Consider the following 67,801-nt stretch of genomic DNA (forward strand, 5'->3'; position numbering starts at 1 on the left):
GCAGATTTAGCACCGCCTCATTCCTGAGGCGAGCGTGGCTGGTCGTCATAGCGATGTCGCAGGAAACTGGCGTGACCTAACGCGACACACACACAGAACGTCGAAGGTGTGTTGTTTTTTACTCCCGGCAAGAAACATTTTGTTTCAAAAGAAGCTGGAGGCAGCTAAAAAAAAAAAGCTCATTAAACTATTTAAAAATGGTGGGGTTGTTCAGGACCCCCCCGTCTGTCACTAGCAACGATGACGCAGTGATTAGTGACAATTCTCTCCGACCAATCAGTAGTCTTTTCAGTATACCTTTTGGTATCGCCTCAGCTTGCTGGGAACCTCCACGGATGTGGTACTAAATAAAGTAGCTGTCAGCAGGTACCAGGGACTTTCTTTAGCCGGTGTGTAAGATCAATTGTTTTTCGTTTTCTTCTGATTCTTTCCTGAAGTCAGATTTACAAATATGGTGCCAGTGTGGTTTGACTTTATGAATTTGGCTTCTTTCTGCAAATTCTGCACTGTATGAAATACAAATAGGTAAAACAACTATAATATATGGTATTTTATTTCAATTAAGAAATTGACAAGCACTCTTCAATCAACATATTCAAACATTTTTGCCATCTGTTCAAACTCACATGATGGCTCCTTAAAATAAATACTTTTAAGAGGAAATAATACAGACAGAATATGTGAGGCTCAAACCACAAGTACAAAGAAATTATCCAAATGTCCAAAGAGGCAAAAGGGTCTGAAAATTCCCATAGTCAACCCCGACTCTCCAACGAAAAGTGTTTGTATAAAACAGCTAAGTATTTTAAAAAATACAGAATCTTACAAAAAAGTTTTATCTTCTCACTTCTTTAAATCACTGTAAAATATCAGCTGGTATTATGACAAGAAATAAGGAATTTTTCATGTAGAATAATAAAAAGAAAGAATGTGCTTCTGCATTTTTACATTAGTATTCACATATGCCATGACTCATGAGTGTACTGTATCATCAGAGTCCTCCACCCCTCTGATGGTGCTATGATGGGGGCAGGTGTATCACACATTCCTCCAACATCTCCTCGTCGCAACATTGTGTGCCGAGCTGAAGATAGACACCAGTGGCCATGGTAACAACAAAAGGTGTAGTCAGCCCCAAGACACCCACATATTTGCAGAGACCATGTCATTAACCATCTTTTCAAAGAGTTCACCAGCCATGCCCAGGCTATGTAAAACAGTTCACTTCACAGCCAAGTGTTCATTGTCTTTATAGGTTATATTACCGGCAGCGTTCACATTTTCTGTATATAAAAAAAACCTACAAAAAAAACCCTACTTTTTGACAATTTGTCAACTTTCAAACGGTCCAAAAAAAAAAAGACACTAAATAGCCATCAACGGGAGAGGATTTCAAGAATACAGGTTACAGTACAAAAATGGTCCAGGTGGTAGCACATGAAGCATGCATTTGTTTATGTTGCCCTGCTCACCCCTAAAACTCTCATGCGAAGACATACTGTATAAAAAGGCCACATGGCTTTTCCTTCACTATTAAATGCACGTGTACTCCGACAACTGGCCTCTTTGTCTGCTCTGCTCATCTGAAGACCGACGAAAGGTGCTTCCCCCCCAACAGTGGACTTCACAATAGAGTGCTGCAGGAATGAGTCCTAAAACCCAAAATGAATTTCCATTTTTGCACTTCCAGTTCCCTCATCTGGAAGTCAATGGGTTCTTTAAAAAAGGCAGTTGCTAACAAGTGGCTGACTGAGACTACAAACGTCATCACACCGAACACGAGAAATCAGTTGGAAGCATTTAGGCTAAAAAATCATAACTATGGTGTTCATGTACAAAATGTGTAAGTATCATAAACGTTCATTTGTTTTTATTTAAAAAAAATGTCGAGGGAACGAGGGCGATGCTAACTTTTCCGGTCGGCCTTCAATCCCTGCAACACTCTATAGACACAAAGCCTCGTAGGGTCCTTATGAAGCGTGTGTTTGGTACACTGGCATGCTCCTGAAGCTAGTTACGACTGGGTCGTACTACTGACAAACACAAGTTACAGACGGTTCCTGTGATGGGAGTGGTTAACTACAAGAGACAGATTCAGAGCTTCGATGTTATTGGGTAAAAAAACTAAACAAAAAACAGCCTTGGTTGAGCTTGACAGTTGCATTTTTTGTGCCCAAAAATGTTAGGATTTTCTCAGCAGTAGGAGAGGCATGTTTAATTTTAGTTAAAAGGTATATTTGACATTTTGGGAAATACGTTTATTCCCTTTTTTGCTGTGTTAGATAAAAAGATTTATACCACTGTCATATCTTTCCGTAGTAGCCAGTTAGCTTAGCCTAGCACAAAGATGAGAAACAGGAGGAAACAACTAGCCTGGCCCTGTCCAAAGATAAAGGACAGAGGATTAAACAATATAAAACAATATATTAAGTGGTTAATTGGTGAGTTTTACAGGTGCTAGGTGCAGACCACAACAACTGTGATTAGTCTGCTTGGTAGCATAACATCCATGTCTCTCAGTGGATGGACAAGCACAGGAAATTCACCCGCCTTCTGCCTCAATCGGTTCAATGGTAGTACACACATAAAACCATTCCACCTTAAAAGTTGCCAGTAGCTCCCGGGAGAAGCCTTTGAGCGGCACAGTGAATGAAATAATTTTTTCTCAGTGTATAGCTAGCTAACTGTTAACTAATGAAGATGACAAGGCAGCAAAACATCCTTTCATTTTATAGTTATATTTTTGTAAACTTGCCATCGTAGGAACAGCAGTTAAATAACCTTCGAAATGAGCCACAATTTGCCATAGGGGCTCTCCGGTACTTAAACAAATAGCATTACACCCCAGCATACAGCTATAAATCAGCTTTAGGGACCACTAATTAATACATTATATCTCACACAGTTTTAATCCGTACAAAAGAAAAAGGCGGTTAAAAATTACAATTTGCCATTTTACTGAGGGCTATTTCTTGGAAGCAGTTGCTAGGCAACCATTGAGACTCCAGGTAGTTTGCAGTCTTTATGCTAACCTAAGCTAACCGAAAGCTGGCTGTAGCCTTATATTGAATGTGCAGATATGAGAGTGGTATTGATTCATTCAACTCAACCAAAATGTAACACTTTTCCTTTAAAACAGGAAATTACCAAGATTGGAGATGCAAGTTTCTCACTTGAAAACATCGATTTGATGTTTGTGTGTACACAAACCTCACAAGTCTCTGACCAAGGGCTCTGTGTTTGTTAACGGATCAGTGGGAGTATACTGTATGAGCATGGAAACAAAAGGCAGTTGGGCTCCAGCATGAGTCTGCTGAGCTCCCTCTTCTTTAGATCACCCCAACGGGACGTCTCTGGCCAGCTTCTAACTTTCTCTCTACTCTAAGTGCAGAGGCTTAGCGAAGCCCTTCACCCCTTTTTTCAAATATCTTTTCCATAATCTTTAACATCTGTACTGTGGAAATAACAACAAAAATATAACTTAAGATAAAATCTCTAGGCACTGTTTGATTTCCAAGGCTTTTTGTTGTAGACTGTGATAAAAGGACAGCAAACAAAAAAATGATAAAGGAAACACCAGAGAGTGATGGTTCTGCAGACCAAACACTTTCTCCTCTGTGATATATCAAGGTCCTCCGAGTCAGCTCACACAGCCAAACAGACTCGCTTCAAGCTCTGTGGTGAGAGGCTGCAAGGGCAGAAAGTTTCTAAAGGGTAAGTGTGTAGAAGTTTTCAAGGTTTAAGTGTCACTTCCAGTCTTTAACCTATCTTTCTCCTTTATGAAAAGCAAACAAAGGTTGTATTTTAAGCCATAATCTTCTGTGGAATCTCTATAGAAGCCTTGATGAAGATGCAGTTGTCTCGGATGTAGTTCCTCTTCTTAATCTCCTCGTGAGAGATAAACTTGGGGTAGCCGAAGCCCAGGGTGCTCTCGTCCAGCGAGTTGCGGCTGCTGCAGGGCTTTTGGAAGTTCTTCCAGTTGGGGTCAGGGTTGAAGGTCTCCGTGATGTGCTGGGGTTTGGAAAGAGACGGGTCGCTCTGGTCCATGATGGAGAAAGTCACCTTGTAGGAGAAGGGCCACTCCAGCAGGCTGTCGTACTCTCCGGGCAACACGCGGATGTAGACGGAGAGGTGGGAGCCCTCGCCACTGCCGTTACCGTTCAGGAAGGCCGACACCTGCAGCTTGTAGCCGTAGCGGTGAGTGTAGAAGGGTGGGCTGAAGAACTCGTGGTTGCTTCGGAGCTTGGCCTCCTGCAGTTTGCGGGAGTAGTCGCTGAGCTTCCAGATGAGAACACCGTCGTGACTGACAGACAGCTCCTCCATCTCTCTCCGCAGCTCCAGGATCTCCTGCCGCTGACGCCCCACCAGGTTACACATCATAGTCAGGTGAGACTTAGTGGTGTCTTCCAGGTGGCGACCGATAGCCAGTTTGGGGCACTGCCAGAGAGAAAGCAAAGAGATGAATCATTTAAAAGCTGCTTCACAGTTAGTAAGTGAGGAGCTGCGTAAAAGCATACAGAGGTTACACATACACAGCTGTATAAAGTAACACAAAGCTACTATCTGGATCTGTTGATTTCACAACATACGTGGAGCAACTACATTACCCAATTTTGTGTTAAACGGTTTTTCTACGGCCATTTATACTTCTTGTATGTATATGTAGTTTAGCTGCCCACAAACTAAAATAATAAAATCTTATTTTCACCATGAGTTAATCAAACAATAAAGCATGATTTGCATTTGAACCCCACCTTCAAAAAACTGGGTCTAAAAAACTTAACATTAATGGTCCGGGTGGACATGATTAGTGGAAATATAACGAGGGGTTTTAATAACAGGAAACTACAATTAAGAATTGCATTGAGCTGTATTTGCATGACTTTTCTTTAAAATCTGGAAGTTTGTATATAATAGGAGGACGTCCAGATGAATGTTGAGTTGGGTTGAAGTGTCTCTCTTGGCCATTTTGCATGCATTTTTGAGACAGTTCCTAACTTCAGTTCCTAAACTACTACTACCCCTACGTTGCACACAGTGCCAGGCTTCAATATTAGATCATGAGATAAAAATAACATCTATGCAACATCAGTTTCATCTTCCACTGCATTGATCAACCTTAGTGTTTAGTCAATAGCCTTTATGTTTGCATTTGGGCACAATGGGAAGTCATGCTGCTTTGTGTGTAGCAGTGTGTGTGTGTGTGTGTGTGTTTTGTTATGATGTGATGCGTTTTCAGATTTGACTGAATTATGACTTGAAGAAGTGGTGTCATGTTTGCGGCAAATTGGGATGGAAACAATATAAATATTACTGCAAAAATGTGGATGCTGTTGGTATCCGTTCAGTTCACAGCAAATTATCTAAATAATGTATTTGTTTGCATCCATTTACATCCACAGATGAACTTCTATTGATGTGTCTGCCATACACTGAACAAGATAAAGATGTGGATGCTCGAATTATTACATTTAATGGTCACTCTGCAGTTGTGGAGACATATTTTTGCTTTCCATCTGTAAATGTTATACATCAAGTTTTAAAGATGCTTTGTAATTCCTAAGCGGGGCGGGTATGACGCTCATCTGCTGCTCTTCCTCGAGTGTGTCCACATTTTCTCAAATTGATGTCAGTTTCAAAAATAGACAGAAAGGCACAGTATATAGAAGTATTGCTCTCATTAAAATAGACCCTACAGGCACAGTACTGTATGTTCCAAAAGAGAAAAAGAATTACTTTGGACACAGTAAGCAAACCATTTCAAGAAAAAAAATCATGAAAAAATGCATGTAAACAACTAGAGATGTTCCTAAAACGCTGGTATCGGTATTGGGAAGTACTGGAGTTTATGCACTTATCCGATACCACCTAATAAAGCCCTAAAGAAAATCTACGTTAAAGTAGTATTTATGTTCTTTTTCCGTTATAACTGACTGTCAAACTGGAGAATAATAAAATGTTCTGTGGCATTCATTGTTTGTGTTTGTTTATGTCTTACAAAGAGTTTAACCTGAGCCAGACTGACAACAGAGATAGAAATCATATCACATCCATACAGGGACAGTAGTATATAGTTAGTAAACATAATAAAATTTAATGACACACTGGTATCGGATCAGTGGTCGGTATCGGCCGATATGCAAGTTCAGGTATCGGAATCGGTATCGGGAAGCAAAATGGTATCGGGCCATCTCTATAAACAACAATGACAGTAGTAGTAGTGTTAACAAAAAGAAGAAGTCATCTTTTAAAGTTAAATGATAGCGGTCAGTCTTACCCTGTGTTTGCAGCCGGCGTCTTTGAAGGGGCAGAGGACAAGCGCGCTGCCGCAGTTCTCCTTCACATGGTTAGCCAGATCCTCTCGGGCGATGTTGGGTGTGCCGCACTGGTTTGGGCACTGGACAGGAAACCGAGGGCAGTGGTACTGGTGGTTCTGCAGAGGAGTCAGGAACAGTGTTAATGTGTACACTCCTGACCGACAGCATGAGTGATAAGAACACATTCTGAACAGTGGGGTCGCAGTTTAATGGTTGCACAGAGAAAAATGTTCTTGAAAGTAAAAAAAAAGAAAAATACATGTGGTTTAAAAAAATGAGGCTGCAAATTAGACCAGAAAAGATAGAAAACAACTGATCTTGCAGCCTGAAGCCAAATAAATTATTGGGACCATGCTTCCAATAACACATGCAAATCTGGCAATTAATGTTATAAAACACTGAAACAATTAATGGACAGATAAGTAAATCAGCAGGTAATTTGATAATTGATGTGGCCGGGTTAGTTCAGTTGGTAGAGCGGGCGCACATGTATAGAGGTGTTATTCCTCAACGCAGAAGGTCCAGGGTTTGAGTCTGACCTGCGACAGTTTCCTGCATGTCTTCCCCTCTCTCTCTCTCACCTTTCATGTCTCAGCTGTCCTATCAATTAAAGATGGAAATGCCAAAAAAAAAAATCTTTAAAAAAATGTGATAATTGATTAATTGTCTTTTTTTCCCCGTGGTTATTGCTTTTCGTGCTGCTTTACTTGTTCTTAAATTACAGTAATCTGAATATCTCTAGGTTTTAGATTGTAGGGCTGTCCTCTATTAAAGAAATTATTAGATGACTAACACTCATACGATTTGGTCAACTAATAAATTAGTCGATTTAAAACAACAGATCTCTAAAACTGAGTTTCTCCACAAAGAATCATGCAAAAACACCACTTTAAATCTTGTGCAGAAGTCTCTTGAAAATAAATCATTCAGCATGAAAAAGCATAAAGAATGACTAATCGACCAAATACATCTCAGTAGACCAGTGTTGTAGTCGAGACCACCTAAACCGAAACCAAGTCATCACCAAGACCAGTGTGTATCGAGACCGAGACAAGACCAAGACCAGATTTGTGTTAGAAAGCCAGAGCTTCTTCTCCTGTCTCTGGCATTCACTTTCTTGGGTGTGCTTGTAAAGGGGGCAGGGAGAGGGGTAAACAGTAACACATTTCAAATTAGATTCAGATTTGAAGTTATTGGTTGCATTAAAGTGGCTATATTATGCTCATTTCAGATTCATAATTGTATTTTGAGGTTGTACCAGAGTAGGTTTACTTGTTTTAATTTTCAAAAAACACCATATTTTTGTTGTACTGCACATTGCTGCAGCTCCTCTTTTCACCCTGTGTTCAGGTCTCTGTTTTAGCTACAGAGTGAGACATCACACTTCTATCCCATCTTTGTTGGGAGGCGCACATGTGCCGTAGCTAGCTAAGATCACATCAGATAGCTGTTGCAGGGACATGTAAGTAGTTCTTTTGTAGATTATGGTGAACTAGTGTGTGTTGTAGCAGTGTTTTGCCATTCAGAACGAGCTAGCATGCTACGGTTAGCCCCTTCGTTTCGGCTAGTGACATAGGAAGCCCTGCAGATTTTGAACAGCTCCCCCGGAGACTGAAGGCAGGACACATTCAGAAACCATAACTCACTCAGAACAGCATTTTTTTTTCCAAGTTTATGTGTGTGGAAGCACCAGAGACACAAAACAACACCCCAGTGAGTACTCGAGTACTGCAACGCTGCAGTAGACGAAGACCAAATGGACCAATTAGTCGACTAATAGAGAAAATAATCACAACATTACTAGCCATTATTTTCATTATATTTTCATCTTATTTCAACCAAATAATCATTAAAGGTCCCATGACATGGTGCTCTTTGGATGCTTTTACCTAGAGATTGGCATGGTTTTATGTCGGTTAGCCTAATAGCTAGTTTGATTTACATTGAGAGATGATTTTATTGAAAGTGCCCCATCTCTAGTTATGGTGAAGGGTATGTGATGATGTGGGGGGGCTATTTTAATTCCAAAGGCCAAGTGAACTTCATCAGGATGCATAGTATCCTGGATCCATGAAATAACTGGCCTTTAAAAATAAAAATCTGCCTGCCTCTATGGGAATTTAAATTAGAGGTGGACTGACTTTAGTTGCCAGCGGTTTAGACATTAATGGCTGTGTGTTGAGTTATTTTGAGGGGACAGCACATTTACACTGTTATACAAGCTGGACACTTAATACTTTACATTGTAGCAAAGTGTCATTTCTTCAGTGTTGTCCCATTAAAAGATATAATGAAATATTTACTAAAATGTGAGGGGTGTACTCACTTTTGTGAGATACTGCACACACACCATCCATCCATCCATCCATCCATCTTCATCCGCTTATCCGGTGTCGGGTCGCGGGGGGAGCAGCTCCAGCAGGGGACCCCAAACTTCCCTTTCCCGAGCAACATTAACCAGCTCCGACTGGGGATCCCGGCGTTCCCAGGCCAGGTTGGAGATATAATCCCTCCACCTAGTCCTGGGTCTTCCCCGAGGCCTCCTCCCAGCTGGACGTGCCTGGAACACCTCCCTAGGGAGGCGCCCAGGGGGCATCCTTACCAGATGCCCGAACCACCTCAACTGGCTCCTTTCGACGCAAAGGAGTAGCGGCTCTACTCCGAGCTCCTCACGGATGACTGAGCTTCTCACCCTATCTCTAAGGGAGACGCCAGCCACCCTCCTGAGGAAACCCATTTCGCCGCTTGTACCCTGGATCTCGTTCTTTCGGTCATGACCCAGCCTTCATGACCATAGGTGAGGGTAGGAACGAAAACTGACCGGTAGATCGAGAGCTTTGCCTTCTGGCTCAGCTCTCTTTTCGTCCTGGCAGTGCGATAGATTGAATGCAATACCGCACCCGCTGCGCGATTCTCCGACCAATCTCCCGCTCCATTGTCCCTCACTCGCGAACACAACCCCAAGGTACTTGAACTCCTTCACTTGGGGTAAGGACTCATTCCCTACCTGGAGAAGGCATTCCATCGGTTTCCTGCTGAGAACCATGGCCTCCGATTTAGAGGTGCTGATCCTCATCCCAATCGCTTCACACTCGGTTGCGAACCGATCCAGTGAGTGCTGAAGGTCGCAGGCCGATGATGCCATCAGGACCACATCATCTGCAAAGAGCAGCGATGAGATCCCCAGCCCACCAAACTGCAACCCCTCCCCACCCGACTACGCCTCGATATCCTGTCCATAAATATTACAAACAGGATTGGTGACAAAGCGCAGCTCTGGCGGAGGCCAACCCTCACCTGAAACGAGTCCGACTTACTACCGAGAACCCGGACACAGCTCTCACTTTGGTCATACAGAGATTGGATGGCCCTGGTAGAACCCCCACCCCATACTCCCGCAGCACCTCCCACAGTATCTCCCGGGGACCCGGTCATCGCCTTCTCCAAATCCACAAAACACATGTAGACCGGTTGGGCATACTCCCAGGCTCCCTCCAGGATCCTTGCGAGTGAAGAGCTGGTCCGTTGTTCCACGACCAGGGCGGAATCCGCATTGTTCCTCCTCAACCCGAGGTTCGACTATCGGCCGAACCCTCCTTTCCAGCACCTTGGAGTAGACTTTACCAGGGAGGCTGAGAAGTGTGATACCCTGTAATTGGCACACACCCTCTGGTCCCCCTTTTTAAAAGGGAACCACCACCCCAGTCTGCCACTCCTTTGGCACCGTCCCAGACTTCCACGCAATGTTGAAGAGGCGTGTCAACCAGGACAGCCCCTCCACACCCAGAGCCTTGAGCATTTCTGGACGGATCTCATCAATCCCGGGGCTTTGCCACTGTGTAGTTGTTTGACTACATCAGTGACTTCCGCCTGGGAAATCGGCGACAATCCCCGTTATCCTCCAGCTCTGCCTCTAACATAGAGGGCGTATTAGTCGGATTCAGGAGTTCCTCAAAGTGCTCCTTCCACCGCCCTATTACCTCCTCAGTTGAGGTCAACAGTGTCCCATCCTTACTGTACACAGCTTGGATGGTTCCCCGCCCCCCTCCTGAGGTGGCGAACAGTTTTCCAGAAGCACTTTGGTGCCGACCGAAAGTCCTTCTCCATGTCTTCTCAAACTTCTCCCACACCCGCTGCTTTGCCTCTTTCACGGCAGAGGCTGCAGCCCTTCGGGCCCTTCGGTGCCCTGCAACTGCCTCCGGAGTCCTCCGGGATAACATATCCCGGAAAGACTCCTTCTTCAGTCGGACGGCTTCCCTGACCACCGGTGTCCACCACGGTGTTCGTGGGTTACCGCCCCCTTGAGGCACCTAAGACCCTAAGACCACAGCTCCTCGCCGCAGCTTCAGCAATGGAAACTTTGAACATTGTCCACTCGAGTTCAATGCCCCCAGCCTCCACAGGGATGCACGAAAAGCTCCGCCGGAGGTGTGAGTTGAAAGTCTGTCGGACAGGGGCCTCCTCCAGACGTTCCCAATTTACCCGCACTACACGTTTGGGCTTACCAGGTCTGTCCAGAGTCTTCCCCCACCCCTGACCCAACTCACCACCAGATGGTGATCGGTTGACAGCTCTGCCCCTCTCTTCACCCGAGTGTCCAAAACATACGGCCTCAGATCAGATGAAACGATTATGAAATCGATCATTGACCTTGACCTAGGGTGCTCTGGTACCAGGTACACTTATGAGCATCCCTATGTTCGAACATGGTGTTCGTTATAGACAATCCATGACTAGCACAGAAGTCCAACAACAAACAACCACTCTGGTTTAGATCAGGGAGGCCGTTCCTCCCAATCACGCCTCTCAGGTGTCTCCATCATTGCCCACGTGTGCGTTGAAGTCCCCCAGCAGAACAATGGAGTCCCCACTGGAGCCCCATGCAGGACTCCAGTCAAGGTCTCCAAGAAGGCCGAATACTCCGAACTCCTGTTTGGTGCATATGCACAAACAACAGTCAGAGTTTTCCCCCCACAACCCGCAGGCGTAGGGAGGCGACCGTCTCGTCCACCGGGGTAAACTCCAACACAGCGGTGCTCAGCCGGGGGCTTGTGAGTATCCCCACACCCGCCCGGCGCCTCACACCCTGGGCAACTCCGGAGAAGAAAAGAGTCCAACCCCTATCCAGGAGTATGGTTCCAGAACCGAGACTGTGCGTGAGGTAAGCCCCACCAGATCTAACCGGTAGCGCTCCACCTCCCGCACCAGTTCCGGCTCCTTCCCCCAGAGAGGTGACGTTCCACGTCCCAGAGCCAGCGTCTGCCGCCCGGGTCTGGTCCGTCGAGGCCCCTGACCTTCACTGCCACCCGTGTGGCATCGCACCCGACCCCAACGGTTCCTCCCACAGGTGGTGGGCCCATGGGCTGGAGAGATGGGAGCCACGTAGCTTGTTCGGGCTGTGCCCGGCCGGGCTCCGTGGCAAACCCGCCACCAGGCGCTCGCCCGGCGAGCCCGCCGTCTGGGCCTGGCTCCAGACGGGGGCCCCGGGCTTCCTCCGGGCAGGGTCACTCCATCTCTACCTTGCTTCTTCATTTTAATTCCAAAGGCCAAGTGAACTTCATCAGGATGCATAGTATCCTGGATCCATGAAATAACTGGCCTTTAAAAATAAAAATCTGCCTGCCTCTATGGGAATTTAAATTAGAGGTGGACTGACTTTAGTTGCCAGCGGTTTAGACATTAATGGCTGTGTGTTGAGTTATTTTGAGGGGACAGCACATTTACACTGTTATACAAGCTGTACACTTAATACTTTACATTGTAGCAAAGTGTCATTTCTTCGGTGTTGTCCCATTAAAAGATATAATGAAATATTTACTAAAATGTGAGGGGTGTACTCACTTTTGTGAGATACTGCACACACACACATATATATATATATATATATATATATATATATATATATATATATATATATATATATATATATATATATATATATATATATATATATATATATATATATATATATATATATATATATATATATTATATATATATATATATATATATATACACACGATATATAATATCCTAGGTATAGGTATAAAACACACATCATGAACGCATTGTAAAATACTTTGTGTCCAAGATTGGGTTATTACATCTCGTCACCAAAATGTGTGGGAAGGGAGAAGGTTCACTGTCTGCTCAGCCTCTGGCCAGATGTGCACAGAGCCAGGTGCTTCTAAACAGCAGGTTACACTAACATCCAGCTGCCCCAGGACAGAGACACCATGAACGGCAGCATCCTACAGCCACATCCTGCTCCGCCGGGTCTGGAAACCCTCTACGAGCCACATGCAGGACGGATGACAGGTACAATGATACTGACAGACTCGATCATGCCAAACAAAATAATTTCACTAATAAAACAGAATTAGAGCAGGGATTTTAAACTGACCTGGATTGTGTCAAACACAAACTCCTTGCCGCAGTACTTGCAGGGCTGTGTGCGTTTGGGACACTCGGCTAGGCCGTGTTGGGACAGCAGACGCCGCATCATCCTCGCCCCACACTTGTTCTCACAGTACACACTCTCCTGGGGACACACACCCTGGTGGTTCTGGAATAGAGAGGAAACGTGATTACAGTTTAGAGCTGCTTTATAAAATCAACACATGTAATACTGTAGATACAGTGGGTGTTACGGTTTACTCAAATGCAGCTTAGAAACTGCAGTTTTCATAGCTCAAAACTGAATTTTAATAAACAAAGTATATTCGCTTCACTTATTCAGAAAATATACTCATCAATCCAGACAATCTGTGACAAAGGAAATGCTAATAATTATATTTATTGTTGTTAAAAAAATTACTGTGATATTGATTTTGGAAGTTAGTGTTGTACTATGCTGCAGTTTTTAAGGAATGGCACTTTAGGAAGTTTTCTTAATTAATTAATTTTCACTAAAATTAGAAGATGTTTTTTGTAGAAGACATATTAAAATGTGCTATACTGAGCAAAGTACTTACAAGAGTATCATTTATTATTTTACTTAGTATTTTAACTCAAGTACCAAGCTAAAACAAATTAATTGACCAGTACAGGAAATTAATATATTAATCATTATTCCAATCATGTTTTTCTTGCAACAACATCAACCACACAGTGTCTCCAATGTGAGGATTTGCATGTGGGCTAGAGTAAACAGAGGAGGGGAGGAAATGACAGAGGCGTTGGTGAGGAGACGCTGAGGAACTTCAGGCCGCTCAGCAAAACACATTGAGCATGAAAGACCCAGTCAAAGCTTCTCTCCTTCTGCCAACACGCCTGCATTACTCTCTCCTGCTGCTTTTCACAAAGACGCCTTTCATATAGGCATGGAAATTATGTGGTGTCACTCCGGTTTGTTTACGTCAAGCTCCCGCTGAGTTGGAACAGGGAAAGAATGAAACCAAAAACAGGTTTGGAGTCGGTGTTTACCTCGTAGGCTTCACCGGTGAACTCGCTGCCACAAAACTCGCACTTGACCTTGCGCTTGGGGCAGTCGTGCTGCAGGTGGTCGGGCAAATCGCGACGCGTCAGCTTGACGGAGCAGCGGTTGGGGCAGGGTATCACATTGAAGGCGCAGGTGGAAAAGTGGCCCTGAGGGAGACACAACAACACACACACACACACACACACACACACACACACACACACACACACACACACACACGTTAGGAAATACACAAGTCAGAGTGCTTTATATGTTTTTAGTAGAGATGGAGGGGAAACAAATGAGAGGATATTGAAGCTTCTCACCTGCAGCTGCTTCATCTGGCCAGTCCAGCGGCAGCCCTCCTCACTGTGGATACAGCGGATGGGCAGCGCCAGGATCTGTTGCTCCAGCTCTGGGTCCGGGTAGATCTGAAGAACACAAGCAGGACGAGGTCAGAGAGGCAATGGCAGGAGCTATGCTGGAAGGCTGTAATATACCACTTTCATACAGCAAATGTGTGTTTAACATGTGTCTTAATTGGCATTTAACCAATAAACCATGTAAAACCCCATTGGATTAGCTAAAAAAAAATAGCATACTTATGAAGCTGAAAACAAGGCTTATACTCTTAGGGCATAAAAAGCTGACATTTTGGAGTAAGACATGACAGCGGTGCAGTATTTGACCATACATAATATTGGATAACAGGGTAATTTAGGTTGTCAGCATTCACAGACTAATTGTTAAATAGTTTAGCATCATCTGTGTCAATCGGAATTCAGAAATCAACGTATTTGCTGCAGTTCATTACTCATATCACTTATAATTTTACCTGGCTAGTTAACATTTAACCACTTCTAAAACCAACTAAACAAACTAAATACACTGTTTAAGTAAGTCAGCTTTAGAGCTGCTGGTTGCCGTAATTGGCAACAGAGCCAGGCTAGCTGAGCAGAGTTGAGAGATTGGTATTGATCGGTGTCTCCCTGTAGATAGAACTTTATTTATCCGAGGGAAATCGTGCAGCAGTTGCAGTGCAAAGTAGTAAAGACTGAATGCATGTCGGTTTCTATAGCATATCATACAAGACTGAATGTCCACACACAAACACACACACACACACACACACACACACACACACACACACACACACACACGTCACTGGGCGATGGGGATAAGTCAGTTTTCTGCCCAAACACCCCAAATCTCCCCCCCCCCCCCACACTGTCCTGGGGATTTACAGCTCTGCTCTGCATCTCCATCCCCCCATGGTGTCATACAAGCACAGCACTGGTCAAACAAGAAAAGCCACTTCCTCAAAATGTCACAACAGCCCTCTAAACAAATAACAGCTCAGTAATGGCCCAACTGTGCTCATGTGCCTCTGCGCCGAAACATGGGAGCCATCGCTATCAAATAAAAAGTTCATTTAGAAAATAATTTACCATAAAAACACTTATCTCACTCATTGTTTCTAGCTACTGTGTTAGGGGATAGATGCCAAACTAAATATGTGTATTAACCTGTTCAAACTAATATATCTAACATTAAAACTGATGCTTTGACTTGCAGGCGTTTTTTTGCTGCCATAATCACATTCTTTTAGCAGAGTAAAAGTGGGGGAAAAAAACCCTCTAAAGCAAACTGAAACACTCTCTTATTGTTCCAGTCTTGGAATCTGCAGGGAGTCGGCAATAATGACCTTTTAATAACTTAGTCCCAGGCAGATCAGGGGGGTTAAGCTCTTTGGAGCTTCTACTCTGGGTTTTATTCTGTCTGCTTTAGCCATTGTTAGTCCCACACTACTACTATAGCAGCAGCAGCACAATCCTTTAATGACTGCAACCCTCTTGTTCTGTTGGAGCGAGGTTGTGTTTGTGCACGTTTTTTGAAGGACAGTGTTCAGCAAGCACTACAAAAACCCTGACAGTAGACCACCAGGACGGGGTAATTTGCAGGCGACTGGGAGCCTTGGTAAATAACAATGTCTGACAGGTGTGCCATGAGCACATCCTTCCCGTTGGGAGTCCCTGCTATTACAGGCGCCTTCATCACTCTTAGCACAGCATGCAGACCTGCACTGCTGCAGCTCCAGGTTAATGGCTCAACGGCTAATTCAGGCTAATGCTAACTAACCATATTGGAGAATTGCATACTGCAGTCTTCCTTCAAATTAATGGCAAAAGTTGCTCAGAAAGAGGGACGATCATTAACTGTTTGTTGGTTTAAATCTCTCATGCATAGTTCAGAATTAAGCCTCTATCCTATCCTATCCTATCCTATCCAGTTCAGATGAAAATTTCAGTTTACAGTTTTATTTTCTTCTGGAAGAGATTTATTTGGGGGAGGTGAAAAATGTGTGGTTCAGAAGAACTGAACGTTCTGAAATGAAATGAAATGCAACTACCTACTCTGGGTTTAAGGTATAATATGTTGCGCTTTCTTCAAAAAACTATGTATAGACCTTGCCCTCTGCCTGTATTCTCTCTTTTCTTTTCCTTTGTGTGGGACGTTTCTTGGCGATACTAAAGACTACTAAAGAGACTTTGGCCCCCACCTGGGTGTGTAGCCCCCAGCCAGTGGCTCTAGGGATGGCAATGTCTGTCAGTTGGTCCACCACTTTGGTCCAGACTAAAATATCTCAACAACTACTGGATGGATTTCCATGAATTTTGTATACATATTTATGTCCCCCTTAGAATAAATGTAATTACTTTTGGTGATCCTCTGAAATGTAACTTAAAGCATCCCTTAGTGGTGTGCGAGAATCGATCCGATACCAAGTAAAAACAGGGCCAGTATCGCCAATACCGATACGATAGCGATTTTTTTTATAATTAAGGTGGATGCATCATCAAATTGCTAAATCTGAATACATTTTCATGACCTTTAAGTGGTTTTGTGATTTTTCCTTTGGATTATTAATAAATTAAAACCCAGGACAGAATTTTTTCATATGCTTGTATAAATGTGTTGTGTAACTACTGTATCTTACGGACTTTTTACAAATTATACAGCTTGCTATGGTTTCATTTTTGGCCTGAAAATATCGCCACATGGCGCTCCTCTTCCTCTCTGCTATTCTCCTGCTCCGTCTCTGTCCTGCTTGTGTGTGTGGGCTGCTTGCTTGTTTGTTTGCGTGGCGCCGCTGAGTCACGTGACGGTACAACATCAAATCACAAGAGGGGGAGGAGGAGCAACGTGTGCCTTCTCTGCGCTGTGACACAGACTCAGACAGACAGGTCACCTCTCTGATGAAACCACAGCAGTGCATACTGGAGAGAAACTGAAACTAAAGTATCCATCTCATTACACTATTATTGATCAATATCAATACCAACGTTGCTATTGATATTATCAATATTTGGATTGCATTGTCATTGTGAGCATGTCAGCCTTTAGCTTAAAGCACCACTGTGCATGAGTAAAGCCTCAGAGAGCCGGCAGCATGACTCTGAAAAGTCTAAATAGAGTTATTGCTATCATATTTGAGAAGAAAATGATTGCGTGAATAATAGTTTGTGGTGAGAGTGTTAATCGTACCTTGGCATAGTCCAATGGCAGCTGGTCCTCCGGACACTTGAAGACGCCCTCACTGCAACAAAACAACAGAAAAGTTTTATTATTAGGATCACTCCAAAGAAAAGATGACTGCAGACAAAAACAGTTTGCACGCATCTCATGAGGCCATTCAGCCATTTTTAAAATCACATTCAGCGTTCAGTGAGATTACTAACTCTGACCCTGACTGGGAACAATCGGAGCTAAAAGGCACTTCAGCCTGCAAGAACAGCACGGCATCGCCTTTAGTTTTATTCTGTCTATTCAAACACTCTTAATATGAGACACACACTCATAGACACACACTGCACACTAAAGTCAGATATTTGAGCTTCTGGCTTCAGTGACATTGGCTCTTTCATCCTCTCCCTCTCAGAGGAAACATCTGCACAGATTTCATTACAACTGAGGACAAAACTATTGGAACCGGATTGCTTTATTTATAATACATATAGAGATGATTGATGATCCACTTCCCAGATACTCTAGAGATTCTCTCCCAGCTTAGAGCGAGTGTTCAATTTTTCCCTTGTTTTGCAGTCTAGATAACAATGAGCTAGTTTCAACAGGCTTCTGTTTTCCTGAGAATAAAGCAGTGTATAACTCGCCTTCATGCTCCAGGCTCTTCCTCAGGAAAAACAGACAATTTGCTGATTTTTGAGTGAGTAGAGTTTTTTTGTTCTTTTTCTCCTCCAGCAGTTTAACCTAAAATAAGATTTTACTACAGGCTCCAGCTCATTTGGTGGCGCCACAGAGGAACTCTTACTGGCCTGTTTTAGGGCCAGATGAGCGAGTGCCATGGCTCATTAGGATGTCCCTACCCTGATGTCATCATGAAATATTCACACTTGTAAATAATAGAGGCAGCACCCAGTAGGGGTAAGCTGCTAAACAGGATCTAAGCTTGCAGCTGCAGAGCAAAACCATCCAGACACACAAACAAGACTTAAAAAACACAGAAAAAGGCAATCGGAGGCTGATCTCTCGAGATGTCAGCGGTGCCACAACTGTCTCGAGCCCCCTGCTGTTTCTGGATCAGAGATGCTCTCATGGACTGTCTTTATTTCCATGTCTACTATTTTGAAAAAACTATTTTAAGATTCATTACTTGTCAGATTTGCTGCTTTTTTCAGGTTTATGGGACAGTAAGCTAACACCTTTGGGTTTTAGATAGTTGGTCGGACAAAACAAGATATTTAAAGATGTCAAATTTGGGATTGTGGGAATCTGCAGCTAAATAGGTTTTGTTTTTCACATGAAATCTACTGAAACGGCAGACAACAGAGATGTACAGAAATGAGTTTTTGTTCCAAAGTCACAAGCCCTGAAGCTTGAGCCGTCCTCCCGTGCAAAGAGGCCACTCAAACCCCGACCATGCCTAAATTATGTTTAAACTAATTAAGGGACAACAGTGTGCAAACAGTCAGTGTTTTGCCTCGTGCTTTAACATGGTTGGCTGCAGTGTCACCTGACCGTGGCTCCCAGAGGCACAGCGACATGTGACAGGATGGGAGTGCAAATGCATTTCACCCCGTCTACCCAGCTGCTATGAAACCAGGGGAGGGGTAGGGAGCAGAGGTTAGGCCTGAGAGGGAGGGAGGGTTGACGAAAAGGGGGGGTGGAGGAGGGAGGTTAATGCGTGACGAGACAGCAGTAATTCTCCTCCATTAGGGTCACTGTGTCAGCCGGGAGCTGGAGACCAATTAACAAGCCACAAAGGGTAAAAGAGGGTCAATCGATGGGAGGCAAGGAGAGCCCAGTCAGCATCTCATGTGTAGAGTGAAATCATTTACAGTACTCATCGCCATCACCGAGGAATCATCTGACACTGTGGAGTACAGCGAGCACCACAACCACGCAGCGAGAGGAGATAGGAAGCGACAGGCTCTCAGCTCTGGACAGGGGACAGCCAGAGGCCCCGTCCAGCTCGGGCCCCGTATCTGACACACAGAGAGGCAGACAGGCGAAAAGAGCCAAGTCACAGACTGTCAGGATAATTCCTCCCCTGGTCTCAGAGAAGCTCCCGCAGCCACACATTCATGTGTTCGGGCCCCACCGCTGAGAATACCGCTCGACTTGGTCTTGGTCGCTCGTGAGTCGAATTTGTTGCCGCTTTGTGACAGCACATTAGCAGTGAAAGGTCGGGCCATTGTGCAACGCAGCTCCAGTTCAATTACATCCATCTTCTCAGACTACTGAGGACTTTCTAGAAGAGACTAGAGAGCAGCATGACCAAAAGAACTGAATATCACAAATAGGGCTTTGTTTTTCCAAATCAATTTGATAATTAGTTTGTAATTTATTGTTGAAAATTGCTTAAAATTAAATTACAGATTGCAGACGCCAAGGATTCCAATGCCTTCTTTTGTCTGACCAATAGTCCAAAACCCAAAGATTTATCACAGTGAAAAAAACCATAAACATAAAAGCAGCAATACTCAGAGAAGCTTCATGGATCCAATGGATGTTTAGCATTTTTACCATACTAGTGGCTTTAAATTAGCAAATATTATATTATATTATACATGCTTACCTAAACTACTGAACATGATAAACACTACATCTGCTAAAACATGAGCATGCTAGTATTGTCATTGTGAGCATGTTAGCATGCTTAGCAGCATTGAGCTTGAACTACACCCTCACAGCTGCTAGCAGTTTATTTGTCTTTGGCATGTTAGACACTTAATGAAACAAATAAATAGAAATAGATTAACAGAATTATTTCCAATTAATTTTGCTTTGATTAATTTGATTGATTGATTGATTAGATTGACTAATGTTTTCGACTGTAATCGCAAATTTGACTCAAGGCCAACATCTACTGAACACCTGTGAAACAATTAGTTGCTTAAAACATCAGAAAACAATGTTGATATTTGATTCACCCTACAAGTCATGTATTAGGCATAAAATGCTAAATGTGACAGTTTGCTCTTTTATACAGTTTAAATATTTTGGGGTTTTGGGCCGTTGGTCAGACAAACAAGCAATCCGAAGAAGTCACCTTGGGCCCTAGATTTATGTAGAAATAGAGAGAAGAGAAGTTAATCAGAAGGCATAATCGGATAAACACAACTGTTACACAAAGCATAAAAGGGACAACTCCTTTGTTCACATCCTTGCAAGTGAGAACGTGTACCTCACAAACAGCCAGGCTCTTTAAAAACAAGTTTCCCACAAATGTTTGTCTCCCACAGATCTTTGACCACAATTCATACCCTTGTCAGTGAACATCCAGGGTGAGAGGCCGATAAACAAGTGTTTTGTGTTGGGATGTCACAGGGGAGCAGCTTAAGACCGGACAGCATACAGTATAATACAATCACCTCATTAAAATTTCATCGCCTCCTTCTGTCCCCTCGTACTGTGAGAGCAGCCGAGGCTCTACAGCTGCTCTGCTGCCCAGACCATCATGTTTAAATCACATAAAATTCACTGTCAGACAAGGACACACACATTATCACGTTGGGTTGCGCACACACATTCACCCCCCTCTGTCAGACCCATCATTGCCTTGGACCTTAAATCCCTCTCCCCTCTTATTGACCCCCTCTCAAATCTTTTCAGGTGCAGATTAAACAGCCATCCGTTCATCCAGCCGATACCACGAGGACAGCCGTCACAACATGCTTCATCACTCTGCGCACAGCTCCTGACAGGCAGACGGTGAGAAGTACAAATCCCTCAGGTTTAATCTCACCGAAGGGTTTTTTTTTCTTTTCTTTTTTTGCAGGCGACAGCGTCCAGCCTGCAGGCCACACAGAGCAGGCATGTTTGTGACAGTAACCTTGAAACCTGCTCTATATTAAGAGACTCCTAAACAAACCTCCCTGTGTTTGTCATTGGAGAGGCCAGGGCTGTCGAGACACACTAAACAAACTAAATCAAAAGCATGAGGCCTTTGCAAGTCTGTGGCACATTAACACTTTAAACAGACCTCTGTCACATGAGGTATTTTCTCAGATAGCGTTGAGGAGCCTCGACTGAACTGCCTGCTTCTCTCCTGTTGGAGCTCACCGCCAGCTTTAATGTTCATCCTCATGCTAAACCCTTTGTTGTCTTTTCAAGTTATGACCAGGATTAACTCCTCATATACACAAACTAAACCTTAAATTCCACCAGCGCCCTCCGTTCAGGCTCTACGTCTCACAGCTGAAACCAAACTCCCTGCTTCTCCCCTCAGGAAGTGGAAGAGAAAACAGGAATTTGGTTTTTATCTCAGATAGAGTTCCTATAATCACTCCAAATCTAGGCTGGTTTTCCGTTTGTGTGCATAAGACTGTGTGCAGTCATGACATTAAGATGATATAATATGAGTGACTTTGGACAGCAACTTCCACTTTAATTATGGAAGCTTCACAAAGAGAAAAAAAAAATGTTTTTCCAAAGATTTAATAGATTATTTTTGTTTTCCCAGCTGTCTCTGGAGCTGTCTCACCACAACCCACAATGTGTTGTAATTTCTTCCAAATGAAAATTGAGAATGTGCCTGTGAGTTTCTGTTGCTCAAGCATATTTGGAGCAATACTGTAGTTTTTCAGTGGAGGATAAACCTAATTCAGTATGTGTACGGTCATCTTTCAGTATCCTTTTCGAAACTATTCTTTTTTTTATGTTTGGGTTTTTAATGTTATCTGTTGATTGATGGAGCAGACGATGCAAGAACATTTTCTGTGTGAACAGACAATAAAGTTGTATCTTATCTTATCTTATCTTATAGTTCATTAAGTCAGTTCTCCCTACCTAGACTTTAAAGCTGCAGAAGGTGTTTGGCCTGCAGAAGCTCTTCCTCTCATCCTTAGCGAGCTGGATTAACGCCCCAATGTGAGCAGTCGGTGCTAAATAAAGTGGTCCCTAAACGAGGTTCGAGTGACGGGGACTAAGGCCGGGTGGGGTTTCCACCTGTGGAATCGGATACACCAGGAGCGCAAAGCTCCCTTCGCCCACGGCTGATTTGGCATTCGTCCAAGCTCTCTGCAGCCCTCTCATTTGTCTGGAAAGGGAGGAGCAGCTCCTACTTTCACAGTGTGATGACAACACCCACCCACAGGTGGATCGACTGCTCCTTTACAAGCGTCCTGTGGGACATCCACACAGAGTGATGCTGTGACAGCTTCTTGTGTGGGATTTAATACCTACAAGATAAACTGTCCATACCTGTGGTTTGCCAGAGATTATATTGTGTATACGCCCTCTGACATCCTCTTCTGCCACTTCTATAGGAAGATGTTTCTAATGTCTATGAACAAGTCACTTTCTAACACACTAATGCAACGTACGTGATTGGACTAAATGAGTTCTTTTACACGGAGCTCTGCCTGTTGGTCACCTCGTCCAATATCTAACACTAAAAATACCAACATCTGTCTCCAGTAGGGAACGCACACATGCTAATGCTGTAAAATACATAGTGTACCACAACCATCTAAAGTGTGAAGAGAAAAGTTGAAATGATGTTTAAGAACTATGTTCGATCGATTAAGACGTTTTTCAAGTTAGAAATCCAAATATTCCCTCCTTTAAGCTTCTCAAATGTAATGTTTTATGTAAATGGAATATTTTTGATCTGATGACATCACGTTTGGCTCTAGGAAAAGCTTCTGATGTTACATGGGCCAAACAATTAATCGATTGATGTAGATAGTCAGCATTTATGAAAATAAATTTTACAGTCAGCCCTAAACTGAATATCTTTTGGTTAGTTGGAAAAACCAAGCAATTTGAAAGTGTCATGTTTGTAAATCATAACATAACATAAAACAATTGGCGGATTGATCAATTAGGAAAATTATCATTAGTTTCAGACCTAGTGGAAAGCTCTAAACCTTTTAAGTGATCCAAAGTCACATTAATATTAGTAGCTGTCCCTGTAAACAAAGCAAGTTAAATACAAAATCTTGCAGGATTATTTTTGTCCTTCCAACACCCAGCAAAGCCTTTTTAGCCGGTTCAACAGAGGATACTTAAATTCTCTTTTCTGTTTTATGAGACCGGTATAACCTGCCGTCCTACTGTAATTTTATTTAAATTTATTGAGGTCTTCTGTGTGCTTAATCATGTTCCAATCTGCTCTGTCCTTACTTTCTGAAGTAATAATCTTGTCATTAATTACTGACCATATTTCACCAAACACAGGAGTTCTCTAATGAATATTAGCCCACTGTGATTTACTATTTCACAATCGGCCGAGTATAAAGGCAGTAAATGTGAGTGAAAAACAGACTTTTTTTTATCATTAATTTCTCCAAAAAGCAGAGAAGACTAGGGATACATTCTTAAAAGGACCTGTTAATCCTAGTCAGCTGCAAACACAATATTTTTTTTCTACATTAAGATGTCTGATGGATTTCAGGAACCTGCTTATTGAGTTTAGTGCCCGCCTCTCCAGAATATGACACCAGTAAAATCCCATCCAACTTCCTCGGCTGGTCACTAAAAGCCACTGGCAGCTGTTTAATATGAAGTAACAATGGCTGACAGTCTGCAGGTCATGGTCATCAACAAGACAGACATAAATTACATCTGACTCAGTGTTAGACAACCCTAAAAAGACAGGCGGAAAATTAAACTACTTCCAATGGTGATTACACATATTCATATAAATCAAGCACAGCTCAAATTAAGAGAGAAAAAGAGTGAGTGAGTGAGTGAGTGAGTGAGTGTGTGTGTGTGTGTGTGTGTGTGTGTGTGTGTGTGTGTGTGTGTGTGTGTGTGTGTGTGTGTGTGTGTGTGTGTGTGTGTGTGTGTGTGTGTGTGTGTGTGTGTGTGTGTGTGTGTGGCCTCTTTCCCTGGCTTCATCTCCTATGTAACACACTTACTGGGACTAAATGTGGACCAAGATAGAAAAACCTTTGAAAAGGAAGGTTTTATTATGAGCTACACTGAGACTATACCTACAAAATGCAAACAGAAGAAAGCGTGTTTTGATGCTTTTGTTTCCTTTCTTTTGTGTAGTTGCAGAGATAATTTTACAAACATACACTGTGAATCCTGACGGTCAGGACACCTGAGGCCATGCTTGCTCATGCTGTCATCACTTATGTAATGATATTCAGTTCTCTTTGCAGTTCACCTCACCGTGCTGACATTTGTGAGCACAAGCCATCTGTGAGAGAGTTCACACAGCTATAAAGCGTCCAAAGGTCAACAAATTCTCAGTTTGTTTTTCTTAAATGTCAGTTTTGCAGTGGCACTGGCAGCAGATAAAGAGTAGTATGTAGTTTTTTTTAAATGACTCTGATGGAGCTTAATGTGCCTATAAGATGTAACTCAGAAAGACCATGTTCCTGTACAGAAATTGTGTGCTGCCAATGTCAACCCACTCATTTTACTTGATATGTAAAAACACAGAAAGCGCATACAAACAAAGAACTACAGCCCACAAAACTTCTGTTTTTCTGCATTAATAGGACAAATGATTGAACTATGGCATACAATAAACCAATATTCTAAAACAGTTGATAGAGGAACTTCTGATCAACATATTCTGCAGTTAATGGTGTAATAATCCTGTTTATTTTATTGGTTAATTATAGGATCCCTACCTGTTTACTTTTGGCATGTACTGTATATATTTTGGATTTGCACTTTACTGTTAACCAGTTTTTATTTATGACACCGTACATTTCTGGCATTGTGCATTTAGTTTTCCCACTTTATTACCTATACCTATAATCTTTATTTTTTATATTTTGTTTATTTGCACTCCTACTTTGTACTGCAAGTGCTGAACAAAAATGTCTCTTGGGATAAATACAATTCTATTTTATATCCTATCATATCTTCTAAATCTAATCTAATCTAATCCTATTAACAGAATGAATTTCCCATTGATGATAAGGTCACCTACACATAAGGGCTTGGGAGAACATTATTATTGTTTTGTTTTTTACAGTATGTTCAGAACTACATTTCCTGGCCTGAAATATTTTGCTTGTGAGATTATAAAAGGTAGCTCCAAGAAGCTGGCAAGGCGGAATCAGACAGTTAGTTTGAATTTGTGAGCAATTAATACAATGACTCATCAAATTGCCAGAGGTGCAGCTTAAAAAAACACCATGCCATGACAGCAAACCGTAAAAAAAAAAGAGCCACCTGCCAGAGGACTAGCTGGCTACAAAGAGAGTGAGAGGAAGGAAGGAAGGAAGGAAGGAAGGATAGATGAATAGATAGATAGAGGGAGGGTCAGAGAGAGGAGGAGGAGCAGCCATCTGCAGGCTGAGCGCAAGCCTGCGAGGTGCCATAATCCATCGTTAAGTGTGTGAGGAGGGTAGACAGCACTTAGAAGTTTTTATAATCCCCTCACACTGTCTCCTTCCATCAGTGGGATCGGGCTTTGACATGGAGTCTTTATCAGAGAGGGGAGGGTTATAACATGGAATGCTAATCCAGCTCTTCTCAGTTTGTTTCTGTTGACTATATAAACTCCAGTTGTGTAGGACTTCCTCTTAACTCGTACCTACGATATTATGAGTTCAGAGAAATAGTAGCGGTAGTTAGATATTTGATTGCTGTTTTGCAGGGAGTTCGATGAGAAGACAGACACTACTCTTATGTCTGTACAGTAAATAAGAAGCTACAGCCGGTTATCTTAGCTTAGCATAAATACTGGAAACAGGTGGAAATAGCTGTCTCTGTCCTAACAATATATGCCTAGCAGCACTAATAAAGCTAATTAATTAACAAGTTATACCTTCTGTCTGTTAAATTTGAAGCTAGCTCCAGCAGCTAGTTATCTCAATTTAGCATAACTAAGACCGGAAACAGCTAGTCTGGCTTTATGAAGGGTTTTGTGCAGATTACAAGGTATAAAATGTTAGCTTTTTTTTTTTAGAGGTGGCTTTTGTTACCTTTAAATAGAGATATGTTAGCGGTTTCTCCCTGTTTCAAATCTTTGTGCTAAGATAGCCAGCTGCTGACTGTCATATTGGGCAGCAAATATAAGAGTGGTATCAATCTTTGCATCTAACTCCAAAAACACCAGCAGCTAGTTAACTTAGCTAAGCACAAAGACTGCTTATTATCTTAGCATAAAGACGGGGGACAGGGGGGAAACAGCTAGCTTTTCTATAGCTTGTTGGTTTGTTTTTGTACAGATTTAACAAAAGTGATATAATGTCAGAGACATTTTTGTTACCTTTGGACAGAGCCAGGCTCGCTGTTTCCCTCCGTTTCCAGTCTGGTGCTAAGCTAAGCTAACTGGCTGTTGTTGGCACCATATTAGACAAGAGAGTGGTATCAATCTTCTCATCTAAGAAAAGAAAATAAGCACATTTCCTAAAATATCAAACAATTTCTTAACATTCTGTTAAAATAACTGTTTGACATGATATGCGTTTCAGTCTCAGTTATGCAGTGTCATATCTATACAGATTAGCAGCCAATCAAATAAATAAAACAGCAAATGTTAAAGAATGCTGTAGGATCTTTTGTTTTCCTGGTCGATTTCATCCCCCAGATTATGCGCTGTATGCAGGAGGTACAGAAAATCAATCCACTTTCATTAACTGCTGCTGATCTGGGTGCAGGGTGGTGGTGGTGGTGGTGGTGGGATTGGGTGGGGGGGTTGAGAAAGAAGTCTGTCCCATCAATTGTATCGGGAGCTGAGCTCATGCATGCAATGCAGTACAGTCACCCTCACCCACGCAGTACACAGCAAAAGCAGAGACCACCATAACGGAGGCGTACCCAGGCCTGCATTGCACACATGAAAGGAAAGGAAGGCTTAAAAGGAGATGCTTTACGTTTGATCTGGTTGAAGGGCGGTTTGTGGAGGGGCGGGTGGAGGACTGTGCCTGGAGATCAATGAAAGTCCTGAGCTTTAACATGTCACACATGTGAGAAGGACCTACTGGTCTGTGAAAAGTGCTAAAAGCTGCTGTCAAGGTTGCAGCAGTAAGTGTGAATAACCCCACTCTCCATTTTACTACCCACTGTCACACATTTGTGAAAAAGAGTGATCAACTGTTATTCCACCAACTCAGCCCCAAATGGAAGCAGTTACATGTTGTAAATTTCTCCAAACACGTGTAAATTTGAGCTGTTTTAATCACAGATGGCTGGTCTAATTTTAGCTCAGCTTCAGAGGACAGATTTCTGCTCAAAAGGCCTATTTGCAGCAACGGCGGCTGGCTTCGAGGAGCTGCCACGCTGCCACGCTAATCCTGTGGAATGCCTGCACTGGATGGAGGGGCTCTGAGATTGCCAAGGCATTGCCTGGCCTATTAAAAAGGAGAGCTGCCTGCCAACTATATGCATATGGCGCTGGAGAAGGAGCACTAGACACAGTTGGCTCATTTTTCCTTCGAACGGCATTAATGAATCAGCTATTGGAGTCACAATCATCGAGAAGCACAGCATGAAATCACAGCACTAATACAGATTAAACTGTGTGGAGGCAGCAGTGCACTTCAGGCCATTGTACAAGCTGTCTTTCAGAATGAGAGAAAATGCAATTTTATCAGTATGCGAATGCTGCAATAAAAAAAGGTAGCCTATAATTCAGTTTAAGGACATTTTGGGAAAACAGGCTTATTCGCTTTCTTGCTGAGAGCTACAGCCAGCAACCATTTAGCTTAATTAGCTTAGCATAATGACTGGAAAGAGGGGGAAACAGCTAGCCTGCCTTGGTCCAAAGGTAACAAAATCACTACTTTATATTTTGTTTGTTTAATCCATAGACATATATATAAAATGGACCACCAGACCCCGTGTCTCTGTCTGAGACCAGTGGAGGATATCAGAAGTCTCTTTCCCGGTGCTGGCTGAGTGTTACTGAGCAGCCTCCAACTGAGCTTGAAGACGTAGATGTGACGTGAGCAACGTGTCTGAAAGTGTGAAGTCTTCTGGTAGCTGTGAGAGAGAAATCTCAATCATTCCCAATCTTACAGAGACGGAGAGCGTAGGTATATGTAAGGAGATAACATAGACACAGGCTAATTATTGATCACTAACATGCTAGTTAACATTAGTAATTAAACTCAAACAGCTAATGGAAGTCCAAACTGCCTGTGAGCTTCTCCTGTACTATACGGTAATTCCTCTACTATGCAACAGTAAGTCGCGTGGTTATGACACAATCGTTACGTCTGCTACGGAGCCATAACGTGAGGTACAAGGTAATGGAGCCTTTTATACATTATTGTGTTTCTTTAGAAATAAACAACGGACAAATAGAGTCTTTAAACGCTTCAGATGTAAAGTTATTCGCTGTCAAAGGGACGCCAAAATGAATGGCAGTCAATGGAATGCTAACGAGAGGTGATGGCTTGGTAGCATTGAAATGGCGCCATAGGAGCTACGCGTTACCCCCTTGGTAATACAAAAGCCTGTTTCAGGTCTTTATGCAAAACGACTGCTAGCTGTAATGTTAGCTTCATGTTCAGCGGACAGATATGGAAGCTGCATCGATCTTATCTAACTCTGCAAACATGTTGTTGATGGCCAGAAGTGACAGATGGTTGATAGGGAGGTTAGGAGGTTAATGCCCTATAAATCCAGAGTATTATAAAGCATTTCACTTTTAACACACTTTCTCTGATTAGTTAGGACAGTAGCAGATAAATCAGTCCTTCACATAAATAGGAGATTCTCGCAAGATTTAAATGCCGGGAAAGTTTTTGTTCAAGCACGAGGAGGCGTGATCTTGAAATATGCAACCTCCATCAGTCAAGAGCTTTAATGGAGTCGTTCTACTACCCTCCCTCACAGGAATAAAGAAAAAAAATCAATCCTGACACAAAATCCCATGAGGTGTTGGTGTTAAAAAGCTATTAAAATTTTAAAAAGGATTTTACATCCAGAGGTTTTATGCTTCTTTAACCAATTAAGATGCTGTATATGAGGTCATCCCAAAGTAGGATCATTCACAAGCAGTTTCCTAAATTAAGTGGTGTGGATTTCAGCGTGAATTAACGGTAAAAAATCCTTTTTTTGTCAAGACGTCCTTAACTGCTATGGAAGAATGAAGAGGAATATGCCAATGGCTTGTTAGCTGGTCCTAACGACTCATTATTCCTGCGTAACGACCTCCTTTTGCTCTCTGTAGGATTTGTTTTACGAGTTTCAAAACCACCTCCCACCCCACCAAGATCCCAGCCCAGAGGCCAAGAGGGACAGTTTCTCTTCAAAGAGAATTTACTCCGCTGTTGGCCACCAGAGGAAAGGCATCAATCAGAAGCCACTTAGAAATAAAGTTTCACGATTTAGCAGCACCTATAGACACATGAGCTCATGGCACCAGAGGAGAGAAGTACGAGCTGCGACTTTGCATTCTCTTCCCATGAATCATGTTTTATAGCAATTCGTAAGCCTTTCAGTTCACGCATTTATAGTCTGCTCTCAATGCCAAAACTCATACAGCAGACAAAGAAGACTGTTGTTTTTAATGCTTGCAGATCTACTGCATGCCTCAGAGAAACACATCTCTCATCACCCTTTAATTAAAACTATTCTTTTATTGCGGAGTGACTGTCACTCCTTTGAAAATATGTGGCGCAAAAGTGAGTTGTAAACAAGCTGAGAGGGAAAACAAGACAATATCTGCAACCAAATTTGACTATCAGGTCCAGAAAGGCAGATTATCTCACCTCATTTCTGCATCGCCTCCTCTGCAACCAACAGCAGCAGGTGGGCAGTGCAGATAATCCCTCCAACCAGTAACATTTTATGGACAACATATCTTTTTATTACCCTGCACCTGTTCACCCCATACACCAGAAAAGGAAATAAAACACAAAAATCTGGTTTTAATCCGTTTTACGAAATAATTCCTGCTTGGTAAAATGCTAAAGAGTTAGATTAAATTTATCCCATTTCAAAGTTACACATTTGAATTGGGTTGCATTATGTGCTGTATGTATGTGAGTTTCTATCCATCATTTTCAATTTGCATGTTAAAAAAAACACTCAGTATGCTTGAGTTGGTGTATCGATAAAAACAAAAAGGCGACAAAGTGCGACGGAAACAGACTTAGCAAATAAATCATGTCTCCAATTAATTCATGAAACATACATAATTGCCACATTTACATCACGTTTCCCACATGCAATCGTCTGTGGATTGACTGGCGCTCTTTTAATGACATCATCTCATTGCGCCCTCTTCTTCTTTAATGGCACTCGACAGGAGAATCAGCAGCTGTTAATCTTAATGAACCACTGCACTACATTTGGATGAAAACTTGAATTGTGTCTGCCCCGTATGGAACTGTGGAGAAATAGCTCATGCACCATTGTTTCTTTTCACTGGGTCACTGCCGGTGCTCTGGTTTGGTGCTCTGCTTAGAACACACTGTATCAAGTAGCTGGTAACAACAGAAAAAGCAGCTCTGCAGTCATTAACCAGCTGTCTTTTCTTTCCTGTCCTTCATAGATAAGTACTGCACTCAACACAAACGCTGACCTGCTATGTGTGCGCCAGATAGCAGGTGTGGGTAAACCATTATCAGCTTTACTGTGCGAGTTATTTCAGTCCGATCCCACAAGAAGCGGAAGAAAATGTGCAATGCCCTCTGTGATACATTCATTAATTAGCTAGAGGTGGAGTCCAATCCTACAGAATCATTAAAAGTAACAGAAAATGTGCCGACACCTCTCCTTAATTGTTTGTTTTAGACAGAATAGAGACGGGATAACGATTTGGATTTCCATTTGTCAAAGTCGGTGACCTGCCTCGCTGTGATTCACCGTTATCACAGCCGAGAGCAGGAAGCACAGCCATGAGTCTGATGTGTCATGAGTCACTTGTGATCCTCTCAGGCAGAAAAACTTTTTACCCTCTCAGCCTCGTCTTTCTTCCTCGATGCTGCTCACCTTCAAAAACTAGTCAAAGTGACGTCTCACTTTCCTCTCAGATATCCAAAAAATATCCGAAAGTCATATTTCATGTGAATTTCTTTTAGGATTCCCATTGAACTGCGAGCGGAAAAGCTCCTTTTCCTGATTTGTCAGTTAGCTGATTCAGGCCTGTGAGGTGTGCACATCAGTGGCTGTGACAATTTTAGGTCCTGTGCTTTTGTGTCCATGGTAACTGGGAGGGAAGGTGAGGGCTTTTTAGGTATGGGTATGGGTATATGTGTGCGTGTGCGTGTGTGTAGTTTGCAGACACGTGCACTAATTCACCAAAAATGAACAATCACTGCTCATTGCTCCTGTTATTGGCTGTTATAATCTCAGACATGCTGTGGCTCCTGTTTTCCCGTATCAGTTTGAATCTGTAAAGAGTACATGTAGATTAAAACGATACACGAACCCGCCCCCGGCCTGCACATGCCCCCCTCTGACTGAATGTGAGCCAGCTCAGAGCTGCGCCTCCTGCAGTTGTCCACTTCTCTGCTTCGTGGATGCAATTTCTTTGTTCAGTGAGGCAAGGAGCTGACGTCAATTCGCCTCCTTTGTTTCAAAACGCCTCAGCTGCATTGTTCGTCTAGCATGAATTCTTCAACCTGCCCCTGTTGCCGGGAGCAACAATGAGATAAATGACAAGATTTCAATCAGCGTAACAAGAGCAAAAAAGAAAATAAAGAGGAATTAGCAACAATTAGAGATGTCAGCCATTCCTTGTAAGAATAAATCACAGAGGACAATGCAATTTTTAATCTTTGGTTAGCTAAATTATTTGCAGTGCTTTGACTGCAGTGTGTCTATTTCTTCAGTTACAGTCTGCAACAAGTTGAATAATAGGCAGAGATGTTCCTGAAGGGCTGCAACTGACCATTATTTTTTGAATAATCAATGAATAATATTCAAGCAAAAGTGTCAAATATTCTACTGGCTGGAATATGTGCTGGTTTTTGTTCGGTCCTTTTATGATAGTACGTAGATTTTTTTTGTCGGACAAAACAAGCAATTTAAGAGATGTCAATTTGACGTTTCTTTTTGCTATTTTCTGACATTTTATTGACCAAACGATTAACGGAATCCTCGGAAAAGTCATCAGCAGATTAACTGATAATAAAAACGGTAATTAGTTGCCAAATGAGGTGTCCCATTTGTACATTTACCACCACAATCAGCCAATCCTGTGCCATTTCCACCATGGTTTGGTGAGCTAAGAAAGTCTAGAAAACAAGCGCTCCTTCACCCTGAACGAGTTGACTGAATGATCCATCTGGACGTGCACCTGACAGAGCGACTTCCTGTGCAGGCTCTTTGATGGGATCAATAGTTGGCTTGTGCAGAGGGAGGAAGGAGCGGGTTCGGAGCATTAACGCTGTGTTGACATATCTGAGAATGAGCTGCGAGACACAACACAAGGGAGTTAGTGTATTTGACAGAGTCATTGAGCTGTTTGGTTAAAGGACCACCACAGCAAACAGCCCAGCTGATGAGAGGAAGGTGGAAGATCTTGGCAGGAAGGAAGCAGAAAGGATGAGGGGGCAACTGGCCAATGACCTTAACATTGATGGGGCCCCTGTGGATAAATGACTATAATTCAGGAGTGTGTTTCGCTTCAAGTGAAGGGCTTAACTGCTCTGCCGACACCTGTTCAGCTGTACAGAGGAGCCTTTCACTGAGGACAGGTGCCTGGGCAGTGAGGCGCTCTCTGCTCCGCTCCCAGCTGCTCTCCTTTCAGACCTCCGACTCAGATTCCTCGCATGCCGGCCTGTCAGCTCAGCAACCACTGCAGCGGTCACTCAGCTGCCTCATAGTGAAGACAATTCCCCAATACAAACAATACCTCTGCCAGAGGAGCATCACGGGAGCATCTCACATTAAGGGGGACAAAGTGGAAACACTGCAGGATCAGCGTGTTTATGATACATTGGAATATGCTGTATATTGTGCACTTAAAAAAAACTTTCCACGCTCTATGCTAGATGGTGGACAAGTTCCCTACATGTATGTGTAGCTTTACTTTCTATATGAATAATAACATGACATCAGTTTGACTCAAATTCAAGAGAAATAGACTCATTAGCTTGCTTTTCTATATAAGTGGGAGTAGTAATTGTTGGTAGGGCTGCAACTAACAGTTATTTTCATTATTTTATTCATTTAATGAATTGGCCGGTTGCTTTCTCAATTAACCAATGAATCGCTTGATTGATAAAAATTACTATATAAAAATAGCTATAAAAACAGAAAGCCCAAGGTGACGTTTTCAAATGGCTTGTTTTGTCCAACCAACAGTCCAAACCCCAAATATACAACTGAATATCACAAAAGACAAAGAAAAGCAAGAACACCTCACAATTTACAAACTGAAACAAGGGAATGTTTTGGTACATTTGCTTTAATTGATATTCAAAAAAGCTGCCAATTTAGTTTATGTTAACTGACTCATCAACTAATGGTGTGTGTGACTCATTAACACCCTGTTTGGTAAATTCAGTTATGCACAAACGTTTCACACAAATTAGGGAAAAAAAAAGCATCCTGCTGGACTAATTTCTGTGGGAGTTTGAACATGTGTGCGTTTTGCTGTGTGCATATTCACAGTCTGCTTTCTAGCTAGTTCAGTGACCTGTGCACAACACAAACAGATTGGAGGGGGGGTTGGGGGTCAGTTAATAAGATAGGGAGGAGAGTGCAGATCAGGCCAGACTTAGCACTGAAATGGTTTTAAACTGAAAAATTTGCCTCCTACCTTCAAATATCTGCTGTTTGACACCCCAACTACAAACCTTTTGAGGGGCTTATACGTTTTGTGGGAACAGGCAGAGAACATGTACGTGTCATGACAAACATACCTTTATCTAAGCTATTTTACATAGCATGCATACCCGGGCACGTGTGAGCAATAGCCATGCTCGTCAGATCTGGGCCAACTGGCTGCAGTCCAGCGTCAGCAGGGCTGGGTTTGGCAGCTTGGTCCCAGCATGCTCGCTGTATGAGGGGCAAGGTGCTTTGCTGCATAGCTGGAATGTTTTCTGTCTTTGTGTGGCCCCAAAAGGCTGGGATTCATTTTAAAAGGACCTCTTATAGAGGAGGGCAAGTTGAGGCATGTCCATAACTGGCTCTTATATCGGCGCTGCATTCACACTGCTGCCACTTATTTAGTGTCAATAAATAATAAAAGATATAAATATAAATATAATTAATACCCCCTCGCCCCAATTTTGTCAGATAAGATTTGCACTGCATTTGGATGAAAACTTGAGTTGTGTCTGCTCCGTATGCAACAGTGGAAAGAAGGATCATCCAGCATTGTTTCTTTTCAGTGCTCTGGTTTGGTGCCAAACTATCAAACTGCTGGTAACAACAGAAGAAGCAGCTCTGCAGTCATTAACCAGCTGTCTTTTCTTTCCTGTCCTTCATAGATTAGTACTTCTACAATCTTAGAGGACTAAAAAAAATACATAGACATATTCAAGAAATCAGAGCCAGTTAATTTTTGGCAATTAAAAGATGACTTAAACCCAGACTATGTGACTTTTGAAAGAAGAAATTGTTCCTCTTACAAATAAAAAGTTGAATTCATAAGCAATAAAAATGCACCATTGCGTAACTCAATGCAGTCAGCAGATTTGTCAATAGGGCTAATGATAGCTAACTTAGCAAACTTTACATAGATACTGATGTTAAATTAAAATAACAGACTACAGTGAGTCATTTTGCTGTCTTAACTCTTCTCTTCTTGTGCTACTGTTGACCAAATGATCTTTCCAAATCTACTTTCAAATAAAGTGGTTTAGATAGTCTAGCTAAAAATCTGTTCCCTGTTTCGTCAGACTTGTTTTTAGAGATGCAGCCATGTTTCCAGATCTCAGAAACTAACCTGGCGAGTAATCTCATTAGAAGATGTAGAAATGATGCCAAATGCTAAAGTTGTAAAAAAAAAAAATGTATTTCCTTTAACTAAGCCACCTTTGTCATTTTAAATGTATAAATGAACTCTCAAATCCTCATCCTGAAGACCCAAAGTTTAAACTACTGACCAAATATAAATGTGTTTTGCCTAATTCTCCAATTTCTTCATTTTGACAGAAAAAAAAACAAAAGCCCAAAGCTGTAATATTTCCGATCTACATCACAACAGCCAAACCACCTGCAACGATGACTTTAGCTCTTCATGTTAACATGAAGTTGGACTACTAATTGCAGTAATTTGAAGTTGTCCTCTGCGCGTGATTAAGGTTTGTGAAAGTTGAGTCACAGCTTTTAGACTTTCTGTAAACCACAAATTGCCTTTTGCCTAAACTTTCACATTGTTCTCGACCGCATAGCAAGGAAAAGACATGGTGTGTGGTCACTTGATTTGGACAAAGAGTCACGGTTCATGTAGAAGTCAACGAGAGGCTTAGAGTTCTTGAACAAGCCGGATAATTACGGATGTACTCCTGGCTGAAGCTGCAGCTGACGGACCTCTCAAGGCGGTTTTGCTTGTGATTCAAATAAAATCAGCCACTTTTCAGAAGTCTTTAAAAAAAGCGATGAGTTGTGCTTGAACTGGCTGTCACTAATACAGTCCCTCGTAGCAGACAGATGATGTGACCTGAAAGTGACGCATGGAGAGCCGCCCCGTCACAATGAGAGGCCAAAACATCTCAATGACTAAATCCACCAAAGATATTTCTTTACATTCAAACAGCTGTCACAATATGTCTCATAATAATATCTTTTTCTGGACCTTTGCAGCTGTGAGAAATGGTCAGGACACTTTCTCTCAGCGATGTTATCGTCACAGCTGCATCTCTAAAGCCTCTCAGCTTCCTCCCGGGAGACTCGCAGCAAATGACCTTATTCTGAAACAGAGCGGCTTACATCTGTCTGTCTCTGGGGTGACGGAGCTCTGTGGAAACGCTTCAAATGACAAGGGCTATGAAATTAAACTACAGTGGGAAAGTTCACAGGCGAATCAGAGCATGTAAACAATGGCCACATGGGCCACATGTCATTTATCATGGTCTCAGTCAGAAAAACTGAATTATTGGACTGTCTGTAATAATCCACCTTCCCTGGTGTTTACACAAAGTGAGAGTTCACTAATTCTAAACCAAAAATTGCAGCTTCAGATTATTTTTTTCATGCCAGCCATTCTAATCATGAGTAATTACTGGCTATCGGATGTCAACATTAATTTCCTTACACCCATAAAATACTGTGATTTTGGGTCATTTCCTGTTGTTGGCTTGTTTTTTCGTGTTCAGGCTTTCATTTTCAGCTTGAGTGCAGTGACTTCACTGCGCATAATTGTTCATAATTGAGCAGACACAAAATGTAACAACGTTTAGGATCACCAATTTATCATTTTGGTAATTTTTTAAGCAAAAATGTCAAGAATTTGCTGGTTCTCGTCTCTTGAATGTGAGAATTTGCTGCTTTATCCATTTTATTTTATTGTAAACCGAATATCCTTAAATTCTAGACTGTTACTTTGATTATATACAGTGTATATATATATATATATATATATATATATATATATATATATATATATAAAAATATGTATATAATGTCACCTCTGGTTATTAATAATAATAATAATAATAATAATAATAATAATAATAAGTAATTTTAAACTATTTTCTGGCATCTTTTAGACAAAATTATTAATCAGTTCATTAAAAAAAAAATACAGTAATTGGCAGATAAATCAGTAATAAAAATAGCTGTAAGCTGCAGCCTTGGTTTTGAATAAAACTATTCTAATTCAGGAAGTAATACGGTTGAAGCAGCAAGAAGTAAACATCCATGTTAAACTTCAAAGATCAGTGACTTATATAATAATAAGTTACAAAGTCCACGAGGACATGTAACGTTCAGGAATATTCAGTCGCTAGAGAGACGCGTGGGCGGAATAACTTCAACAGTAGCTGGTGTTTGGGTCTTGACTTTACAGGTACGGCACATCATGGAGGTGTAGGTACAGTTACTGTAGGCAGAGTATAGAGTACTGACTGTCCTTTCCCTAGATAAATGTTGCTGTGCTCTCCGAGTGAGCGGCTCCTTCTATGCATTGATGTGTTCAGATTTACTGGGCTGTTTCCAGCTCTGTCACCCCAAGTCCGTCAGCTGACAGCAGCTTCAGTGCACAGCTCTAAGAGGCCTTCACAGACCCCAAAGTGCAGAACAGAGGCCCAAGGGCTTTCACTCAGCCAAACAACATCTCTCTGTGTGTGCAGTCCACTGACCATCGTTGTCGTCAGAGACAGGATGGGACAGCAGAGCTCACCCCCCTTCCCCGAACGCTCCGGATCTGGACCCAGGATGCCTGTGCAGTCTGAGGACACCTGCGGGGGACTGTGAATGTCTCTGTGATGGGGCTGAGGGACGGAGATGCTAATGAACACACGGTCATTCATCAGCCATCCATGGCACTGCTCCCATTCAGATAGAGATACCCACTGAGACACAAAGCCCCAGCTGCCTCAAGTGGCAGACTGACACACAACATTGGGCACCAATGCAACACAGCTTCATTTAGCCCTTTAAGAAACGCTCAAAGCCCCTCTCTATACATCCCTCTGCACGGCTGCACGCACAATGGACAGAAGTGGATTCATCATGTGTTTAAAAGGGGAGAAATAACCCTGATTACCACATGTTGACGGAGCCAAACGCCTTTCAGAACGCCGTTTGATTTTTATGGTACTACTTTCTTATAAATCTTCCTTTACAAAGTTTTTAAATGGTTAATACATCACTTTGTAAAGCTTTATAGATCAGTTTTTTATCTAAATAACGTTTGGGTTGCTAGGCTGTGAAAGCGGTATTTATCCTCCAGCAGGACACATGTCTTTTTAGCATATGCTTATTTGCTTTTTTGCCAAGAGTTAGATGAGAAGATAGATGAGAAGAATGAAAGTGGTATCTAACACTAACAACTTATTCACATGTGTAACTGCAGACTTTATGGCACATAAGAACAGGTATTTATTAATGGATTACCAACATCTATAACTGCATTATCACCAAATAGACTTGTCAACAATTTTGATAATTGATGAATCTTTTTGTCTATCTTTTTTCTTCTTCATTTGCTACTTTTCTCGGTTTTAAATTTTAAAATGTAAATTGAATATCATTGGTTTTCTTTCGACAAAACTAGAAGATGGTAGAAGAATATTTGAAGAGGCCATTTGGGGATTTTTGTGAGAATGTGACTAAACTATGGAACTAAACCGTTAACTAATCAATTGGAAAATGACCCAACAGATTTGTTGATAGTGAAAATAACTGACTGATTGATTTATAAACCATTAATAAGGCCATTAGTTAGACCTTATAAACCCATCATAAAAGGTCACTCATCATAAAGTGGTATCGATTCTCCTTCCACTAAACTCTGCCCACACATTGAAATAAGGCTGCTGGAAGAAGAGTACTGTAAAAGAGTCTGTAGTACTTAGGCATTCAGACTATAAAAGCGTGGGAGAGTGAGTATCACCTACATCAATGAGGAGTGAAAAAATTGTGAGTGTGTCAAAGTTAAAATGAATCATAGCCCATTCCCAAAAAACCCTCCCCTGGCTTTTGGAGAGTGAATAATCGAGTTGTGAAATGAAATCTCATATTAGCCCACTTTGGAGTTCCTCGTGACTCTGGGTAAGTCAGCAGTTGCAGCGCTACACGACTGCATGGAAGAAGAATCTCCCAAGTCGAACAAACCAATTACACCGCTGGCAAGGCCGCGGCGCAGCACTGCATCATGCCCACAGAGAGCCCGCTGCCATATTGCATGACATTACTGTGGCTCAGTAGACCCAGGACTGATGAGCCATGAGGCCTGGCATGTGTGAGGGCTACTTAGCTGCTTAGCCCTCACACAGTGAAATAAATTGTGTTACATACCATAAAGTGTGGACTCTCCTTTATTAAAGAGTCTGCGTTGCTAAAACAAAAGCCTGCCCCAGTCAGCACACACTCAATTGTTGAAGCGTGTGAGTCATATCTGATGGCAGTGAGTGTTAAAGCTGCAGGGCCGGGCTGCTTTTACCCCATGACTCTCTCTCTCGGTGCTGGGGGCAGCCTGCAGGACTGTAAAGTATTTAGACATTCCTCCCAGGGCGGAAACACAGCCCATTAGCATCACATGCTAACATGCCTATGGACACAGAGGAGGCACACACCAGCTCTTCTAAGCGCTGACACATGGGAAAGTACAATCCATGCGTTTCCTCGAGTGCCTCTCAGGGAAGTTTATTTTGACAACCTTTGAAGTGAAAATACACAATTTAGCGTTATAAGCAGTACATGTATATAATTGGGATTGGGTTTATAACACACTGAAATGTGGTTGTAAGCAGATTTAAGGGTTTATGAGTGTACAAGTCAACAGCACCCATAACTGTAGGCTGGTGTATAAATAGATAATAAATGGCATATAGTATAACACGTCTTTATAGGAGATGTTATACTGTACTTGTTGACACTAATACAACACATAAACATAAAAAGTCCTTATATCTGCTTAGTTTCATTATAGTTTTTATAAGACCTATTTTATATTATTTAAACTTTTCTTGATGAATTAACATTTCTAATGGCAGACTTGATGATTACAAGTCTTTATTAAGGAGTTATTAACATTTGTAACTGCATGATTCATGATAAGAACTCGTTATTAAAGATGTATGACATTTATAACTGCAGACTTCATGACTAAGACATTTATTAACGACGTATTAACTCTTATTCCTCTTGTGAAGCACCCAGACGGGAGGGGCGGTGTTTTAACAGATAATAAATGTGAAATGTGCAAAAGTGTTGCCAGTAAAATACTGAGGACAGTTTGTTGAGAAAGGATGATTAACAGTGAAGAAATGCCATGCAGTAGCAGTCTTGTTGCAACAGAGCAGCGAGCTGGAGAGACAGCGGCAGAGCTGCCAGGGTGAAAGTGGGCAGAGTCGGCTGGCAGGCCCAGACTGGATGTTCCATAGCCTTCAATCATTACAAGAAAAGGATCAAGCTAGTTGCACAATGGGCGAAGCATTAGCTAACTAATGTCTGTCAGCCTCAATAAACTTGAACTCTCCTCACAAACAGAGGCCAAGAGAGCTGACAGTGGCCTCAACTGGCACACTTTGTTAATTAAAGAGGGGACAATGCAGCTTTGTTTCTGTTTGTCACAGTTAGCAAAGGTGGAAGAGCTGCTGGCATCAAGTTTCATCAAGTAAAACTAAAGACAGTAAAATAACAGAAAGGCCAGTTTTGTAACTGAAATTAAACTACAGACCAGTCAGATTGAGTAGATTTCTTACTAGATAATAGCACACTAACAAACCAGTGTTTTTATGAGCCAGAACACTTTTGACCATTAAAATGCTATATTTAACTATTTTGGGAAGCTTCAAGTTCTCAACAGAGTTGCTCTAACAAAACTGAGCAAACAGCTCTGTTAGTTTCTGTTTTGTCTTCATCTCTTTATCTTTCCAAACGCATCACTGAAGGCTCTGATATGATTCACGCAACACGTCAACATTGATGTTTATCTGCAGCACAATAACTGCTCTTCTATGAGCACTCTTCTATTAACTCAATGGTCATAAAAAAACATCAGTAAGGTTGCTCTGTGAGTGAATACTGAATATCTTTCTTTCACAGCATAGGAATGAATTAGTAGTGAATGAATAGTTTTTATTATTGTGCCGTTCATACAACTACACAAGAAACAACAATCAAGATCCAGAGAGCTACGACAAAAAAAGTCCTCAAGTGAAGAAACCCAACTTCACAATAACTTTCACAATCAAATCTTTAGACTTTCGTTGTTTTCGTCGATTGACCGATTCATGTTTATCTCTATAAAAGGTCCTAAGGAAAGGTGTGCATCACAGATTTCATCATGATACGATATATATATATATATATATATATATATATATATATATATATATATATATATATATATATATTACACTTTGGACAACGATACGATATTTGCGGATATCACAAATTCTGCTTCGATTCAATTCAATTTATCAATACATTTTATCAACTCACAAAAAGCAACTAAAATATGATTTGACAATTTTATTACTGAGCTCAGACATTTAAATGAAAAACAACCTATTGTTTTTAATGACAATTATAAACATAAAGTGGGAATTTCAAATTGATATATTGATCTAGGTTGTAGTGTTACACCCTTAGATAAAAGTGACAAAAGCCCATCCCTGTTTCCCGGAGACCAAGGTGACGTCTTCAAAAGTCAGTCCATATGAGATATTCAATATTCAATCATGAACATTTTCAGCAAGGTTTTGCATTTTGCTTGAAAAATTACTTAAATGATTATAGTTCATTATTTTTCTGTTGATTGACTAATTGATTAATTACTAATCGTGCAGCTCTACAACCCTATACTTCTGTTTCTGCCTGAAGAAGAAAACCGGTTAAATAAAAAACTTTAAATAAAAGGCTTAGTTAAGATTAAAACAGAAATTATTCATATCCACATACACTCAGTCTACTCCAGAAGACGTTTATGATGCAAGTCCATGATTTGCAGATACATCGTGGGTAATGAAGTTAGCGACTGTTTTCGGACAGATTAGGGTGGGGGGTTGTTCTCAGACTGCTGACCTAGGAGTGAAGGTCCCTCAGTGGCCTCCTGACTGACACCAATGAAGAATCTAATCCTGGACCCTCAGGACACACACGGACACACACGGACACACACGGACACACACACACACACACACACACACACACACACACACACACACACGACCCCATGCAGACCCAGCCACCCCAGGGTCAGAAACACAGACAGGATGGAGAGGACACAAACACCACATTTACCCTGAATATTGAATACTGGAAAAAAAAAACTGGAAAAGCACACAATAATGAATAATAAGCATCATTGCAAGTCTAATTTTTGACTCATAGATGATGTAGCCACAACAAAAAGCATCGATCTCCTTTCAGCAGAACAATGACAACATCCTCTAGGCTACCTGTTCTACAAAAACACCTGCGTGACTGATCCACAAAAAGCTCCTTTGTCATGATTTCATGTTGACACAGTGGCTCATAACTGCATTTAAATCATTGCATATGTGGAGAGGAGAAACACACATCAAACTAAAAAACGGGGGGGCAATGCATCCGCTGTTTACTAGGCCGTATGTAGCCTAGTGTCATAATCAGTGTGCAGTGGACATACAAATACTAAAAATGAATGGTGAGGAAAGGTGAGAAGGACACACCCACACATTCTTTATTTACTGTAGCTTGGCCGAAACTATACAGGCTGTGCTGCTGGTTCCAGTATCGCCTGCAGAGAGGTGGATCTCTCACAAACACACACACACACACACACACACACACACACACACACACACACACACACACACACACACACACACACACACACACACACACACACACACACACACACACACACACACACACACACACACAGTACCTTAGAAATTCTTGCAGACAGGTGTCACAGAAACGATGTCCACAGGTAGACACTTGGACCGGCTCCCGCATCGCCTTGCTGCAGAGCGGACACTGGAACCGTCTCTTTGGCTTTTCCAGAAACTTGTAATCAAACCCGGGCATCGCTACAGTTTCCGTGGATATTATCTCGGCCTTCAGCTGCAGGTTAAAAGGTAGAAATGTCCTCTCTGATCCTCCGTTCACTCCCCCCTCCCCCTGAAAACGGGGCTATTTAGCTGCACTGGCGTTTAAGCCGATGAGGGGTTCATATCACGTCCCTTCCGCCACCGAGCGATCGGGCTTTAAGGAGGCGAGTCCTCCCCAGGCTTTCCTCCTGCAGCCCCGCCGACTGATGGCAACAAAGGAGCGACACTGCTGTCCAGGAAACGCTACGGAAACGATCACAGATCGGTCCTGAAAGCCCCTGTCCGTGCACGTCCACAGCTCAGGGTTAATGCGTGTGGGCCTCTCCTCCTCAGTGGATGCAGACTGACAGACTGAGCACAATGCATAACCCCTCCGTCTGTTTAGGTGCACCGAGTCCCGCCTCCTTCTCCACGCAGGAGGAGTCAAGAAGCTGAAACACTCTGTTCACTCTAGTTATCCCTCTTATCTCTCTTTATTGAGCTTAATGAAGGCGTATGAGTGGCTGATAAGAAATACTTTACTTGTTTCCAATGCCTCTATGGAATGTGATGTCTACTATTTATTATTTATTTGTCAGATAGGCTACAAGCCTATAATGAGTGCACACAAACTGGCTCTGGCTTTATACTTATTTTAAACATAAATAGTCCTGATTATTAACGTCAGAGGTGAAGATGGTTTTGTTGTTAATATTTATGTCAAATACATTTTATAAAAAAAAAAGTCCAATTGACCTAATACAGAAGCCAACAGCACGGTTAGAAGTGACGGATGCCCTCTGGTGGTTGAGCAGACACACACAATGAACAATATAGTGTTTATTTCATGGTGCCATAATGTACACGCACCATTTGCCTTTACACGTTACAAATAAAACCTGACTCACATTGTTACCCTCATTGAAACAAAAAACTAAAACTGGATATGGTTTTATGACTGTAGAAATAAAGAGCACATATTTTGATCATTTTCTACCTGCTGTATTGCCACTGGATTACATCATCATTACATCATCATACGAGACAACAATGTGGAAGAGCCATGTCCTCAGAATAGGTGTGAACTCTTCTTAAATAAGGAATAATTACTTCAGAATTATATTTTGAAGAATAGATGATTTCTTATTAGAATCATTATGAATACACTGGGAGAAAATACATATACATCTACAGTATACTGTAATATAATATTATAGTTACAATAATCATACCAACTGATAACAGCTGTATGAAAACTACAATAAAAGTGATTAATTAATAATTGGGACTGTGGAGGCTGAATAAAAGCAAAGGTAATCAGACTGTCACTGAGAGATCCAGCATTATACTGCAGGTTGGTTATTAATTTTAAGATGGTGATGAATAACTTGTTTTATTTTAAGGTCATGTTTCCAGACATCCATCAGCAGCCATGAGAACATAACATTCTCTGAAATATTTGATCTAAACTGAGTACTATTCACTGTGAAACCATCATCTCATTTAAAATACAAGATTTATCACAGGATTTGTAACATCTTGCATGGTTTATGCTGTTCAAAATTTCATTTCAGGTATCCAGAAACTAAAAGACACCTGTCAGACTCAGGATCTGGCTTTCTCTTTTTTTTTTTCTTTTAATTTATCGTGACAATTAAAGCCCTGACACCAGAAGATGTAATGTAAAAACACAGAAAAACCTTTCACTCCTGGGCATGGTGGTGGAAAATAAGTACATTTACTCAAATACTGTACTTAAGTGCAAATTTTGAGGTACTTCACTTGAGTATTCTATTTTAAGGTACTTTATACTTTTACTCCACTACATTTCAGAGGCAAATATTGAACTTTTTTACTTTACTACATTTATTTGGCAGCTTATACTTTTCAGATTATTAAAGCAAAATTTAATCAACTAATACATTTAGATGCATTATTATCGATTAAGTATATAAGACACAGAGTAAAGAATTAGCCCCACATTCACCAGCTGCAACATCAAAGTGATGCTTACACATTAATGCATGACTAATTATAATCCAAATAATAGAACATATATTATTCTGAAATGGGCCATTCTGCATAATGAGTACTTTTACTTTTATTTTTTTAATGACACGTTTATTTCACACATCATCAATGTATCATTAAACACAATTTTAGAAGGTGCTCATACTTTTGTACTTTTACTTAAGTAAAATATTGAATGCAGGACTTGTAACCGAGTATTTCTACACTGTGGTATTGCTACTTTTACTTAAGTAAAATAGCTGAGTACTTCTTCCACCACTTTGGCAGTTTTCTTTTCTCACCAGTCTTAGGTCATCTTATGAATACAGTTTACACAATATACATACCATTTCATTTTAAATATTATACACATTTCAGTCAGTTACAACACACACAAATAAATAGTCTATTTAATGTACTTGATTTACTGTCCACCATTTTCTGTGAGTGTCCGAGTGTGACATCTATCCTCTATAAAGTAGTGCCCTCAAAGATTCCTACAATGGAACACAACAATTTTTTGCTAACAATCTCACAATGCAACTTCTCACATTTAATAGATGTCAGTGATGAGGATGATTAATTGGTGTCCATATTTACAGCTCCCTGCAGAGTAAACTATTGAGTGTCTCTTATATAGGGAGGAGTGAACAAGATTTGGAACACAGTCATTAAGTCCTAAAGAGGCTGATCAGTTGAACCCTGAACAACACATCGTTATCTGGTTTGAATGCTGCTGTTGAGTTACAAATGTACTAAGGACTAATCCAATGAAGCACAATGTGAGCGCTGACGATGTGATCGAGATTAATGTGCTTGGTTCATTCGACTTATAAGTTGCTCAACACTCAAGTGGCTTTTGTTCTTTTCGTTTCTGCGCATTGTGTCATCTCATTCACCAGAGGCTTAAGGGAATTCAAACCAGTTTGACTTTTATTGGCCTTTATCATGCTAACTCCGCACGTGACAGACGACAATAGCTCACCACATGAAAGCTGCCTAATGACTTCCTATAATCCATCTTCAGAAAGAGTGTTGCAACTGTCCTTTAACTAACCTGTTCCTGTTGTGAGATACACCTGCTGCAACACACAGGGCTCGGCCTTTTCTGTGCTTTGCTTTATGATATCAAACCGCCGAATGAAACAAACATTCATTCCCAGAAAGAGAGAAGAAAAAAACTAGACGGAGAGGAAGACCAAGTGGAAATCTGAGGCCGCAGCTGCAGTGTGAAAGGGAATCTTTCAACTGCAGCACAGACGGGCCTCTGGGAGGAGTTATATTCAGAGGAAGCTTCACCTCATGCCACCACCGGGCTTCTTGGCAACCACTGAGTGGGTGTGGGTTCGTTTTTAGGACAAAATCATCTTGGGACAGGTTCCTCGAGCAAAGCTGAAACGAGATGGTGGAAGGGGCAGAGTGAAATGTCTTCAGAGCTCAAAATACTCAAAATAGTCAATTAATAGATTAGTTGACTGACAGAACATTTGTTGGCAACTATTTTGATAACCGAGTAAAAAGCAGGAGTTAACTGAATATATTTTGGACTGATGGTCAGACAAAAAAAAAGGAATTTAAAGATGCCATCTTGGGCTCTGGAAAATTACAATTGATATCTTTCCCGATATTTGTTTTACAAAGCATTTATTCAACTGATTGAAACTATAATCAGTAAATGAATCAATAATGAAAATATTTGTGAGTTTTAGCCCTTAATGTCCACACGACTTATCTTGTTGTACAAATTACTGTAAACCGATAAATCAAATTGGCAATAATGAATAATGAACAGTGGTTGACATTTAATTAAATATCAATACAATCTTGTCTACATGTTCTACAATCAATATGAAACCAGATTCTCCCAGTTACATGGCTGTACAGTTAAACATGGACATGCAACACTGTTAAAAGCTTTATGTCTGTTGTTTTAATCCACCCCCCTCCCTCAGTTTTTAAACTGTAGTATTATGCTTATCACTTTCTGGTCTGATCCAATCAGTATCAGACTATGATAATGGCCTCTATGAGGGTTATTAGTCCATGTTGTCTCCATGTCCTTGTCCCATGGTGGAGGTCAAAAAAAAACATTTATACAGCAGCCGTGTAGCCAGTAGCGAGGATTAACAACATCTCTGTTACTTATTAAATTGTGATGCACTTTAATCTTTTTTAAATCTGCAGCTATTTTCAATTTGGAGTGTAGAGGGACTATCTAATCCCACCTTCACTGTTTTCATTAGAATCTGTTGCTTTTGGGAGAAAGAGGGGCCAAATTGCTGTTTTCTGTTCCTCTCAGTAAGAGGTCTATGGCCATGTCATTCATTTCAGTCTACAATTAATAGCCACAATGCAAATTTGACTGAATTATTACTTTTTGCATGCAGAAAGAAAGGTTCTGATCAAGTGTAGCTGAAAGGAACTCGTTTGTTAATGTAATAAGAGCACCTGTGACTGGAAATGCTGTAAGATGTATGCCTGTATGAAAGAAAGCTATAGTCATGTCTTTAGCCAGTGAGCTTTCAAACTTACAAATGAGTCCTTTCTCAATTCTTCATAAACATGCATCTCTGTCGATATCATCAAGAGAAGCTTGTCTCAAGTTCAGCCTGTCTTTCATCTGGGGATTAGCACTCTCTCAGTTACATTTCACCACCATCCCAACATCTCAGTGTTTGTTAACAAAGGCTAATAAGCGAAATATTACGTTTCACTGCCAGCAGAGTGTTGCCATGACAACAAGCCACCGATGTCACCATGAATGGGTGACTCTCGTCAAGCTGCACCGCCTTCGGTATCCCAGAATCCTCCTCTTTTCTTCCGAGTCGGCCACGGGCCCCCTTTCCCCAGGTGTACACCTCCCCATCTGTGGAGAGCAGGAGGAGAAGGCGCTGGTCACCGTTACTCAGGATGCATTAATCCATGAAAATCTTTAACTGACAGCTCTGTCTCTCCTGCAGTGGCAGCACAATGGCTCTATCTGGAGGAAGTTGAACAAAGACTCCCTCAGCAAAAGAAACCTACAGGCATGGCTGCCACTGCTGGCTTTCTCCCCCGGGGAGCCAATCGCTGGCACAATATGACTTTTTACTAATTTACCCTCAAAACACACTTACAAACATGCACACATCTGTTACCTATCTGTTAAACCATGTGTTTAAAGAACCAGACCAATGGATTTGTATGTTTAGCCCATTAGCTAAAAACCCTGTATAGTTTACATTACTGCTAACCATACCATATGTTCCATGTAACCATTAAACCTTCAGTTCATTTTAGTTTGAAACTGGGTGACTTTCATTAAAATCCTCCTCTTTTCTTCCAAAGCAGATAAACCACAGATATCTGAGAAATGTTTTCTCAACTCAGAACCGAGATGAACCCTGTTGTGTTTACTTGTGCAACTACTACTCATACATAAAAACTTTTTAAGTGAGGGATTGAAAATGAGGGAAAATAAAGAGGTTGTCTTTTGGAAAATTCTTGTTTTTAGCACAAGTGCTTGTTGGAAACTATGCTGGTTTGAGAGAGGTTGTTGGATCTACCTCTCATTTACAGCATATCAGCAGAGAAGGAAGCATGCTACTTGGCTACAATGTCAGGACAGTGACAAAGTGAAAAAAAAATGCTGTATAATGAACAACTTAAAGGACTTAAAGTCTATGTGTGTGCAGACTGTGCTTGATTGATATCTCCCTAGTCTCACATTACCAGACATATCTCCACAGCACAGTGTCAGCAATGGAGTATGGTCTGGCTACACCACCTATCTATTCTGGAATAGGGGGAAAAAACGCTCTGGCTTGTATGTATTTCTTTATACCAATCACAACCGTCCTGGGCAGCACTAAGCCCTGATAGCGGAAATAGCAAGCGGGGAGGGACATCCAGCGTCTTTTACGCACCAGATGTCAGGCTTCATTTTCCAGCAGTTTATCCCAATTAAGCCAGAGTAATATTTCCCTGACTCCCCTGTTAGCTTTGTTGTCATAGTTATTAGTTCAAGTTATCCGGTGACCTCTCATACACCCCAGCCTTCAACCTATTGAGGAGTGCTTGACCTTTATAAACTGGGACGGTCACTTCTACTAACCAGATCCGATAGCTAAGGTGAAAGCGTCTCCACATGCAGCCATGGTGATGCCCTGCAGCCCAGGCACCAAGTAGGGAACACGGCTGCTACGACGGGAGCTACAGCCCATCTGGCCATGCTGGTTGCTGCCAAAGGTAAAACACTGACCCCTTTCTGGAAAATAAGGGGTAAAAATGTTTCATTGTTAAAAATCATGAGTGTTACTTTGACACAATGAATATCTGATTTATTTATCGGCCTTCTTTTATGCCTGAGGTGCTGTAAAAAACAAAGATTGCACTTTGTACTTTTCACGTTAGTTTAGCTTCAGCACTTTAGCTGTTGAACATGTTGGAAGTGATCTCTCCTAGCAGCGTTTTGCTCAATCTGGTGCTGCAAGAACCTAGAAAACTAGTTTGGCTGGCGCTATTGAAACAGTGACCTTCTCTTATTTCATATCATTATGGAAGCATCACTCAGAGATGCATAATTTCAAATGAGTCTGGTTCAAATTTTATATTTATAATGGGAATAGTTTACCTGTAACAGCAACAGAATGTGCTGTCCCAATGTCAATGTGAACAATCTTCTCACTGTTGAGTGGAGCTGACTGGACAGGAGTGAAAGAATGGACTTCTTCCACCTGATTGGAGGGATTTGGTTCCTCTCCAGCTGTTATCTTATCCAGCCCAAGCTTGTTGAACCTGACCACAACAAAACAACAAAATCAAGGTACTTATAACAGAGGAACAGAGACATTTGTAAATATATACTTTTAAACCACATCTTCAATATACAATAAATATTTATCACTAAACCCTCTAACATTTTTTATTCCGGTTTCCTCGTCTGCTGCAGATAGCTGCTGAGATGCAGGTATCTCAACAATGCTGCTTACTGAGACCAGAAATGAATGCTGTTGTGTTTACGGTCTTACTCTTACACAACTCTACATCCTGTCCAAAACCTCTCTGAGAGAGGCAGATTACCAATGACAGAAAAATTTGTGTCATTTTAGGAGAATGCTGCCTCACAGGGTGTGCACCAGGAAAGTATCTCTGTCCACCATATCATTTAATCTATCGCCACCCCATGCACACAAACAAGTTTATACGTATGTGTCTCATGTCAGTCAGTGACATGTTTATTGAGACTAATGGCCATGGTTTTGTGTGGGAAAATATAGAGTAATTACCTGTTGCTTCCACATGTCACAATGCTGTACTGGGTGCTGATAGTCATGGAACAGTCCACTCCACACATCACCCTTTGGGCCTCAAATTCCACAGGTAAACACACCTGCTGTGGAGAGTTGTGGGTGTCTTGGGTGCCAAGCCCGAGGCGACCTTCCAGACAGAAGAATAGATACAAGGATAGAGACCCAACAATCAAGCTGTGTACGGAGATGCTCCTGTCATAAATCAGTCACATACAAACAAACACAAACAGATGAGTCCTAAGATAGATTTGAAAAGAACCCATTCATTTATGATATACCATTGTCTCCTCTTCCCCAGGCAAATACTTCTCTTTCATTGGTCACAGCGAGTACGTGGGAAGCACCACATGACACCTGAACCAGCTCGTAGCCGAGGAGTGCCTCAACTATCTTGGGCTGATTACAAAAACAGAGACAGAGAAAATAAATGTCAGCATCGTCACGTTTAAAGTACAGATGTGTATGGACACAAAGTAGGGACTGGTAGCCAAGTATTTAATGTGTATACAACATGACTGCAACTGGTTCGAATCAAGCCAGGAACCACTCGCTTTCCCCTTGTTTCCTGTCTGCCTCTCTACTATCAACTGTCCATCAAAGGTGCCAAAATAAATTCACAGGGACCAAAAATGTCCTTTTGATTGAAGCTTTTGTTCTACAATGTCAGATTTTTTGCATTTAAAGGCATGTTTTTTTCATAATTTAGGACATTTCTCACCGCACGGAAAAATAGATCTAGATCTGCCAGTTTCTTAGGTACGAATACAGTCTAATGTAATACAAATGGTTGTAATGGAAAGTTAGAGAAGTGCTGACTAAACTGTATTATCATTTTAGAGGATAAAGTTTGTAGTGCTGTTTAACTGTACTGCATTACACTATAGTGAGAGGTATTTCTAATATTTAGAAAATATTAAACCACCAGCAGAACTACATGATAACCTACAGCATGTCTGATTGCAGGGAGCCAGGTTCTATTCAGCTCAAGACTATTTGTTCTAGGAGATGGGTCAATCCTAAGCAAAATAGATAAGCACATAAGAAGCTGGGTCCAGACTAGTTTGATGATAGCCAGACAGATTCTTCTAAGAGGATGGAGGAATGAAGGGATGCCGTCAACCCAGGAGTGGGCTTGTTAAATGGCTAGAGTGGCAGCGTTTAAAAAAATGTCATATAAACAGTTTGCAAGATTGAATGTCTACATTAGAAGATTTGGAAGGTACGTACTTAGTCTTTCTGCAGGGCTACTAAGAAGCCACGTACTATGGACAGCGTTGGGCAAGTTACTTCCAAAATGTAATACATTATAGATTACTAGTTACTGTCATTTGAGAGTAATTAGTTATATTACAATATTACTGTCTCTGAATTGTAACGTTACACTACTTTTGCATTACTTTTGAGTTACTTTCGCCAAAATACCAGCAGAAGTTTGACTTGGCAGCGAGCTTGTGAATTTCATCACTGGATCAATAAAGTCTCTTCTTTATTCACTTTAATACACCATAGATTATTCATAATATTTGCATAATTAATATGGATATGCAAAGTAACTAAAGCTATAAAAATAGAGAAGTAAAACGTACAATAGGCAAGTAGGAGAAAATAAAAATACTCAATTAAAAGTAGGCCTAACTTACAGTTGTATTGAAGTACGGCATTGTTGTAAAATGTTTGTTTAAAGCACTTTGAAAAAGAAATTCATGTTGTTTAGTTTAAAACAGTCTAAAGGAAATGGTCAATTGTAGTGCGGTTAAAACTCACTATTTACATTATTTACAGTAGCCTACTTGATTTACAGCTGATATGTGAAAAGGTACACAACCTTATTTAACAGTAATTCAGTTTTACTGCGAACCGTCACAGGAAGTGCTTTTATTTTGAAGTAGCCTACACGGAAGTTGTCTGTTGTGTACTCTTGCTAGCTTGTGTTGAGACGAACGTGAGACCCTAGTTGCAAACATCTCCGTCAAGCTAAGTTGCTCACTTTCTTGTGTGTAAAACTGCAACATATTGAACAGTAAATGGTCACAGTAAAAGACAAGCGTTTTTGGTCGTCATTCGAAGCCATTGCACTACAGGCAGAGTTACTCTCTATGGCTGATAAAATGCAATCATATTTACGTGTACTAGCAAGCCTAAACATTAAATCCCGACATGTTTAAATCTGTCAGCGGCTCGGACACACTGCTGTCCGCGCTGACGTACCGTCACCTGTTGGGACACAGATGTTATGAAATAATACTCACAGCTTTTTTTCCTGTGAACAAACGTTTTGCGGTGTTGGGAAATTCTTAAAAAATTTTGCGTTAAAATGCGTTGTAACTTGCGTTACTGAGATTGTAACGGGTATAATATTACCGAAATTTAATTAGTAATGCGTTATATTACTGCGTTACAGCAAAAAGGAATACATTACTGTAATTGCGTTACTTTTGTAACGCTTTACTCCCAACATTGACTATGGAGAGGGGTAAACTATGTGCTTATTGTTTTATCACATATACAGTACATAATATGTCTATTTGGTTTACAGTTTATAGTCTATTTTGTTATTATTTTATTGTATTGTCTTGAATATTATGGTTATTATTTTATCTTGTCTTCATTTTTGTCTAAGGAAGTGTACCTAAATTAACAACCAAGGCCTACGATATATGTGGTGATGACGAGCAGAGCGGTTCCGGAAGGGAGGCGATGTGTTCATGTTGTAAATTGTAAATGTTTTGTATTTTGTAAAAAAAAAAAAGAAAAGAAAAAAAAGCTGTCAATCACATACAGAGCCACCAGCAGAACTTATTGCAGGACTGTTGTATTAGACTGAATTACATTTAGTTAGGTGTATCTAATAAACTGCCAACTGAGTGTTCATTTAATATGAGTATATTTTCCTTTGAACAATGGACACGTACCTGTGTTACATCATTGAAGTTACCGTGTCCCAGGCAGCCGTTGCTCCCACTACCAAACGTCATGATAATGCCCCTGTCTGCAAATTGAAAATAAAAAAGGGATTAAAGACACTATTAGTTGATAAATGTAGGTGTATTATTTTGTAGGCCAACGCAATGCTTCTAATCCTCATCTAGGAAATGCTAATCTGTGTCAGTACAGTGAAAAGTGACAAAAGAGAGGCAACTGAGCTGAGAGGAAGGGTCTTTAATCCTGTGTTATATGCTTTGCAATGCTGGAAGGACTGACAACAGCCTCCTGAAGCACACTGACTAACAGAACACCACAGTTTGAGCTCAAGGAAAACTACTTCCAAACTGCTAGGCAAGCATGGAGAGGTTTGTTTTCCAAGTGGATCCATGCTATCTGATCTGGAAAAAGAGCTGACTGTATACACACTTTCATGTACGTTCAAATGCTGCCTCAGTGTTTTACAGCCATGTGGTGCAGCGTGTGAGGGCAGAAAACAGAGATTAAACATTGATTTCCTTTTAGCAGAGCTCCCTGCTAAACTAACTGAGCATGGGTGTGATGACTATGATAGTTATAAAAAGCAGCCGGCCCACCAACCTGTCATGCAGGTGGTAAAAAGATCACCGCAGGATACAGACTTGATGGTGACTCCAGACTGACCCTCAAGAAAACGGGAAATGAAAGGAGGCTGCATCTGCTCCACCACACCGGGCAGACTGGCCTCACCAGACCCCACTGATGGAGTCTGTTACAATAAAGGATTATTAGTCTTAATGGGGGCAAAACAGTGAGAATGTAACTGTTAACTGGAAAACATAAGCAACTAAACATGTTAAAGGAAGAATCCATCATATTTGGAAGCATCAATCTGTGATGTTCAATGCCTTCCAGCTGCTATTTTATTATAAAGTTCTACAGAAATTCTGATCCAAAAATGGTTTTTTTTAACACATTGGTGGTGGCTGTTTGCACTGAAGCAACTGCTGGTGTAGTATTTTCCCATCTAATGTGGCTGTTGAGTCTACAAAGAAGCTCTCGGAGGGGCTGACACCAAAACCAGATTTGAACCATTGATATTTTTGATAGCTGAAAAGAGATAACTGAACTAGCTAGTTGTAAAAGCGCTAAGCTGTTATAGGCAGTTATTAGAGGTGTTGAAATTAATCAAATAATCGATGCATCGAATCGTGGACTTGGACGATGCTGCATCGATAATTGGCCGGGCCATAATCGATTATTTCTGTTTACAATTTAATATATGCCTAACAACCTTTCTGTTTACATATTCTGTTATGTTTTGCACATTCAGGAAGTGCCATGTGCTCAGTGCTGTAGTTTTATGTATCCAATGTATTTAGTATTAGAGCACTGCAGAATGTTTTGTTTTTGAAGCTTGAAAAGCTATGAATTAAATATCCTATATGGCTTTAATGGTAAAAATGTATTTGACACATCGTGATGCATCGAGATATCGAATCGAATTGAATCGCTGACATGATAATCATAATCAAATTGAATCGGGAGATCAGTGAAGATTCACACCTCTAGCAGTTATCTGTGAGAATAAGAAAAAAAAGACATTGTACATCAACAGGTTGACGCAGGAGTGCAGAGTAATCACAGCTGTTCCTTGATAGTGGGTCAGGAAGGATTTTTCCTTTATAGTGCATGAATTTCAGAAATTATGAACGCTGCATTGTAAACAAGTCTTAAAATACACAGACCTCCCATGTAATTAGACGGCCAGACTTGGTCACCCCCATCTTCTGAGTGCGGCCCAGAGACACTTGAAGCACCTCAGTGTTGAGCATCGGAAGGCGGAGGGGCGATGAGATTCCACTTCCCCACGTGTACACCGACGACAGCGGGAGGGAATGCACCTTCCCTGATCCTAAACCCACTGATCCATCTGTGCATGCCCAAGAAATAATCAGTCAAATGTGTAATTAAAGTAGGCCTACAGTGATCTACCTGGTGCAGCTAGTTCTGTTGTCAAATAATGGTGTTATGTGCCTGACCTCTGGACCTGTTGGTAGGAACTCTCCCTCCTGGTCTACCATGATGACCAGTTTGCACAGCAGACAGTGGTTTCTCAATCCTGGAAGATAGAAAATGAAAAAAATCTTTACACAAAATAAATGAAATCTTAATCTCAAATCATGTGCATCAAATGCCTGTCTAATCATTAGTGATACATTAAGGCAGTACCTGCGCATTTTGACATTGCCTATATCTGTGAAGAGATTAAGGAGGGGCCTGATGCATATGGGAAGAGCCATTATTTCATTGAGTTGAGGCCGTTTGGATGGATCCAGATTGAGCATGTTGAGGATGAGCTGTCGGAGTTCTGGACTGTACCGGTCTGAAATTGGAGCAAATGTTCCGCTCATGATCTTTAGAACAAGGGCAGGTAGATTCTGGAAGCAAAATGAAAGAGGGTTATACAGTAAAATTATAAAACATATTAGAAATATGTGAAAAATCCCCAATCATCTTCCCAAAATCCCTGCCAAAAGAATAAGATTTTCACATTAGTACCACACTTTAAAATTGGTAGTGATATTTCAAAAGCTTACACAAATGTAGTATTATTTAAATCACTTCAACCAAGTAAGCAAGGGATTCTTGTAAATAAAATGCGTACAGCTGCCTCAAAGGCTCTCTTAAGGCTCGCTAGCTCATAGAGCACACAGCCCAAAGCCCAGATGTCACTCTTCTGGTTATACGGCTTTCCCTCACACAGCTCTGGGGAGATGTAACATGGGGTCCCGACCACCTGCAGAGTGAAAAGAAGGAGGATGATGATTTGTGCCAACACGTTAGGATTCAACATATGAGGTTATATATGTTGCTAACGTAATTACGGTTCCAAACCAAAAGCAAATCAGCTCACCGTGTAAGCTTTGCTCTTGCTGACAAGGATTTTAGAGATGCCAAAGTCACCGATTTTGACGATCATCTGGTGCTTGTCAAGAAGAATATTCTGCGTCTTAAGGTCTCTGTGCAAAATAAGTTTGTTGTGGACATGGTACAGGGCAAGTAAGATTTGTACAAAGAAGTGAAGGATGGTGTCCTCATCCAGCAGAGAGTTACAGCGCTTCTGTATGTAATCGGCCAAGGTTCCACCTGCATGAAAAACAGCAAATGGGATACCTTTGTATTTCACTTTCAAATATCAATATATCAGTCTTAGTAAGCTGTGGTGGTTCCACCTGCAAATCAAGCAACAGACTGCAAGGATGAGAAAATGTAATTTAGAAAGATAATCCATAGCTTTAGAAGCTTTGACAGCAAAGGTTTGGTCTTTAACCTGAACACAGAAACAGCTAAAAGCGCCTCATCGGAGGATTACAGGCTGAATATTGTGTTTTGCTGCAGAAATTTGGACTAATTGATGGCGATCTACCTTTCTTTACACCTTACATAACTATATACTGTATACATATATTTATATATAAAATAAATGTTACCTAATCACCTCAAAACACCACCACGCAGATTGAAATTAGATGTTGATATGGGAAAAAGAAAAGGTATGGAGCCCTACAGCACTAAACCATGGGAACAGTGAGCCGTTAGACAATGAACAAAAGGGGGTTGTGTAATATGATATTACAGTAAGCTTACCTGGTGCATACTCCATAGCTATCATGAGGGCCTTGTCTTCCAGGAAGTTCTCATAGTACTCTATGATATTTGGATGGTTGAGCAGTTTCAGGACCTGACACTCGTTCTGAGCCGCCAGGCGTTCATCTCGTGACATCTGCTCCACTGGGATCTCCTTCAGGATGACAAAGGCCCCGTCGCCGCGCCTGCGGCACAGGTGAACGATCCTGACGGGAGGAAAATGGAGACAAATTAGACGTATACATTGTTCCATAAACAATATAGAAGCTAGTGGGATGGTTGTTGGGAGTTTAATTCTGGTGTGACAGTGTTACTGAGCACTAGTTTTGTTTTTTGACATAAGCATCTTGTATGATTTGAAGAAAAAAAATTATGTAAAGAAAGTTGATGAGCATGACAATGAACCACTTGTGTAAAAGTACTTGTATCCTTTATTTATGTATACCTTTTGCACTAAAATGCTTTAAAAACTTGAAATTAAGGACTACAAGAGGAATTCCGTGCACTATTAGTGTTGTTGTCCACTTTTAAAAGCGGAAATAATACTCACTGGGGGGGATGGATAGGGAAGTGAGGGTGGGTAGGATTTGGGTATTTTACTACAGATACTTTATTTATGTTTACTTGTTGAATTGTACCGTACTGTCTATTGCTACCCAATAAAAAGACTTAAAAAAGAAGAAAATGGGGAAATAATGTAGGCCGAAAAGGACCCACAAACATGGTGCTTCCATTCGTTTATTATGTGTGAGGAAGAGTAGTGTTTCGCTCTGGAAGTCTAGACTAGTCACAAAATCACTTTAAAAAACAATTACTGCACATTTAGCACGAATAAAGATGTCATGTACAATAATATAGATTTACATTATTTTCTTTATGTTGCAGTTAATTGCAAGTTGATAATGCCAAGTTAATTTTTGTTACATAGGCTCATTAAAACTCATAAGTTATGTTATGACTGTACCTGTATAAGTGTTTAATGTCAAATTTTTTTTATCTACAAAGTAACTGGTATAACTTCATGTAAATGTAGCTAGTTGTGTAGAAAATACAACAGTACCCTCTGAAATGTTGTATTTGGTCTGATCAAACTAACTTCACCACGGTCTGACAAAGTAGGAATACTCAGTAGAGTACCACTTTGACAATGTGCAGTTGTAAAGTAACGTTACCGGACCTGCGTGAATATACCTTATGACGTTTTAAATACATTGTAAAATGAGAATGAAACAATTATAAAGTAGTTACGTCATGCTAATGTTTAGGATACATCTAGTTACAATATATGTTAGAAGTAACCTTTCCAGCAACTTGCTATCTTTAAATAACATCTTTGTCTTTCAAATGTTAAGTAACGTTAGAGCAATTAGCTAGCTAGTAATTCAAAGTGATGTGAATGCAATACCTTAGATGATAACTAGCTAACCTAACCAAAAGTTAATTTATAGTTAGCCTAGCTACAACAAAAATAAACCTTTGAAAAAGAAAAGCCACACAAACTGTAAATGACAAAAACCCACAAAGTCTGTTTAGAAATAAAAAGCCCAGAGTGGCGTTGGCATTAAGATTATTAACACAGCTCCTTATAACTTTTGTTTTAAACCGTTAGCGCTACTTTTCCAGACATGTTTTCTTCTTCTGAGGGCTGCGCACATTTGACGCATCCCGTTACATTTTAGGGGAAAACGGAGTTCTAGCTTTCATATTTTACGCCTGACAACACCGTATTTTCTTACCTACGTCGGAATAACAGATATGTCTAACACAAAACAGCTACGAAGTGTTAATAAACTAAGAGTTTACCCGAAAGCTCCTCTTCCGACAACTTTGATTTTCTCATACTTCTCCATCGCTGCTCCCAAACTTTTCCGCTGTCTCCAGGCAACCCGTTCCAACTATTACAGGAAGCGATGAGGGACAAAAGGTGAAGAGCTAAACCGTTCTCTAATGGGATAACTGCCATACATACCGATCTGAAAAAATAGAGGCTCACAGAAGTTACAGTGGGTGGCATATTTTTCAATACATGTTTTCTGTCACAGATTTAGAGACAGAAAAAGAGAGCAAGCCAACTCTTCTACTTTGAAGAGTAGATAACAATTAAAAAATATGTTTTAAAGTTTAGGTTTCAGGGTCGCTGTCAGTCATCTGATGCTTAATAGAAGTTGGGAGATGTAACACAAAATGCCCCTAAACAGTGAAAAATAAAGTACAAAATGTCTCAAGACAAGACAAAAGAAAAGCAATGTTTCAGAATGGTTTCAATTCTGGCCTCAAATCAATTGAGATTGGAAGTCTGGAAGTTTGGAAGAGAGCCATTCATGGTCAAGACATTCCTGAAATATTAATATAATTGATCAACACATGCAGAAAACCATTTGCTTGAAGTCACAGCTGTAAAAAATAAAATAATAATAATAATGTATTCATAATAATATGAATACAATTAATAATAAATAAAGTTAATAATACCAGTCACTTTCTTTTTCCAACCTGACAATTCAATGAATACATCAAAACATGAAATCGTTTTTATGTTACTATTTTAGGCTTATCTATTATTGTTAATTTGAAGAATATCAGACCACATTTTGTGAACAAATTATGCAAAAAATACAGAGAAATCCAAGGGGTAATAATAAGACCTGATATACATAAACAGCTGGAGGTACCTGATATGAATAAGTATACAATATAAAATCCGATACAGTATGAACAGTACACGATAGGTCAGATATGTAACATGTCAGGCCATGAAAGCAGAAGGAAGAAAACACTTAAAGTAGGAAAAGTACAGGTGTTATTACTGATGGCTCTGTTCTATTCAAGTGTCACAGTACGTCATGGCAGTGTGACAGCGCACCCTTTGCCAGTTATAGCGACAAGTCAAAATGTCAGTTTTAATGGCCTGGCTTGTTACAGCACATTTCTGAATATATTTACTCTGGTTATGGTTTGTTTAGCCTTGCTTGTCATATTTTTTAAAGGTGGTGACTTTGTTTCTTTAACCATCAGAATATGTATATTTTTGCAGCTGTCCTTAACACCACACAAATCAAAGAAATCAGCAAAGAATAACAGCAAGCAATGTGGCCTTATTTTGTTATGCTTAATGTTATAATTTTCACTTTTTCCACTAACAGTAATTTAGCTTGAAGTCTTCAGATTTAGTATTCACTATAAAGGAAAGATCAAATCCAACCCTTAACTTTTCCTTTCTGAAAAGTGACTCACTATTTTAGTTTACAAACCAAGTTATTGCTTTTGTCACACTTGACGATGTGATTTTATTAGTACTGACATATCCAAAATGTCTTCAGCACGGTGTTGTCCAACAACAGGAAACAAATAAAGTGAAGTGAAAACTGAAATGGACACAGTGAGGCAGTGAGAGAAACAGTGAGACAGATGAGATTAGTGTAGCGTCTTGAGCATGGACTTTACATCCAGACGCCTGTTGATTATAAAGCGCCTTCCCCTTGGCTGATATAAGCAGGAAGAAAGCTACATGAGCACTGTTTCCCCTCTCAGCCACGATGGGGATAATACATGCTTTGTGCTGTGACAAAGAGCTCTGTGTTGGGCTGGAGTACATAGCTCCACTATTATCATCAATCTGAAATAATGATATATCACCACAAACAGTGATCTTCATGTAATTTAACCTTTTCTCTAGGCCTACAATTTGCAGTTTTTTTTCAAGTGAAGCTATGCAGAGGGAAGATAGGTGAGTAGGTAGTTAATCAAACAATAGTTTGCTCTTTCTCAGGGATATAATATCTCAAAGGAGCACCTAAAGGAGCCTTGCAGTATATGTGGCAGACTCCTCAGACCAGCTCAGTGACATATTTGGCCTTGTGTTGCTGTCGGAGATCTTTCTCCAATTGAACAGTCAGTGACCAGGAATGCACTGTGTAGGACAGTGAAACCGATGCTAAACCCCAGGTATTAACCCCATTAATCTTTGGAGATTTCTCGAGACATGACAGGAAGTTGTGTGTGGTAATTTCATCAAAGCGATGCGTTCACCTCATCTTTAACAGAGGCCTTTTTCACACAAGACATTATGACGTTACACAGAAGGAAAATTATTAATCAAATGAATGTTAATGATGTGAGTAACACTGCCTTTTCCTACTGTTACAAGTCTCTCTCTACATATTATATAGGCTTTGTGAGTATGTGTGTGTGAGAACATATTTTTGCATATGTATGTATGTGTGTGTGTGGTACTTCTTTGTTCTTGCTATGTAAGTTTTCCCCTGCTTACTTGATGTTTCTTGTTTTACAGTAGGCTGGTTTTTTTCAAGCACCTTGCAGGCCTAGCAGTTAAAACTTGACAAATGTGGGATTACAAACACAGTGGACATAATCAATTATGTTAACCAATGTCAAAAAAAGTTTGATTACACATGTAATTTACAAATAACTCTTATTTTTACCTGGAGTAGAAAAGTGCTGTTTTACTGCTCGAGAATAAAACTAAATCTCCCTCTGACCAAAGGCAAACCAATTTTTGTTTGGCCGTTTATAATGCAGTCGCTGGAAATCAATTTACCCGTGGATTTTCTCTCTTGCAGACTTGTAGAGTCTCTTTACAGTAGCCACTTCTCAAAAGCCCTAGGAAAGAAAAATCACCCGAGATCAACAAGGTTCAGTGCTGAGCCAGGCACAAACACATGATATTGGAAGGCCTTCTGAACAGCTCAACAGTCTCTGGTGTTTGCTGTGGCCTGAGTGCAATATGCAACCTTTTGCATCTTCTGTCTGAAATCCTGAGCTCTTTCTTTGTATAATGCAAGCTGTGAGTAATTAAATGTTTGTGTGATAAAACTATGAGAGCAAAATGCTTTCATTCTTTCACACTATACAAAATAAACACAGGTAGGGCAACCAGGAAACACAAGAAATGATATTAAGTTACATTTTTCTCTCTAACCACAGGGTGTCCTTTTACAGAGAGCCATGTACTCAAGTGGTATAAGTCAAAGATGTACGATTAGTCCAAGTGTCTCTGTCTCTCCCACTCCCTCTGTCTCTCCCTCTGTCTCTCCCTCTCTCTCTCTCTCTCTATCTCCCTCTCCCTCTCCCTCCCTCTCTCTCTCCCTCTCCCTCCCCTCCCCCTCCCTCCCTCTCGCTCTCTCCCTCTCTCTCTCTCTCTCTCTCTCAGACACATAAAACACATGATGTGACTTTCAGAATTAAAGGAGTTGCAGCCTTATTAATCACTAGGGCATTTTCTATCACAGCTCAACAATCACTATCTCAGAGAGGTCTTCCTGGAGGTTTTTGGAGAGAGATGCCACCAAGTGGTTTGATGAAGAACTGGTATAGTCACAGCTGAAAAACAGAATCATTACAGTCATTATGTCATACTAGCTCTTTACATGAGGTTTTGCTGCCATCTTGTGGTGTCTTTTTACACTGTCGACTATACCAGAGAATCCTATTACAGTAACGCTGTAGCTTTGGTGTATTATTTATAATAATACTAAGCTTTGGCTAAGTATTATTTAGGGATATTTGCCTTTATTTGACTAGCGATTTGAGAGGTAACAGGAAATAAGAGGAGAGAGGGGGTTGGATGACCTGGTGCAACAAGTTGTGGAAGAAGTACTAAAGGAAGTAAAAGTACCAATACAATAAAATCATACTTAAGTTAAAGTACATAAGTAGCATCAAAATATACTTTAAAACCTACCTAAAAGTACTCAGAGTCATCACTAATGTTGCAGCTGGTAAAGATGGAGCTATCTATTTATATTTCTTATATACTGCCGGGTATCTTAAACATATAATAATCACAATCATAATTTATTAGTTGATAGTTGTATTTTATTTATTTTGTAATTAGTAACTAGTATTGTCAAATACATGTAGTTGAGTAATAAGTACAATATTGGCTTGAGTGAATATATTTTGTTACATTCCACCACTGCATTCAACAAATCCACCTGCCAGAATCACACTACTAACTCCTCCTCAACGCCAAACATGAAAGCACACATATTAATGATATGATTGCCAGAAAATATGCTACAAGTGCAGCTATCATAAAACTAATGACGCAATTGAGGCATACTGTAATTTACTGAGGAATTTTCTTATAGTAGGCTACATGCAATTGATGAGTAGCCCAAACATGCAATAGGTGTGGAAAAGCAACAAAAATACTTTTCCTTTGTAAGGAAAGAAGACAAACATGCAAAAATAAAAAGAATGCATCAGGTTCAAATTAGCTGAAAAACCTTTAGTAGGTAAAGAAAAGTAAACTCCCTGTGCTTGGGTTTATATTTTAAACAGACAGCTCTGTGTGTGTGTGTGTGTGTGTGTGTGTGTGTGTGTGTGTGTGTGTGTGTGTGTGTGTACGTATGGGTGGAGGGTCTGACTTTCCCCACTGGGCTGCAGGGAGGCCAGCTGTGGGGGGATCAGATGAGAGCCACGCTGTGTTTATGGAAAGAGTTATGGCCCAGGAAGGAGGGCTTCGTAGGCTGCCTGTCTAACACACCAGGTTTACATTGTTATGCTCCAAACACAACAAAGACATGTATGTTACATTATCAATCATATCTATATTTACAGTACTTACTGCTGACATTGCCACCAATTTACCTAAAAGAAATGTAATCCTGCATTTGATTATCTAGTGTATATACAGTACGTAATATATTGTATTGTATTTGTTTATACTAGTACTCCCTAGGAACTTCTCCTTTAAAATCGGTCCAAGTGAACTTATTATCCCCTTGATGGAGTGCAAATGGTCAAGGTAGTTCAAAGGCAGAAAAGATGACAATAATGAAATAAAGAAACTTGATAATTACTAGTTTGATACATTTAGTAGCAGCAGCATTTTGGATGGGTTGAAGGCTAGCAACTTCTGGCCTTAGTCATAATAAAGAGATTTGCATTTAGTCCAGAGGAGATGAAAGCATGGACTACTTTCTCAAGATATGACACTGTTCTAAATGATGGTTGTGTACCCCTGACATTTGCTTGTCAAACAAAAAGATCCAAAAGTCAGCTTGAATGTCTGACAGCGTAACCTAGTTTAAGGGGAAATTAAGTTTGGAATTATCAGCATGAACATTGGAATGTATGCTCCCCCAGAACATTTTTAACATTAAACAATTCATTTCCTGCATTCAGGTGAATTCTTATGCACTTATTTCTACCTTTTTCCGAATCAATTTATGCTTATGCTTTATGTAAAGGGAAACATAGGGGACAATTCAAAGTATAAAAACATAATGGAATATATTGCAATAAGGCTCTCAAGCATTCTGTATTGCATTCATCTATTTATTCTCCTTTGGATCGACTTTTCTAATTATATCTGAGTCAGCACACATGTAGCCTAGCATCATTTACTCCTCCCTCCTCTTTTGCGTCTTTTGTTGGGGAAGTAACCTCCTTAAATGTGCATATGACAATTATTCACCTCAATGATACATTAATTAATTTTAATGAATTAATAAAGCCAGCTGGGCTGTAATATATCAGATGTGTTTGAGCAAGATTTCTTCTCATGTTCAAAACGTTGTGCACATTCAAAATATAACTCATCCCATGTGTGTTCTCTGAGGTTTGGAGGAGTGATGGAGAAGTAGGCCTACTTAAACTTATGTTTTCTTTTTCTTTCACCTTATAGGAAACCTGGTGTGTTAGACAGGCAACCTACTCAAAACATATTCACTCCCTTATGGAGTTAGAATCCCCTTTACACCTTGTAGCATGTAGGCTAACAACCAGAAACACCAGCACATTAGATTCATCCCCAAAACATGTAGGCTAAGCACTGTAGGCCTAATGCAATGTTAATAGATCTGAGTCCTTATAGTTGCAATTTCTAAGTTGAACCACTTCTCACACCAGCCTAATGGTATAGCCTAGAGCGCTTCTTGGCTTCAGCTTGACAAGTTGCGCTTTAAACGCAGTCTTATCACCGTTGCTAGCCTACGTAGCATATATGTTTTATGTTTGTATTTTAATTTTGTGGCATTGCTACTGTCAATTAAAGGGTCTGAATATTTCATCCACGACTGGCACATGTGAGTGTAAACAGATTTCCCTTCTCCACCAACACGCTATGCCTTTTACATTTTGAGTTCCTTAGCCCTTAGCGCCAGTAATAAAAGCAAATCACGCTGCGTTTGAGATAGCCTGGCTCTAGCCTACTTATTAGAGCTAGTATTGTTGTTAATAATATTACTAAATTAGATTCATGAGGCAGAGAGAAGGGGGCGGGATCTTAACGCACAGTTACATGCGCATTTAGTGGCGACTCTAGTAGACATTTAAAGTTAGGCGATTACTATGCAGCTATTTGATATATGTAGCCTATATTGGTCTTTTTTGACATGCTTACCCAAAAATCAGTTTCGGCAACCCAGCTCTGTGATATTGTTACTTGGGCAACGTGATCGCAATCTCGCCCCTCCTTGTTTTGTGGTTAAAGGGCGCAGCGGTACCCACCTACCCCGCTCCCTCTCTCTGCATTCTGCACGGAAGTGCGCTCGGAGAGCGGCAACACATAGCATCAGACAGGGAAGGAGACAAGACGGACACCGTGTCACTGGAATGAGCTGTTACGGGAATCCCTTCCACAGGCTCGGGCCGCTGAACACGTGAGAAGAAAAGGGCTGCAGCATAACTCAGATCATCATCTCCGCGGTAAGAAGACTTGGAAAAAGTTTCAAAGCAGAGGATCCTGGAACACACTCCCATCTCATTCCGTGCATATCTGTCCATCACCGAGCTGAGAGGCCGTTGACAGGAGCGTGAAAAAAGGCAACAGGGGAAAGGACGAAGGGAGTTAGGTATAGAGGATAAGAGCAAGCGCTCAAAGACAGAGGGAGAGCAGGGGCCGAGGAGGAGAGGATGGAGGCTCTGGTCCCTGTGTTGAAGAGTCACCCAGGCCCGTCTGTGCTGGTGTTCTCTCTGATGTTCAGGGTGATCCACCGGTTGCTGCAAAGACTGCCTGTGCCCAAAGTGGTGAGGCAGGACGACTTCAGCACCTGGAAGTGGAAGAACCTCAGCGTGTCAGTGGTGCACTCTCTGCTGACTGGGACATGGGCCCTGACCTGGTAAGTTTTCATCCAAATATCCGTCTATTCACCCTTCTATCCATCCATCCACACTGGGACACCATTGTCTATTCACAGTACACATGATGTGTTATGTGTGTGTGTGTGTGTGTGTGTGTGTGTGTGTGTGTGTGTGTGTGTGTGTGTGTGTGTGTGTGTGTGTGTGTGTGTGTGTGTGTGTGTGTGTGAGTGAGTGCAGCAGTGACAGTCTGTGGCAGCCTGGAAAAGAAGGACATGTTCAGTAGGGTGAGGGAAGGGCCGGGGGAGAGAATGGCATTTTTAAGTGGGGAGGGAAATACCACTGTACAGTATGAGCTGCATTAAAGTGGTATTGCTATTTGCTTGTACTTGTGAATTTGTGACTCGGAAGTTTGTAAAGAAATACATTTCTTCAGCCTCACATGCAGCCAACTGCCAGCCACAGCCTGCATATCAACTGGAAAAACCTGCTGGCTTAACGATTCTTGTGAAAGCATCATGAGAAACTTTTTTTGGGGCGGGGACCATTGTGACTCAGCTTTTAACATTATGAAGAGGGAACATGGTCATATTTCTTAGGCAATCTGCACTCACACTTATGTAATGATACATTTAAGGAATATGTGAATTAGCAATAATTGAGAGACAGTAAGTTTCCACATTCGAAAGTAGGTTTAAGGCCAAGGAAACACGTGGAACAGTACACTGCTTCACCAGTCACACACAGGGCTAGGTCATTTGTTAACAATAATTCTGCCATGGTGTGTTTATACAGGGAGGAGACAGACAACCCTGGTTTTTGAGGTGTGTCCCCTTTGCCAGCAGCAGTAAGAAGTGACAAAGTATAATGCAAAATCAGAGGGGAAAATAGTCCTAGAATTGTAGAAATAATGGTATTTATAAAGACACAGATAAAAACCAGATAGTAAATGGTTTCAAAATGAAATGATGAAACATTAACAGAATTATTTCTCCAACTACTAAAATGAGGGATATCTATTGGTCAAAGGGTTAAAAAAGGCAGAACACCTGATGTCTCTGCTTAATCAGGCTGATATCTCCAGGAGTGAGCTCATGTATGTCTGAGTGAGGCCAGTACATCGATACATAACATGTGTCCCTCTACAGTGTGGTGCTTTGGCCCGAGATGTTGAGCAACATTCACTCTTACAACACCCCTCTGTCCTACCTGCTCGTCTGCATTTCGACAGGTGAGTGAACTCAATGCATCATGGGAAACAACAACATTTCAGGAAGACAAGTAAAACAACTGTCTGTCTGGTTTGGTTTAAATGAAAAATTAAATAAATGTGTTTGTGAACTTTTCTACAAATATTCAGTCTGAAGAGAAGTGATCTTGGTTGTAGTGTTTGATTTAGGGCTGCAACAAAGGATTATTTTCATTTGGAGCTGCAAAAGAATAATCGATTAGGTGTCAACTATTTAATTAATCTCCAACTATTTTGATAATTGGTTTGGGTACAAATTCTCTGCTGGCAGCTTCTTAAATGTGAATATGTTCTAGTTTCTTCTCTCCTCTGTGACGGTAAACTGAATATCTTTGAGTTGTGGACAAAACAAGACATGTTAGGATGTCATCTTGGGCTTTGGGAAACACTGATCCACATTTTTCACCATTTTCATTTTATAGACCTTACAACTAATCGATTATCTAGAAAATAATTGAAAAACAGATTGTTGTTAGTTGCAGCCCTATTTTCATTATTGCTTGTTTTTTTTAATTAATTGTATATATAGTTTTGTCTAAAATGTCAGAAAACTGTTAAAAGTGCTTAAGTTATAACTTCTTACAGCCCAGGGTAGTGTCTCCATATGCTCAAACATATCATGTATCACAAAGGTAACGATCAAATCTACACATGGGAAAAACTGAAACCAGCAAATGTTTGGCATTTGTGCTTAAAAAATGACTAAAATGATTATTCGATTGTCAAAATAGTTGCAAACTCATTTTCTGTAAATCTTGTTATCAACTGATCGTTGCAGCTCTTGTTTACAGCACAAGAGAGAGTCGTGGGGGATGACGTGATAGACGGCATTTTCTCTTCCATCCTTGAGACTTGAATTTATCTTGGGGGCATAGACCGCCACCTTTCCA

The 67,801-nt window shown here is 40.9% G+C and overlaps 3 protein-coding genes across 5 annotated transcripts in view; 1 reads left to right on the forward strand and 2 right to left on the reverse strand.

Annotated features, from left to right (window-relative positions):
• Positions 1-535: 535 nt before the first annotated feature.
• On the reverse strand, positions 536-43,123 carry traf4a (tnf receptor-associated factor 4a). Its single transcript, XM_028574550.1, has 7 exons — positions 42,620-43,123; positions 17,284-17,335; positions 14,064-14,168; positions 13,743-13,904; positions 12,721-12,882; positions 6,278-6,433; positions 536-4,437 (listed from the first exon to the last, which is right to left on the reverse strand). Exons 1-7 carry the CDS (start codon positions 42,760-42,762, stop codon positions 3,805-3,807), a joined length of 1,413 nt encoding a protein of 470 aa, XP_028430351.1. The 5' UTR covers positions 42,763-43,123; the 3' UTR covers positions 536-3,804.
• Positions 43,124-44,849: 1,726 nt separating this feature from the next.
• On the reverse strand, positions 44,850-58,528 carry nek8 (NIMA-related kinase 8). Of its 3 annotated transcripts, XR_003692297.1 has the most exons (16): positions 58,421-58,528; positions 56,618-56,823; positions 55,884-56,116; positions 55,635-55,766; positions 55,199-55,407; positions 55,009-55,088; positions 54,715-54,899; positions 53,588-53,735; positions 52,978-53,054; positions 50,344-50,461; positions 50,042-50,192; positions 49,387-49,550; positions 48,868-49,020; positions 47,482-47,640; positions 47,307-47,394; positions 44,850-46,166 (listed from the first exon to the last, which is right to left on the reverse strand). XR_003692297.1 is itself a non-coding variant. In XM_028574639.1 (15 exons), the coding sequence occupies exons 1-15, from the start codon at positions 58,465-58,467 to the stop codon at positions 46,138-46,140; spliced, it is 2,091 nt and encodes a 696-aa protein (XP_028430440.1). In that variant the 5' UTR covers positions 58,468-58,528; the 3' UTR covers positions 44,850-46,137. The 3 variants fall into 3 exon arrangements, 2 of the variants coding, with proteins under 2 accessions (XP_028430440.1, XP_028430439.1); XM_028574639.1 differs by lacking the exon at positions 47,307-47,394; XM_028574638.1 differs by lacking the exon at positions 44,850-46,166 and having other exon boundaries at positions 46,179-47,394.
• A 6,477-nt stretch (positions 58,529-65,005) lies between these two features.
• The window catches only part of tlcd1 (TLC domain containing 1), an 8,538-nt gene continuing 5,742 nt past the window's right edge, over positions 65,006-67,801 (forward strand). The window contains exons 1-2 of the mRNA XM_028573800.1: positions 65,006-65,703; positions 66,811-66,893. Coding sequence (XP_028429601.1) covers positions 65,498-65,703; positions 66,811-66,893 — 289 coding nt within the window. The 5' untranslated portion in view covers positions 65,006-65,497. The remainder of the gene's footprint in view (positions 65,704-66,810; positions 66,894-67,801) is intronic.

The sequence above is a fragment of the Perca flavescens genome, chromosome 3 (genome assembly GCF_004354835.1).
Source record: "Perca flavescens isolate YP-PL-M2 chromosome 3, PFLA_1.0, whole genome shotgun sequence".
Lineage (NCBI taxonomy): Eukaryota > Metazoa > Chordata > Actinopteri > Perciformes > Percidae > Perca > Perca flavescens.

Excerpts from the sequence above, each read along its gene's own strand:
- nek8 (XM_028574638.1), bottom strand. The coding sequence starts at position 58,467 with ATGGAGAAGTATGAGAAAATCAAAGTTGTCGGAAGAGGAGCTTTCGG. Across the intron at positions 55,089-55,198 it reads GGCAATGTCAAAATGCGCAG|GATTGAGAAACCACTGTCTG; the intron begins GTACTGCCTTAA and ends TCTATCTTCCAG. Across the intron at positions 47,395-47,481 it reads CACTCTGCTGGCAGTGAAAC|ATGAAAGACAGGCTGAACTT; the intron begins GTAATATTTCGC and ends GCTAATCCCCAG.
- traf4a (XM_028574550.1), bottom strand. The coding sequence starts at position 42,762 with ATGCCCGGGTTTGATTACAAGTTTCTGGAAAAGCCAAAGAGACGGTTC. Across the intron at positions 14,169-17,283 it reads TGCCATTGGACTATGCCAAG|ATCTACCCGGACCCAGAGCT; the intron begins GTACGATTAACA and ends TGTGTTCTTCAG. Across the intron at positions 6,434-12,720 it reads TTGTGTTTGACACAATCCAG|AACCACCAGTACCACTGCCC; the intron begins GTCAGTTTAAAA and ends ACTCCTCTGCAG.